General features: G+C 41.3%; 6 protein-coding genes across 11 annotated transcripts; 4 read left to right on the forward strand and 2 right to left on the reverse strand.

The window, feature by feature from the left end:
* Positions 1-2234: 2234 nt before the first annotated feature.
* LOC111223361 (zinc finger protein 385D-like) lies at positions 2235-14413 on the forward strand. 3 transcript variants are annotated; one of them, XM_022747465.1, is made up of 9 exons: positions 2235-2309; positions 4715-4830; positions 6488-6547; positions 9703-9810; positions 10451-10619; positions 11804-12055; positions 12147-12328; positions 13171-13272; positions 13653-14413. In XM_022747465.1, exons 1-9 carry the CDS (start codon positions 2300-2302, stop codon positions 13896-13898), a joined length of 1245 nt encoding a protein of 414 aa, XP_022603186.1. In that variant the 5' UTR covers positions 2235-2299; the 3' UTR covers positions 13899-14413. The 3 variants fall into 3 exon arrangements, with proteins under 3 accessions (XP_022603186.1, XP_022603187.1, XP_022603188.1); XM_022747466.1 differs by lacking the exon at positions 6488-6547; XM_022747467.1 differs by lacking the exon at positions 6488-6547 and having other exon boundaries at positions 2251-2320.
* Positions 14414-21287: 6874 nt separating this feature from the next.
* sgo1 (shugoshin 1) lies at positions 21288-26900 on the forward strand. Of its 2 annotated transcripts, XM_022747277.1 has the most exons (10): positions 21288-21421; positions 21606-21760; positions 21939-22147; positions 22299-22351; positions 22450-22514; positions 23049-23915; positions 24029-24160; positions 25444-25614; positions 25877-26048; positions 26140-26897. In XM_022747277.1, the coding sequence occupies exons 2-10, from the start codon at positions 21616-21618 to the stop codon at positions 26297-26299; spliced, it is 1974 nt and encodes a 657-aa protein (XP_022602998.1). In that variant the 5' UTR covers positions 21288-21421; positions 21606-21615; the 3' UTR covers positions 26300-26897. The 2 variants fall into 2 exon arrangements, with proteins under 2 accessions (XP_022602998.1, XP_022602999.1); XM_022747278.1 differs by lacking the exon at positions 24029-24160 and having other exon boundaries at positions 26140-26900.
* A 242-nt stretch (positions 26901-27142) lies between these two features.
* Positions 27143-35485, reverse strand: LOC111223215 (histone acetyltransferase KAT2B-like). Its single transcript, XM_022747276.1, has 18 exons — positions 35200-35485; positions 34055-34181; positions 33790-33935; positions 33601-33687; positions 33323-33504; positions 33034-33225; positions 32760-32863; positions 32480-32605; positions 31821-31954; positions 31145-31353; positions 30935-31061; positions 30732-30842; positions 30086-30229; positions 29848-29962; positions 29699-29729; positions 29230-29293; positions 29055-29139; positions 27143-28702 (listed from the first exon to the last, which is right to left on the reverse strand). Exons 1-18 carry the CDS (start codon positions 35398-35400, stop codon positions 28509-28511), a joined length of 2379 nt encoding a protein of 792 aa, XP_022602997.1. The 5' UTR covers positions 35401-35485; the 3' UTR covers positions 27143-28508.
* Positions 35486-36965: 1480 nt separating this feature from the next.
* On the reverse strand, positions 36966-43517 carry LOC111223299 (ras-related protein Rab-5A). 2 transcript variants are annotated; one of them, XM_022747395.1, is made up of 6 exons: positions 43359-43517; positions 40058-40276; positions 39573-39724; positions 39250-39372; positions 38933-39026; positions 36966-38702 (listed from the first exon to the last, which is right to left on the reverse strand). In XM_022747395.1, the coding sequence occupies exons 2-6, from the start codon at positions 40221-40223 to the stop codon at positions 38587-38589; spliced, it is 651 nt and encodes a 216-aa protein (XP_022603116.1). In that variant the 5' UTR covers positions 40224-40276; positions 43359-43517; the 3' UTR covers positions 36966-38586. The 2 variants fall into 2 exon arrangements, with proteins under 2 accessions (XP_022603116.1, XP_022603115.1); XM_022747394.1 differs by having other exon boundaries at positions 40058-40279.
* A 2216-nt stretch (positions 43518-45733) lies between these two features.
* Positions 45734-49802, forward strand: otud6b (OTU domain containing 6B). The gene is made up of 8 exons (XM_022747384.1): positions 45734-46000; positions 47007-47155; positions 47380-47478; positions 47932-48132; positions 48274-48394; positions 48492-48553; positions 48648-48754; positions 49230-49802. Exons 1-8 carry the CDS (start codon positions 45925-45927, stop codon positions 49312-49314), a joined length of 900 nt encoding a protein of 299 aa, XP_022603105.1. The 5' UTR covers positions 45734-45924; the 3' UTR covers positions 49315-49802.
* Positions 49803-50258: 456 nt separating this feature from the next.
* Positions 50259-52105, forward strand: lrrc69 (leucine rich repeat containing 69). 2 transcript variants are annotated; one of them, XM_022747614.1, is made up of 8 exons: positions 50259-50432; positions 50524-50650; positions 50727-50799; positions 50913-51108; positions 51254-51325; positions 51427-51543; positions 51655-51806; positions 52019-52105. In XM_022747614.1, the coding sequence occupies exons 1-8, from the start codon at positions 50259-50261 to the stop codon at positions 52023-52025; spliced, it is 918 nt and encodes a 305-aa protein (XP_022603335.1). In that variant the 3' UTR covers positions 52026-52105. The 2 variants fall into 2 exon arrangements, with proteins under 2 accessions (XP_022603335.1, XP_022603334.1); XM_022747613.1 differs by having other exon boundaries at positions 51655-51845; positions 52019-52090.
* Positions 52106-69554: the final 17449 nt, after the last annotated feature.

The following is a 69554-nucleotide window of genomic DNA, read 5'->3' on the forward strand; positions in this document are numbered from 1 at the left end:
GACAAACAGAGCCGAGAGCCTCAGTGTTGGTCCACTTAACATAATATTACATACCTCAGTTGCCATGACAGCCACAGTGTTTGTCTGTGAGTCTGTGATGCTAAACGGCTGCAGGTGTAAAGTGATGCATTGAACTATTATTTGAGTGCTCCTTTGAGCAGAAACCTGAGAGCAGACACTGTGTAAAACAGGACTGACATTAACATATCATCTCCATTGAGACACGTGAGCTTTCTGCTGAGTGTACAGTTGTGCTTAAGCGGTGACATCTGCAGAGTAGGAGGCAGATCATGTTTTAGTCAGTGAATGGTGGCTTTTTCAGTCATATTAGCATAATGAAGCAATGTACCCAAAGCAATAATACTTGACTTTTGCCTGGTTTTTATGTAGCTGCCCTGACCACAAATCCACTGACCTAGAAATATTTAACAGCTGACCCAACATCTTACCAATCAGAACCAAGCTTCACACCACACCACCACTTCAATGGTGATTTCTTACCTTGGCACAGCTCTTACACTTGACGACAGAAGGCATCTGGCTGAAACTAGAATATGAAACCCTGAGCTTCCAAACTGTGTGTGTGTGTGTGACTCTTGCAGAAACTTCTCAGCTGCTCCTTCCAAAGGACGGAGGGGGAAAAAAAAAAATAAGGCAATAATACCACCCAGCCCCTAAAAATGCTCTGCTCTTTCTCAGAGAAACACAAAACGTCTGGCAATACAGTAAGTGACAAAATGGGCGTTAAATTGGGTTTATGAGTAGATATTTCCATGTGTGTATTTTTCTCCTCCTTCTCAGCTTTTGTTCCATGCAGTGTGTGGATGGAGGTACAGTCCAGATAAAATGGCTCAGCCAGGAGATGTGCCTTGAGCATGCCTATGCTCTGGTTATTTACATAGGTGCACTTCACATATGCTGTTTTTACTCCAGTGAGTCATTTCCCTGATTGACCCTGAGCGGAGCCTGTCTGCAAGCCAGGCTTTGTGCTATTTCATTTCACTTTTTGTTATGCAGGTCTTTGTAGTGAGGTCTCTGCTTTCTAATCAGAAATGTTTCAATTTCATGTGCATCACTAATAAAAAGGCTTGTTAGTTCAAGCACAAGAGCACACAGGGGCTGTGTGCGTGCATGCGTGCGTGCGTGCGTGCGTGCGTGCGTGTGTGTGTGCATGCATCTTTTCTTTTTTGTTTTGTTTTTTTTTGAGGATAACAGTTGTTGAATTGACAGCCTTCCTGAGCCAATTCTCTCTGGAGTTTGGTGTTGTGGGAAAACACATGTTGTTGTCCACTTTGCTGACATAGAGTGGGAAAACATGCTTGGGCTTGAGGACAAGAAAGTTGAACCGAGGTCACTCTGCCAACTGAAATGTGTGTGCTAGAATGCAAAGACATGTGTGAACATACCTTTTTAAGTGTGAGTGAGTGGATGCATAAATGCATAAACCTGCATTAAAAAGCCTGTGTAGCCTACATTCACGCCTGATGTTTTTTGGCTGTGTTGTGTTGTAGTTTCCTCTCTACGCAGTGTAAGCTCCGGGATGCATCTAAAAATACCATGGGCCCGAGAGGAAAAGGAGTGAGGATGGAAACCAGTTACAGAAGCGTACGAGGAACACAAGGCTCCCTCCAAAAGACAGCAGCCGAGGAGGGGAAGCCTGCACACGGGAAGTCACACTGTGACCTGGAGGGGAAGGATTTCCCCTCAATCTTTCTCAGGAGCAGTTTTATTTTTCATACACCTGAAGCTGAAAATAAGTTACTCTGATAAAGATGAGACTCCCTTGCTTCTGTTTGGCAGTGTTATATCAAGTTACACTGTGCTGTATGAAACCCAAATGTGCCTCTCCCTGTGTGTGTGTGTGTGTGTGTGTGTGTGTGTGTGTGTGTGTGTGTGTGTGTGTGTGTGTGTGTGTGTGTGTGTGTGTGCTGGTATTGAGGGCTTCACTAATCCAGGGTGGTACTGTACATTCATCAAGTTAATTTCCGTCTATTTAGGCTCCTGAATCAAAAACAGATTCCTGCGAGATGTAGATACACTCAGAGGTGGACTTGTACACGAATCGTGAGGAGATGAGGAAGAAGAGCAGCAGGAGGAGGAGGAGGAGGAGGAGGGGGGCGGGGTGGTGAGGAGGAGGAGGAGGAGGAGGAGGGAATCCAGATGGGAAAGAGCAGCGTCGGCGCCGCAGGAGAGAGGTAGAGAGGAAAGACAGGCTGTGGAGGAGAAGACGCAGAGTCTGCCTGGGGATGAAAGATACTTTGATCAAACACTGAACAATCGGATTTCACTTGGTGCCGCCATGTATTTTGGTATGTAAACGGTGTGTTATGCTTTTTAATCTCAAAGAGTTTTTTTTTTTTTTGGTTGTTGTTGATAACGCAGCGGAGTCACTTGTTGCTATGTTGAAATGGATGTGAGCTTATTGAAGTCAGTCACCTGCACAGCGGAACAGACAGAGCCGGCGAGAGAAAGCAGCTTACTCAGTGCATCTTTTACAATATGAAGCCTGGATCATATTTGTTTTAGTTTGATCCTCGTGAAAAATAACAGACGGGGGAATTATTCAGTAGCAGAGAGTTGATGTAGAAATGTAATATCAGAAAAGATCGCCAACGCTAGAGAAAGAAAATATACTTTACTAAGAATTATTATACATATTTATACTGTTGAATAAAGGGTCATAAACTGTAGGCGAAACACAAATTATTATTTGATAGATAAATGGAAGTTGTGGAAATCACAAGTAATGCTGATAAACGGCTTTTATTTAAAAAAAAAAGTGACTGACCATCTAAGATCGTGTGTGTGTGTGTGTGTGTGTGTGTGTGTGTGTGTGTACTCACCTCTTCCACGTGTCTCTTGAATCTATAATTCTTTCAAGTCATTTCTTGCAAATGCAAATATTCAGGTCACACACACACGCACGCACACGCACGCACACACATGACTTGCTAGTTAAGGGCAATCAGACTAATGGCAGAGCGGATGGGTGTGTTTTGATTTTGATTATGATGATTACGCACGCGGGCTGGTCCTGAATCAAACTGTAATCAGGCTCGGAGAACATGCAAACTATAGAAAACAAGCTTCACAATCAGGACTCAGCAACACAAACAAGACGCTTATCGCACAGCACTTTCAGTAATGGCCACAGAACCATGTGTGTGCATCAGGTTGCAAGTGTGTGAGTGTACATGTTTGTGTGGACGTGTATTAACATGTTTTGCATGTGTGTTTAATTTTGATATAATAATGGGTTTTGTGAAGTGTGTGTGTGTGTGTGTGTGTGTGTGTGTGTGTGTGTGTGTGTGTGTGTGTGTGTGTGTGTATATGTGTGTACATGCACCCTGCCCATACCTGTAGCTCTAATTTGGCACCTGTGCAGATTATTTGATTAACCTTCAGTTTCTCCGTGTGTGTGTGTGTGTGTGTGTGTGTGTGTGTGTGTGTGTGTGTGTGTGTGTGTGTGTGTGTGTGTGTGTGTAAGCACACCCCTGAGTACACCAGAGACTATCTGAAGGTCCTTAACAGGTCATTCTCATTCTGAGTTTGAGAGCTGCAATGATTAATCATTAGAATCAGTGAGTCAATATTTGACTAATGATTGTTAATCAAAAGTTCCAAAAGATTTAATGGTTCAAGTTTATCTAGTGTGAATATTTCCTGGTTCTTTAAATGAACTATGACAATAAACTGCATGTCTGGACTTTGGGCTCTTTGTCAGACAAAATAAGACATTTCTGGGAATTTATAATACACACTTTTGTAGTATTTTGTGTTTGTTCTTATCGACAGAATGATTAATTGATACTGAAAGTAATTATTTGTTGTAGCCCTATTGTGTTATGCTTTTAGAAACATGGTGGATGAATCCATACTTTCCTACCCAGTATATTCTTACACTTGCTGTTGGTGCTATTTGTGCATCAGTGTTGGAAAAAGAAGTCTACAGATTCTTTACATAAGTACATCTACATAAAGGTCTACATGTTAAACTGGTGTGTATATTTTATTATAGGATTATTATTCCCGATGGATTTACGCGTAAACAGGATTTAATTGTTTAATCTATAACAATGAGTTAGAGATAAGACACAAGAGAAACACTCAAGGACAAGTACCTCAGCACTCTACTTTACTGTATGGAGTAAGTGTACATGCTTACCTTCTGTGTCTGCTTGTCATACAGATGTCACATTTTATATTACTGCTTATGTGGAAGGTGGGTGTTTCAGACTAACATTAGATAGTGTTGTTTCCTGTGAGTGAAGCTTTACCTTATTTCCGTCACTGCCAGTATGGATTAGTGAATTTTCTTTGTATTAAATTCATGTAGTTAATTCAAGACACGTAATCTTGTTTATTTATAGGGGACAATGCACTTTAATCTAAAACACTGGCTTTCAACAGCATTAATGTAAATGTGCCTGTTAGTTTGACAGCCTGAGACAATTAAAAGCTGACATATAAATAAAAAACATCATACACACAGCAGTGAAGTTGGAAGGTGACGAAAAGAGAGGAAAGACTGAAGGAAATGTATCAGAACTCTTTGCTCTGACAATTTTAAACAAACAATACAATCAATTTTTGAGTACAAAAACTTTGAGCACAGCATGTCTTCGTCTGGTTCTCCCTGAAAAGAAACACCTCATCTCTATTGGGTCATTATTTATCTGTCTACCTGTCTCCTCCCTGCCATGCTGTCTCCTAGGTAATGTGTGTCACAGCGTTGTGCCGCCACTGGCCCGTCCCACGCTGTGCAGGACCCAGCCCTCCCCCGACCCGAAGCCCCTCCTCCCCTTCCACCTGCTGCCTGGATTCACTGATGTGAGTACTGTCAGTCATTGTAGTTGTCATGGCAACCACAATCTCACCCACTGCCTGTTTAAAAAAAAAAAAAAACCCAAATGTTGGTTTTATAGTGGCATTTTCTGCTGCAAGTGGAGGAGTGGTGGAGGACTCTGCCTGCGTGCAGTTATTTTTCAATACACAGATGTATAAGCGCGCTGCCTACATCTTTCCAAATATATCACCTCTGATGCAGAGAGCTGTGACATTTCCACACAACCTGGGGGGTGGAGCCGGTTCCTTGGTATTCCTCACGCAGAGCTTTTCTCAGAGCTGTCTCTGCCCCAGTGCTTGTGAAGGGTGAAGGTGGAGACAACCAAAGCTGGCCAAGTGCAAACCCTGAGGAGAGTCGATGTGTCAGGCGGAGCTGAGGGCTGACGTCTGGTTTTCAGGGGAATTGTGCTGTATGTCTTCATATGCTCCTGGCTGTATGATGTGTGAAATCATTTTTCTGGCCTGAATCAATGTAGTATATGTGATGTAGCCAGACCACACAGCTGAGATGTACACTCACTGACATCACACAACTGTCTCGTACACGTCTTTTTTTGTGTGTGTGTTTGTGTTGAGCACATAAGGCTGTGACTTTTTTTTTTTTTTTGTCCTCACACTTTTGTTAATACCAAACCCAATATGAAGTGAAGAGGCTGCAAACCACTAATAAGCCCATCACTGAGTCTTGCCAAATAGCCACTCTGAAGCAAAACTGACAATTTTCCTTTTGTTCCTCCCTTTTCTTCACTTTGGTCTCATCTCTAATCTGTGATCTGCTCTTAGACGCCTAGAAGAGATATACAGAGAGACAAATTGAGGGTTTAAAAGGAGAGGGTGGCGTGTATATCTGCTGGACTGTTGGTGTGCAGTGTAGTAAATTTGTGTGTGAGGGCTGTATGTGTGTGTAACCTCATTCTCTTTGCCAAAGTAACCACCTGAGGAGAAGTCAGGCATCGGTCCGGGTCTCGGCCCTCTCTCCTTCCCTTTCACCCCGCTCTCCTCTTCTCTCCAGCCATCCCATCCATTTCTTGCATTGCTCTTGCACCGTCGCCCTCTTCACTTCAGCCCTCTCTTTGTATGTATTTTCCACTTAGTCTCCTGCTGTCAGCTTCCCCATCCCTCATCTTCTCTCATGCTTTTCAGCTCCTCATCTCTCCATCCCTTTTCTCCACTGACCCTTCTCCTCCTGCATCACAAATAGTTGAAATAAAAAAAACAAAACAAATCTTGATCAAATTGTTAGTCTCTTGCGCTTTCTCCCGGTGGATGACCTTCGCTCTAAAGTAGAGTGAGCACAGCTTGTTGTTGTTCCATCACCTTCTCCCTGCTGAGTCACATCCACTCTCACCTATTGAAAACTGCTGTCTCTCTCTTTTGTTTCATTTTATTGCGTCTTTGATTAATTTTATATATATATGTACAAGTATATGAGTATATACTGTAAGTCCCCTCTACCTCTGATGGTTATTGTTATTATCAGTTAATCTGCTCATTATTTTCTTGAATAACCTTTTAATCATTTCATGTATAAAATATCTATATATATAGATATATATATATATATCTATATATATACATATATTTGTAATTTCCCAAAGCACAATGTTACTTATTCAAATGTCTTGTTTTACCTTATCAACAGTCCCAAACCCCAAATTACTCTGCACTGGAAAATGGAGAAACTGGAACCAATATATTTTGGGTACGTTTGCTTTAAAAAAAAATGACTGGATTAAATTATTATCAAAATAGTTTATGATTAATTTTCTGTTTGAGTGACTAATTGGTTAATTGATTAATTGTTGTTGTTGTTGTTACATGAATGACACCTTAGAGGTCAGGATCACATGTTCCTTGGTTTCTTTTGGAGTTTTTAAGTATTGTAAGTATTGTTGACTGGAAACTTGTGGTACCATTGAAAATACAAAAAAAAGAAAAAGCATATTATGTCAGCAAACTGAAAAGGATCCCACGGTGTAAAGGGAATCTTCTCCCTCTAATTTGAACCTGTGGGTAAGTGGCCACACAGCTGAACTCTCGCTGCTGCCTGAGTTTTTTTCTGGTGTGTTTATATGTGTGTGTTTTCAAAGTGTGTGTGTGTGTGTGTGTGTGTGTGTGTGTAACCCTGCATCCTCTTGTGAATGTAGATATAATGTGTGTTGGCCTCTGTAAAGAGTTTGTTTGGTGCCCACTTGTGGGTTGTCATGGTTACAGGGTTGCACGCATGTGTGTGTGTGGATGTTTGTCGTGAGCCAGGGATCTAGTGCTGCAAACTGGGACTTCACTGGCTAGTTTGGCACTTTTTTTTTTTTTCTGAAAATGGAAACAAAAAGTGTGTTTGTTTCCAGGCAAATAATAATTTAAATGACAAAGAACCAAAAGCAGCAGCTCATTCATCATAACCCACCCTGTTTTAGGTGCTTGACGTCACGCATTCACACATAGCTCTCACGCTGGTACAAAATGTAAATCCAGGAAGATTCGTCATTATAAATGTTGAGACTCTTGACTGTGCTCCAGGTAAAAGTCTGCTTTACTTCACTCGACCATATGTTTCAGCCATAACTCACTCCCTGGAGCTGAGTATGTCTGACACATCACCACCGCTTTGTGTGAGGAAGTTTCTAGATGGAATGTGCTGATTACAAGTGATGCTCTGTGGTGGATGTCTTTATTTGCTGTACCATCCACTAAAAACATGCTGCTTTCATTGCTTTTAATGGCACAATAAGCAGGGGTTGTTTCAGCAGGTGATGTAGTATGTGTGCGTACAGAACACAGAGAGAATGGCCAGTGAGTAGGAAGGGCGAAATGACTTTGCCACAGGTGCTAGTCCATCGCAGAGTGTGTAGAGTGGGAGAAAGGGGTAAGAGAGTGAGTCTACGGGGAGGCAGAGAGGTGACTTTGATCAGACGGAGGCGAAGGGAGAGGCAGAGGGTTCAGAGGGGAGCAGATGGAGGGGTGAAGGGAGGAATGTGTGATGGGAGGTCAGATGGTGATACAGGAGCCTTGGGGCTGAGGAGGGAGGAGGAGATGAGACAAGCTTTTACTGATCTTAAACGGCTCAGACTCATTCAGACAAACACGAAGCTACGCTCACCTCCTTAGTCATTAATGTGGCCATGTTGTTATTCATGTGTTACATTATACAATCTATACCATACATGTCACGGTTATTCCAAATATCTTAAGAATTTTTTTTTTTTTTTTTTTTTTTTTTTTTATAATTTCATGATTTGCATTTTACACATGTAACACAAAAGTGCTGCATTTGTTTTTATATTTGTCTGTTTGAGTTTCATATGCACAAACAGCTGCAGGGAAACAGAGGGAGATCAGAGACCAATGAGTGAAGACATGCATTCCAGTGCAGCCGCCTGGAGTGATGATCAAAGAAAATGAGCAAGAACGCATGCACACGCGCGCACACACACGCACACACACACACACACACACACACACACACACACACACACACAAACAGAGAGAAAGAGAGAGCCCCTGTTGCATTTTTTACTTTTGAAAGGCAAAGAATTCATCTTTGGCACTAAAGAAACAGGCACTATCTCCAGTGCAGTGCTACATCTTTCCCAGGGCTTACAGAATGAGCTGGCAGACCCATAACAACACATAAATTCTTACGTCACCTCCAGCCACATTTCCATAAAGCCTCCCTGGTTGTGGCTGCTTATATGACTCCCTACATTTCAACACAGGTAATAGGTTTGCTTTGCTCCGCGCAGGCCAGTTGGGTTTTATTACGCTGTGTATATGTGCTCATTAAAACCTCCAGTAGGTAATGTCCAGAGGTGCACAGCGCTGTGTGGTCAGTATTATGTACACAGACACACACATACACATGCAAAGACGTAGGGAGGTTTATTACCTTTTCTTACACTCATAAAGAGAACTAGTCTGCAGGTGGAGAGGTAATTTCATGATTAGTGTTTTTTTTTTTTTCATTGCTCGCAGTACTGGGCAATCAAACACCACAACACAAACAAATGGTTTTAGAAGTACACAGCTTTGTTTTCTCTGGATGGTAATGGTAACTGATCACACCTTGCAAGGAATGTTTCGAAACCCCACCTTCATTTCACGCTGTTCTAGTGGAAAGAGCGTCTGCAGGGTCAGTCTCAGGGAGTCTTCTTAGTACAGGGCTGGGCTAGGAAACACTCACCCCCTGTAGGTTTTAAAGATGACTGTAAAAGGTTTGTAGTTTGTCTGTTATGGAGAGCAGGGGATGTGGTCAAGTTTGTTTCATGGTGGTCCGAACGGATTCGAATAATGACATGTTTTCACTGCAGAAAGACTTTTTCAACTTACATCTGCTACCTCATCTATTTCCCTGCTGTCCATCTGAACCTGCATCTGCTAGTTAGCTACGTTGCTTTTTGTTTCGGAAATGCAGCATCAACCTAGCCAATGACTGAGCTAGAACTGAGGTTCTAACATGGTGCAGTGTCACTTTAACCATGTTATGGTTTAGTCTGGGTCAGGTCATTTCCACAGTCTGAATATCTTCCTGCTGCCTCTAGTAAATGACTGTAAATGTTGCTGTGTGTCCTTGTGCACATGTGTATGTGTAATGTGTGTTGCACCAGCTGTGTGTTTGCTATTGTGTCCATGCACCTGACTGGGTGCCAGATTGACTACTGCCCCATTCAGCTGCTTCTTACAACACCCCACCTCTAACCTGAGATATTATAAATATTTGCTTTTCTGAAAGGAACACCTTTGCTTGCAGACAGCATATCATTTACAGCTTAGGTGACCGCTTTCACTACCTACGCAGTCTTGTCTTTCGCAATCCTAAAGCAGTCATGACCTTAACGTTACGCTTCTGCTTTGCTGCAGATGGATCACGTCCATAAAGCTGTGATTGGCCCAGGCTTCGGGCTCACCTCGCCGCTGAAGAGGAAGCCCAGTTCCTGCGGAGTCTGCCGACTGAGGTTCAACTCTGAAGTGGGTGGTGTCGTGTGGGAAGCACACTTTGAATTGTTTTTCTGTCAGGGTGTTTTTATTTCTCACACACACCCTTGCATGACAGTTGAACGGCTGAGGAGACCTGCCCTTGTATTTGGCTGTTGTACTGGTTCTGAAGGGTTGGAGCTGGGTGAAATGTGCACACCTCTCTATATTTGACCTGTTTAGAACATTATTTTTCCCGTGGCACTTATTACAGAATGATTCATAAGGACTACTGTATCATGTGCTGCACTGCAATACAATATCACCATTCATATTTCAAACAACAATGAATGTCTGAGAAATTGTAGCACAGAAATCACTGTCAGAAAAAATACAAAGAAAAGCAAGAGGCTGTTTTACTTCAATATTTACAATTGCAACTGATGTAAGCAAGCACTTACATCAGGAACATTACAAACTTTGATTGACTTTTTGCCTGGTGTTTGTCTGTGTATTAAAACACCTGTCAATTAATGTGGGAATGAGAGCAGCCTCTAAAACTGTGCTGGAGCTACATTTTGATCACATTCAAGTCAAGTTTTGTCGCTTAAAGTAAAATCATTGTCAGGTTTACATAACTAAATAATTGTGTGCAAGGTGGTTTATACCTTCTTGTTTGCTGTTGTGCACACAGGTGCAGGCTTCCTCCCATTACAGTGGCACCAAACATGCAAAAAGGCTGAAAGCTCTGGACGCCCCAGATTCAAAGATCAGGACCTCTGAACCAGTCGCCAAGGAAACCACATCGCAAATCCTCTCGTCACCCTGCTCACAGCCCTCCAGCTCTGAAACAACATCAGTAGGTGTGTGTCTCTGCAGGCACGCACACTTCCCCTGTGTGTGTGTGTGTGTGTGTGTGTGTGTGTGTGTGTGTGTGTGTGTGTGTGTGTGTGTGTGTGTATGCAGACATCAAATGTATGACAGCGTTAGATATACGAACGCACAGCTCAAACCTTCTTTTCCCAGTCATGACTTTAACTCTTTGATGTGATAAACCTCCTGCTGCTCTGGGTTTTACAGTGAAGAGATTAAAGGTTGAGCATTATCCTCTACTCCTTCTTCATGTCTACATTTACTGACCTCGTTCAGTGGCCTCCTGAGATCAAAAGCACACCGCAAATACTTTGCATATGATCTGTGGGTCGCTGTACAGTACGTGTGCTTGTGCGGGCACCTACAGGACATGTGTGCCTGGAAATCTGTCAGCTCAAGTGTGGAGGTGTGTCAAAGCGTCGACTGCTTTCCAGCGTATATACATGTGCCAGTGCTGATGTGCTACTTCTGCATATGTGTGGGTGTTGAGAAATGAAAATAATACATCTTGCTGTGAGCTAAAGAGCAAGAAGATTGAAGAATTTTTCTGATATGACAACGCTGATATGAGAATTGTTTGTTTGAGAGGAAGAACGAGTGATCACTTCCAGTTCTGAGTTAGTTTGAGGGAAGTGGATGAGACGGCAGGAGCGCTCTCTGAAGATTACTGCAGCAAACAGCCTCGTTGGCCTCTCAGAGTGGGGAATCAATGGTAACAAACAGACACTTTCTCGGCTAGGCAGAGCTAATCATTATTAGCAAAGAGTGAATCCTTAAATCAGCACACACTCCTCCGGGGAACCTCCACAATTCAGTCTCACAAAAGATAATAGAGCCAAATCATCTCTATACAAAACTGTGCGTCTTAGTGCTGGGAGACAGATCCTAGGGGAAATCATTGATTATTAGTGTGATTACAGAGGTTGATAGAGCTCATAATCACCTGTAGCCTGGTGTGTTTTTATCTCTTTCTTCGAGCAAGTCATAAAATTAGTATTTCTGCAAGCTGAAAGAATTCAGGAATTTCATAGAAGTGGAAAAATGTTTGTCCCCCCCCCAATCATCCAACTTCCTCAGATTCCGTCTCCCTCTCTGTCTGCTCTCTTGCTCTCACACTGCTTTCTGCACTCTGTCTTTTTAATGTCATGTCTGTTTTATTCTGGGTTTATTTCAGAACCCTCAGCCCCAAACTCTACCTCCGAGGCGGCACCACTGAGCAGCGGCCCCACTGAAACTGTGAAAGCGCCCTCGGAAACCTCGCTGTCACCCAGCCCGAGGACAACAGAGAAAGAGACACAAAGAGATGGAGACGTGGGGGTTGCTCCCGAGGAGGAGACGGAAGAAGAGAAAGCTATACGTCTTCTCTACTGCTCCCTCTGCAAGGTGGCTGTCAACTCTGCCTCGCAGCTGCAGGCCCACAACAGTGGTGAGAAACTCTACTGTATTGCAGAAGTCAATCCCTCTCCCATTTGTACAGTGTTCATATACTCTGTTGATGTGGCTTTATATCTGCACAGGCACTAAGCACAAGACAATGCTCGAGGCTAGAAGTGGCGATGGGGCCATCAAGTCGTTCCCGAGGACGGGGGTGAAGGCCAAGTTGGCCGTGCCGTCTGAGTCGTCAACTGGACTCCAGAACAAAACTTTCCACTGTGAGATCTGCGATGTGCACGTGAACTCCGAGACTCAGCTCAAACAGGTTTGTTGCTAAGAATGCCAAATGAAAAACAAAGCTTAGGTAGGTTCGTTGTTGTTCTGATAAACACAGAGACGAATTTCACTCTCTATAGTTGTAACATTGTACATTGCGGAAACATTTGAAAGTCTGTGTTGGCTTGTATGTGCATGACACAAAAAAGAACATGAGTAACTCGCTAACTAACCATAGTTGCATTACGGGTCAAGTAGGGTGAGCACTGGGCAGGTGACAGTTTGTTTTTTTTGGGCCTGTAAAGCTATGAAAAGTCAACTGTCACACAAATTTGCCATTCCCTCAGTAAAGCAGGTGATAGGTGTGAACATCTCACACCTGTCGCTTTAAGTGAGTTAAAAATCACAGATCCTTCAACATAATGAGCACAAAGACACTGAGCATAGTCTGTTTCACTGAACACCTGAATATATGATGTTCGCATCTCTGCTCGTGATATGAATGCATAGTGTTGGTCTCCATATCTGAAAGTTAACTTTGGCCAGGTGCTCATGAATATTTAGCAGTTCACTGCTGATTGTGTGTCGCACTGGCCGAAGCCATCTGTTTGCGTTTGTCAATCAAATCAAAAAGATTTCCAAACCCACCCCTCATGAATATGTTGAATCTCAAAGTCAGAGCCAACACGATATCAACATTCTGCCTGAATCCTCAGCATAGGAACTTTGATTAGGCTTCCTTTAATTTCCTCTTCACTGATTATTCAAATTTCCAAGCAAAGGCGACTGTCAGCTTCTTTCTTTGTCTGCTCCGTCTTTATGCTGCTGCCTGCGTCTGTCAGGGCTTATTTATCTGTGAGTTTCTCTATCTGTCCCTCTCCTCCCCTCCAGCACATCAGCAGCAGGAGACACAAGGACAGAGCAGCAGGTAAACCAGCCAAGCCTAAGTTCAGCCCCTACACTCCTACCCAGCGTCACCAGAGTTTCCAGGCAGTGAGTACTCTGCTGCTGCTTGATTTATTTTCACCCTCATCAGTGTGTTTGTGTACATGAGCTGATTCTCTAGAGCCTTTTCCAGGAAGCTCCACTCCCTACTGCCAATGAGACAAATCGTCAGTGATAGGGGTTGAAGAATCTTAAGTCTGAAATGTTTTACTCCCGTGACGCTGAAAGGAAACAAAAGGCATATTACTTTGGAGAAAAGAGCAGATTCTTGATAAGATTGTTTGGTGATAACTGTGCGGCTTATACATCTATTGGCCATCTCCTTGTCCTCCTCTGGTTTCCTACTTAAACTCTTACTTAAGATCCATTTCCTTTTCAGAGAAAAAAAAATCTTGATTGCAGTTTGTTTGCCTGTGTTTCCTCCTCAGATTCGGCTGGCTCTACGGAAGAACCAAGACCTGACCAAACCTCTGGCCTCGTGTCTCCTACAGCGTCAACTTTCCGTTGCTGCTGCTGCTGCTGCCATGGCAACGCTGCCCCCCTTCCCTCTCCGGCCTGCTTCAAACTCGAGCCCTGCCCTGTTTCAGAGTCAGCCCCTCCCCCAGGCGCTGCTGCATCCAGCCCCTGGACCCATCTGTTCAACACACACACCAGTTCTGTTTTCTCCCTACTGACCCCGCCGACGTCTCAATCAGCTCTGAACTACAGCTGAACGCAGACCTGAGACCTGAACAAGATGTGATATAAGACAGGCTTGCTGTACTCCACATGCCAACAGATACTGTGGGTGTCATGGACCAAGACTGAAGACTGTTTGCTGGGGCCAGAACCATACGACAGGTTGGGATGGAGGAAATACAAAGCAGCAAATGAGCTGTGATATGAGCGTGTGTGTGAATGTGTGAGTGCATGCACAGATGTAGCCATCACAGAAGTACAACTTTTTACAGCGTTTTTGCTCTATTCCATTAACTTTTATAGATTTATAGATAATCTGTATAACATTCAAGAAAGTCCCTCTTAAAATGGACTTTGCAGTTTAACATAGATTTAAGAAAGATGCAGAATGGTGAACTTCCATGATGACTATAACTCTGTGTGTTTGCGTGTACAGATATGCATATATGACCGAAAGTATGAATGCCAATCAGCATGCTTGACTCAAGATGTTTATTATTTTCCAATAAAAAATGGCTGTGGATACTCATATTTGATTCCAAACAATTATTTATTACCCTTTGGAGTGTGAAAACAGCCCCAATGGATCATTGATGAAAATATGTCTAAACACAAATTTAATGCTTCAAAATATGCATTTTATCAAATAAACTAGAAAGCTGAAATAAATTTTCCAAGCAATGCTGGAAATGGCTAAAATGCATTGCCTGAAAAATGAAAAAGCTGAAGATGAAAGATGAAAAAGCCAAAAGCTGAAAATACCAGGAAGCTGAAATCTGAAAGTGATAAATGGTGCCTGTAGCTGAAAGTATGCAGAAGTAGTTGAAAGTGGAGGTGATTGAAAGACATTTGAAGATTCTGTCCATGCACTTCAACTGTAAAAATGTCCTTAAAAAAGCTATATATATATAATAAGAAAAGTTAGAAAAAAAGCTGAATTTAAGCACAAATTCCCTGAATATTAGTGTGTGTGTGTGTGTGTGTGTGTGTGTGTGTGTGTGTGTGTGTGTGTGTGTGTGTGTGTGTGTGTGTATGTATGTATGTATGTGCACACGTGCGTGCATGTGCGTGCATGTGCGTGTATGTACGTACGTGTGCGTGTGTGTGTGTGCTTGTGTCGTGGAGGTAGAAATAGCATAATGTTAGACAGAACTACTGGTAGCACACAGCGAACCCCACTGAGGCCACTTAAGACACCTCACTTCATACTGCTGACATTTCTTCACCATGAGTTCAAGAGACATTGCTGAAGGTGTTGACTTTTCTATGTAGATAATGTCAGAAATAACTGCTATATCACAGTTTAAAAAGTACCTACATTTGTGCTTTTGCTGAAGAGTGGAAAGGTCATTTAACATTGAAGTCTATGGAGCAATTGAAGAGGTATCTTGTTGCTTAGAGGCAGAAAATTCTGTAAGTCCTACTGCTTAAATACCTCCATGTGTGAAAGAAGACAAATTTGCCTCCATTCTGGCAGAATATTATGTGTGACAGTGAAAATTTTGGGATTGAGAACAAGTTAAAGAGAAATTTATAGAAGAGTTGAGCTGCTTAACCACACTCTGTGTGAGAGGTCACATAATCTAGCTGTGAACATTCTGCCACATAGACACTAATGTAAAAATCTGGAGAGGAGTTGCAAAAGCAGGCAAACTTAGACTGTGATAATGCGGAGTAGGTTGAAGAGGATTTGAAGATTCAATCCATTAATTTCAATCGTAAAAAATTCTTGAAAAAAGCTGAATATTTAATCAGTAGAAAGGGTACGAGAAAAATATTCTTAAAGAGCAGAACATTTAAATATTTGAATGGTTTCTGTAGCTAAAAGGATGTAGAAGTAGTTAGTGACTGAAAAAACATACTGAAGAATAATAAAGAGCGACAATGACAATGCTGCATAAATCAGCATTCAAGTGCAATTGTATTGCAGCATAAGATTCATCTGCCTGCAGGATGGATCTTTGTTACAGCAGATTTATTAAATAAGACACAACGCAGGAACAGTTGTCTTGTCCTTTCAGCTCCTTGTGTACGTGTTCACCTAGACGCCGACAGAAATGTAGATGTGCCAAGATGCAGTCAGGCATCACCGCCTCCCAAACCCATAACTCTCTGTATTCAGACTCTGACCTAAGCCCATTTCATCCTCTACTGCTACTTAGCAGCACGCAAAGACACTCTTTCCTTGGTCTGTGTTCAGGTATTTGCCTAAAAACATAATGAAAAGGGCACATCCATCGACTTTATTTAGCTTCGGGAAACTTTGAAGGCTTTTTTCGGACTATTTATTACTTAAGAGTACAGATAAACCTTTGTCCCCCCTGCATCCCCTCCAGCTTCATTCTCTGAGATAAATCAAACCAGGAATGTTCTCTCTGACTTTATTGTCTGTCTTTTTGATGAGGTTTACTACACTGCCGCCTAAAGCAATGTGTAGCTCATTTTGGTAAGCTCATGTTTTAGAGGAAGTTCATTTTAAAAGCCTAGAGGTATAGAGAGAGGGTGTGCTGCTGCTACAGTACAGTCGCTGATCTGAGGAGCTACAGTAGGTTTATGGTGTGGATACACTTCATGCAGGCTTTTAGATTCTGTCTCAGGACTGTTTTTGTGTCTAAATTTGGGTGATTGCTGATGAGATTCCATGCTGACATTATCTAAATGATAGTCATTTTTAATAGTCATTTTCTCATAGACTGAACTCAGTTCATCAGGTCAGAGGCTGCGTTATTGCTGCTTTTTCAACTTTCTATGACTTCTCTTCTTGTTTTGGTCTTTCATCAGACAGCTGACACCAAACTGGATTAATTAGTTAGATATTTTCTGCTTCTGTCTCCCGCAGCCACTCCAAAGTAAATAATTCCACCAGCCAATTCACAGAATTATCATCCAATCAATCACTGCCTCCCGAATCTCCCAGTTGTCACAGCGGTCATTATTATTATTATTAATTGTCTGGGGTAGTGATTGTGAACATCTGTGTGTGGGATGCTCAATTCTCCACAGGCTGTCAGAATCCAGACCTCCTCTGGCCCCTAACTCCCTGGCTCATTCCCTTGCCAGCCTTCACTGCCTTCTCTCCTTCGCCTTTTGTCTTTTTTCTTTCCTTATCTCACAATTACGTTCACTCTCTCCACTGGAATTCTGTCTCTCACTCCTCTATCAAATTTGTTGCATGCATGCGCACATGCACACATAAACATATGTCAGCAACACAAAAGCCTGACTTGGCATCCAGGGAATTTTTTATTCTCTGCTACCTGGAGAGAGTACAAAGGTGCAAAGTAGAACTGTGCATGCCATGTGAGGGCTGTTTTACTTGCTGTTCACGTAGAAAAAAAAGACTATAATAAGCTTTTGGCATGAAGATGCAGCATTTGGACTTCTGCACATTGCATTTTAATTCAAATCATAAAACAAAGGTGGTCATGGGTAATTGCAATGAGACTATGACCAACAAAAATGAGAGATGGAAAAAAAGGATTTTATTAAACTCGACTGGAAAATAAAACATAAAATACTTCTGCAATCTATATTCTCAAGCCAAAACTTTCTTTACAAAATACATTTTAAACATCTGCATACAAATAAGTGCTGTATAAATAAAGTTTAAGTTAAATAAAAATAAATTGAGGTAAACCTTGATGCTATAAGCTGCTGGTTCCAATTACATATTTACCACAAAGATGTGAAATTTGTGTCAGTGTTCTCATCTTAATCTTGGTGAAAAAGCAAATACGTCCAAAAAATGTTGAACCTTTACTTTAAAGCAAAGTCAAAGATTTATTTGTGTCACATAAGTATGATATTTATTTACAGGGATCTGATTGAAAAATAATCATATGATTCAAAAAAATATACTAGGCTATTGTCACTGTTATGACTGACTCATTCAGAGACCTCACGGTCTTTGGCCATTTGATAAACAGCAATCCCTCCATCTTAAACTGCTCTAAGTATTGTACATCTAAAGGTTGGCAGTCCCACACCCCAATAGCTGTACACGCTGCTCTGTGAGAGCTGTGTTTCTCCAGCTCTAGTGGGCAGACAAAAGGTGAGTGGGCAGAGGGGAGCTGTGGCACAAGCACCATCTGTCTCGGCCAGCATGCTTCCACAGCTGTCCAGGGAGCAAAAGTTGAAAGTTCAGACACAGCCATCAATTCAACCAACCAGTTCGCTCCTAAGTAGCTATTGTTGCTCTTGCAGTACCAGACAGAATTTGTTTAGTCCCTGTGAGGCTTTCCGGTCCAGTGGAGGCAGTGCAGCAGTATGGCATGGAGCAACAGATCAGTAAACAGAGGGGATGTTGGCTGTGAAGTAAATGGCTCAGCAGGGTGTTGAAGAGCAGGCTGTAAGGCATAATGACCAAGCGGCAACCCACAGTGAACCGATTGTGTGTCTGTGGCCCAGAGCTGCTGTCATCTGGGTTCAAAGAGATTCGCTGGTAAAGCAGTGCTCTCTCAATTTAGTTTGTTAGCAGTGCAGTCAGACACTTGTCATCCTCACATCTATATATGGAAAACTGTCATGTTTGAATAATTTTGCAATATTAAATGAATACAAAGGATGGTCCAGTTGTAGTAAGCAATGCGCCATTGGACCCATCATCTCCTCTAAATATGGTCATTTTGTTCATTAAATGATAAATTGTGTTCTACTGTAGGCTTGAAGGGGCATTTGAGGCACTTTTTTGGACAAGAGACTCTAAAATCTAACTCTGATTGTCGACCATACCCACCAGACCCAGGCTTGTGTCGCAGACTTGTGCCTTGGTACCTGCTCTTGTGGGGTCTGTTGTGCATGAAAGGTTACCTTTGCACATTAAAATCAGTAACTATTGCAAATTCAAAATGAGGTTTCAATTTAGGCTTATATCTGTTGAAGGAGTAAGCTCACCATGCTGGTTAAAATTGGAGTGAGTTTATTGATGATGATGATATAGGTTTTAATTATGTTAGTATATTGTTGGTATAATGTCACTTAGGCACCTGGCACCAGTGTCTTTGCTATCTTCACATCACTGTGCTATGATGTTCTTCCTCTTGTAATGCCAGATAAACTAAACTAAAAAAAAACATTTTACAGATGTAGGTGGCAAAACTGGTTATCTGTCCTACAGTTTCGCATCAATCTAAGATCTATAAAACAAGCTATAACCTGAGATCCCGAGCTGCCTTTCTCTTAGAGTTCGGTCTTTGCTTTTGGGGTTGATTACACAACCTGTGTTATGATTTCATTACCATAAATTGTGAGTATGGCACCATACGCATATTTTCCATATTAAACAGTAGGGCTGTGTATTTTGGCTGCAGCTGAGGTGAGTGCACAGATTAGAGCTAATACTTTTCATCTGGCAGAAAAGTATATGATCTTTTCATTGGCCAGTCAAAGTATCTGGACAAGGATGGAGGAGCTAGAGATCTGACTGGACAGAGATGAGTTTGTGATCTCTTGATAATGATGCAGTGCATCACAGATGAATACATTTGCACTAGCTACTTTCACACCAAAAAAGGCAATATCTTCATGACATCCAAAGTCATCTGTTCTTTGTATTTTTATTGTGTCTTAATTTATCTGGCTGCCACAACACTCACTCCATTTTATTTTCAGCCCCTCCTTTTCTGTCCCTTTCCTGTACCTGTGATAATAAGTTTCTCTCCAGGCATCTGACACGTGGATAGTCAGGGGTGGTAGGAAATGACTGTGTGATGGATTTGTCCATTAAAGCAAGCTGAGCTGAAACCTGTGGAGTCCCTCTGGCTGTCTTTCTGTCATACGTTCTGTGTTTCTCTCCCTCCCTCTCTGTCTATCTTTTTCTTTTTAATACAGACAGACTCACAAAAACACTCTCGCACACAAAACACACCACTCACTATTTCCCTGCTGTGAGGGAACAGCTGTAACATTTACTTGCTTTTAGCAAGAATAATACACCTTTTATGTAAACAGAAGTGATCTTATTATTAAAACAGTGAGTCATTTCAGGTTTGTATGGTTCACTTAGTAACAGAGCACCCCTACCTACAACACCTCTTTCCCATACTTAAAGGCCATGTCTATTACTAAAAAGAACTTACAATGTTAGCAAGAGTTTATGTGGGATTTTCAACTGTAATACATTTTTTTATTTATTTAGTTTGTAATAAAGCTTAACTGCTACGTCCTTAAATAAGCAATATGGAAATAATCCCATTGAGAACATCTGTGAGAAAAATAAGCCAAATCAAGAACTGTCCGCATGCTTTACTCAAGCGTCTTGCCTGAAAGTACAGGCCTGTTTTACAGCTGAGGCACCCTGCTGAAGTCATTTGTTTTCAGAGAGTGACACTGACAACACCCATGCTTTGCCAAAGCCCTTTTTGCAGCCTTAATATGCCATTCAGTTGGCTGTTATGGACACTTTCTTGGATCCTCACTGACAAAAGGTTCAAATGGATGTTACATTAGCTACAGTGCCATGCAGGAAAGGTGCAAGTTTCTTCCCTGCTTCCTGCCAAGTAAGACACGCGTGTTTGACTTTGACTTGGGAAAGTAAATGAGATCATGATGATATTTATGGAACATTTATTGAGCAAAACCTGAGAAGGGTAGGAATGGGCACTTAAAACATGGAAGCATGGCTTTAAGAAAGAAAGTTGTGTGTATGCATGAAGGCATATGTACATGTGTTTAGGTCCTATATTTAAAAAAAAAAAACAGTAAAACATGAGAGGCTGGACACTGGAGCATAATGTAAGACTTACTAGTTCAAATTAAAATTTTGTTGGCTATTCATCTAATAATGAACTTGCCCTCTGTGCTACTGTGTTATCTAAGTTTGAAAGAGCTATGAGAGTTTAAGAAAAACCTCAAGGAATATAACTCAAACTGCCTGTCTATGGGCTTTTAGATTAACACAATTATCAGCTCCATCCATGCAGCAGAGCACTTTACAGAGCACCGCTCAAGCTCTTATCTCTAGCAGTCAATTATAAATACTCAATTAGTCATTTTGGAGGGGCTGAATGAGCCTGACCCTTGATGAGTATTAATCTTATTTCCATTTTTAAAGAAATGTTCTATACCTCCATTTCCCAGTGGTGCATATTCTCCACTTTGCTTTGTTTGTTAGCTACAAACAAACAGACAGACAGGAAAAAAAAGTGAATAGAGTCTGACTGAAACACCGAGAATTATAATTAGATATTTGGTGTGCAGAGTGGTAGTCTACTGTTTAGTCTCAGAAGAACAGACGAATAACGAATACTAAATCAGGTACACCTCCTCTGCAGGGAACTGTAGTTTAATCTTCTGCTGTACATTAGCGCCATCTAGCTAAAAGGCTTTTTCACTTGGAGGAAGTGACGTCGTCTCACATGCCTACCAATCAGCAGCCGTGGCTCAACATTCGAACATCAACTCGTTTCGAGAGTCGGATAAACTGAGACATAATGGACTATTTTGCTGCCTAAATAAAAAAATTAACGCATTTTGACGCGATAATTTATACACCTACTAGTTTGGCGATATACACATGCTGGTAAGTTGCTTTCATAAATAACATATTACTGAAGCTATTGAATCCTGTCGGACTAACTAACGTTAACGTCAACTAGCGTGCTAACTTAGCTAGCAGGTTAGCTTAGGTCATCATTAAAGTTTATCATCATCATGCTGCGCTGTTGATCAGCTAGACAACATAAAACACTTTGAACTGATCAAAGATCCTGAGCCATGGTGAAAGAACGGGTCCAGAAGAAGTCCTTCCAGCAGAGTCTGGAAGACATCAAGGAGAAGATGAAGGAAAAGAGGAACAAACGGCTGGCCAGTGCCTCTGCTCCCAACAGAGGACGGTCCAGAATGATAAACAAAAGCAGTGGTGAGGAAATGAAAGCATAACTTACACGACAACAGTTTTATTGAAGTTCCGTACTTTTCCACAGTTATCTGCACTTGCATCAAAATATATTCATCGATTGAAGGATGTACTTGCAAGATGTATGAGATGTTGACATGAAGATGGGAATTTATCAAACAAACAAAATGTTTTCTCCCAGGGGCTAACTCCACACACACCATTCTGAAGGGTGTTCAGCAGAACAACAAGTCTCTGGCCGTAGCCCTGCAAGCTGAGAAGGAAAAAGTGAGGCAAGCCAATGCAGTGATCCTGCAGCTGAAAAGAGAGCAACAGGCTCTGTTCCTTCACCTCCTTCTGCTCAAGAGGAAGCTCAAGGAGCAGGAAGCTCTGGCAGCAAGTGTTTCAGAGGTACAGTTTGGAGACCTGTCATCTGCTTTTGTTCATATCCAGTCCATGTTTCACATTTGAGGGGCTTCTGGATTTTACTTTAAAAAAAATATAAGTAATGTATGTTATTGTGAAAAAGGAAAATATTTTATTTCTTTGTGTGCTGATTTAGACTAAGCCTACAAACATCCCGGTAGAACCTCAGCACCATGTGAATTCAGCAAGGTAACTTTTTTTAATCAACAATTTATCACATAAAATTTGATCACATCCTTTATCCTGAGGTTTATGACTTTGAGTATTTGTTTCCTTTCGATTTCCAGGAGAAAGCAGATCATCCAGAATGTTGAGGAGCCCATTGTGAGCAAAGCCTCACCAATTTCTGCAGGTACACACACACACACACACACACACACACACACACACATTATATAGTAATAATACAAGTCAATGTTAAGGATAAGTCATAGTAACTATTAGCTCACAACTGAGTATTTTTATATCACTGACTTGAAGCTATGAATTTTGAATGGTAAAGTTTGGCAAAGTTTTTAGATTTCAGAATGTGACTATAATCTGTTCATACTTCATAATCAGCTAGAAATGGAAACATAAAAGTAAGCAAGAAAAGAGTAGAAATACACATTTTGTTTGTTAATTTCAGAAGAAATTGATTAGCATTCTTTCCAGGCTATAAGTTTTTACTAAATAGATAATGAAAATAATTATAATAATTATAATAATAATCATAATAAGTTATTCTCAGACTGATCCACAACCAAATTTAAATTTAATTTTCAGATTCTAACATAACCACTGTTGTGTACAGTTTACAGTATTTCAATAAACTATTGCATTTATCGTAATCCCAAAATTGACTTGGTGTAATTTATAAGGTAGATTTTTGTCTCTTTTTTCACAGAGCCTGAGCCCTCAGAAGACAATGGACAACATGGATGTGACAAGCATGTTACCTTGCCACCTACAGTGGGTGTACGCCGTCGGCACGCAGATACAAGAAGCAGGAGGAGATCTGAGCGTGTGCAGGAACAGAGTTTATTCAGTGAGGGGGACCCCATCGCAGGCCTGGGGGCTTTAGTAGCAAGTCCTGTTTGCAGTGACGATAGAAATCCAAATCCACAGCAAGGAACAGAACCAGAAATGGCAGATCCCATTGACACTGAGGAATTTCAGCACTCTACTCCTGAACCTGTCCCACCTAAAAAGAACAACCAACGGCAGCCAAATAGGAAACAAGTCCAGCAGCAGCCCCGCACCAAACCAGAACCGGCTGCACGGAAACCTGAGAGAGGCCGCAGACCGGAGCGTGCCCAATTAAAGAAACCATGGGAGAATCCCAAACCCAGAGCCCGCTCCAAGAGTCGGGACCGTTCAGCCACACGTTCCAAAACAGCACCTCCTCCACAGAGCAATAAGCTCAACACCTCACTGGGATTTAATGACACATTTGACTTTGACTGTGAAGAGAAGGTTCACATCACACCCTTCAAGGCAAAGGCAGAGGACAATCAGTCGTCCACACCCGCCAGCGGTGAGGCTCCTGAAGTAGGACAGGCCCAAACTGAAGTGTCATCTGTTGCTTCCAAACAGGATGAGTCCAGCTCATCATCACCATCTTCTGAGTCAGAGGACAGCCTGTATGTCCCTCAAAAAACCAAGAGGAGGCAGACTTTGTCTGACAAGACCAAGGTGATCGCCACTCGTAGAGGTCGGCCCTCTGAAGTTGTCAGACAGAGAGAAAACATCCCCTCAAAACAGGAGATCTCAGGTGAGACTTTAAGCTTGTCATTTAAACTCCTCCAACTTCATACTTCATTTTATAGCTTTGTAAGCGAAGTTGGTTATGATTAAACCATTTATTTCCTTGTTTTGTGTTTATAGTCTTTAGAGATAAGGAGTCAAGTCCTAAGGCTTTAGACACTAAAAAGGAAGAAGCTCATCACCATCACTCCCCTGACTCTAGCTTTTCTAACAGCCCTAACCCTGCAGGGATGGGACAGGAAAATCACCAAGGTGAGAAAATGTTCTGAAACACAGTGACTTTATGTCTGTCATAATAGTGTAACTGTTCAGGTTCTCATACCACAGGGAACCTGAAAAAATACAGTGCTTCATTCTTGAGTATTTAGGCAGTAGTAATAAGCAGCTTCATAACAGGCATAGGAGTTGGGAATTTAAGATTTTACTGATACCAATGCTATTATTGATTCTGTTTGTCAGTCCAATCTTTTATCGATTCTTTTAACGATTTGTGATCAATTTTCTGTGTAGGGGGAAAAAAACTGGCCTATGCAGGTTTTTAGCATTAATGCAACTGTTTTATTACTCTGAACACAGTGTAGGAAAAAGACATGCATGTGACTCAGATGTGCAAAAGCTCCACTGTTTAACTGTTGTCATTTAGGTTTTCTTTGTCAAAGAAAAAATCTGTTAATCCTGCCTGTGTGGAGCTAATGTTATAACATAGGAAATTTACCCTCAGGAACGGACATGTTGCTCGGTTGGGAAGCAAATGGCAAATTTACCATTTTACAGACACTACAATTAGCACTGTTGTTTATGGACCGTTTTGTTCGCTGTTACCAACAGAGTAGATGCACGAGTTTGACGTCATTGTTTTGCAACATACAACTGTCAGGAAAACGTGCCGGCATCGATGAAGGGCAATTATAAACTCAGAGGCATACGGTTCTGATGGTTTGGACAATTTGGAACCAGTTCTCAACTGGTACTGGTTCTCTGTTCCCTTCTGTAAAAAGGCAACACATTTCCTTTTATTTCCCATGTAATGCTTCTTGGAGGCTGATTGAATGCACTTTGATAGCTTGTTAATTTCAAGCAAATTGGGCATTTTCTAGATTTCTCAAAGCTATATCATGAAAATATTAATTACTAACTGCTTTTCCAAACATGATATAACATAAAGGAGGTGATAGAATGAAGTGCTTGTCTTCAGGCCTTTGCAGTGTGATGTCAATAGATAGACATCCATCTGTTAGCCAGACACATAAGACAAGGGGGTTTTAGTCTGTCTGTCATATTCCTGTTGAATGACAAAATGAATTGTGGTTTGCATCAACTAATTGCATCTAATGAAATTATCAGTATGGCCTGGTGTTATCATCTTGTCTCATGGTGAGGTTACTGTGTGATGTTTTATGTGACCTAATAACAAAGGTGTCAGGGTTAAGGAAATTGTTGAATGGTTGCTTTTGGGGCTTTTGTGTCTGTTTTTGCAAGTGGTAATTTGTGAATTAAAGATGGTTAATGTGTGTTTGTTTGTCTTGGTTTGTCAGAGCCTCACAATGAGGTTATGGAGGAGGATTGTTTGCTCCCCGTCAGCCCTCTGGTTGAAGCTGAGATGATGAGAATAGACAATGTCCTATCCAATTTTGGGGATTCCTCCTGCGACGTTCCACCACTTTTACCTCACCAAACGCCTCAGAGGATCAAGACACGCAAGAAACGTAAGTCTATTTGTCACTTTCCAAACCTGCTTGTCTAAATGAAATCTCACTGTATGACTGCTACAAGACAAGAGCTTTGTTACAACATAGGCAGGCACTCAGGAGGTTTGGCAAGATGATATTATCATTATATTATCACTTCTCCGTGCACTCATTGCACTCTGTGTTTTTAGTTGTTCACTGGTGTTTGCACATGTATACACACAACTCCTGCTCCCTTTCTCTTTCTCTCTGGATCACATCTTCCGTCACGTTTCTACAGGTGGGCTTGGTGTAAGGACAGCAGGGCGGGGCTTGAGTCTGTGTGATGTGACCAATCTGTCCCCTGCAGCCTATCGTAAGTTTTCCTCTGATGCCCGATGCTCCACCCCTGTTCCTGCTCGCAAGCGGCGCTGCACAATGACGGTGGACTACAAGGAGCCCTCTCTAAACGCGTAAGTTCACATGGTAATGCTGCTCTTACTGTAAATTGCTCACTGTTTTTTACACTATGAATGCACAACAATAATACTCTCACCTTGACAGGAAACTTCGGCGTGGAGACAAGTTCACGGACTTGCAGTTCCTCCGTTCTCCTATTTTCAAGCAGAAGTCTGACAGGAGGTCTGTGCAGAAATCAAGGAGTTCAGTGAGTGGCCAGCAGCCATTAGAGAAATACAATGAGTCGTTTGTTGGATGTCGCTGAGAGCAGCTACTTTGTTTTGACTGTTTTATACAGTTTTGAGAAGTGATCATTTGTTTTTTTTGTTTTCACTCACAAGGTTGTTTCTTTACGTGATGTGATATGTAATGAGACTGTGATCAGTTTGAGATTTTTTTGTGAATGTTTTATGCTTATTCTGCATATGTCTATAGTCTTTCTTCCCTCCTCCATTTTTCTAAGTAAATGTAGTAATGGCTATTTTCTGAAAATCAGATTTTACAGTTTTATGTCATCATCTTACTTACACTTGTTTTTATTATGAGATCCTGAATATGAGAACATATTATTGTCATATAATAAATTCCTTCTTAGATTTAATCTTCTGCTGTATGATATGACAATAAACTTAATTTGCTCTATTGCGTCGTATAAGTTAACATTAATGATTATGCTGTTGCCATTTATGTGTGGCTGTGGTTCAGGAGAGTGGGTTGTCCACTAATCAGAAAGTTGGTGGTTTGATTCTCAGCGCATCCAGCCTGAATGTGTGTGTCCTTGTCCTTGGACAAGACACTGAACCCGAAATTGCCCCTGATTGCTGTTCCATCAGTGTATGGGTGTGATGTATGAAGGTGTGTGTGAATGTAGCATGTATTGTAAAGCCCTTTGACAGTCTCTTAGACTAGAAGAGTGCTATATAAGTGCCTCTTGAATTGTTAATTAAAAATCTTTTGCCAATGTGAATAAGAAATTACAATAATATACCTTGATTATAATTATTGGACCTGAACAGCTCAGAACACTGTCTCCTGTCATCTTGCAAATGGAAACTATCAGGTGAAGGCTGGGAAAATTGTTGATGTCCTTGAGTTAAATCACTGCAGACACTAAATTAGCCTCACTTCTGTTTTATTCAGTCTATAAAATAGGCTAATACTATGTCATTAAAACCAGTTGTACAAAGAGCATGAAATTATTTTTCCAGACATATTACAAAATGTATTTTTTCCTAAAGTTTGAAAAGTACAAACACCTTTTTACAAAACAGCAAAACTACATAGTATTGCACAATCTTCATTTATCTCCAAAGTATAAAGTTATCAATCTCCATCTGCAGGACACAAATAAGAAAGAATAAATTAACCTTGTCTTAAGCATAATTCTTTTAAATTACAGCACATAAATAAGAATAAACTCTAGATAATTAAATTAGTCCTTAGTCAACAGCGGTAATTTATATGTCAAACAAATTCTGAAGAAAAGAAGATGCTCTCATTTGTTTACTAATACTTGAAAAAATAAAAGTGCATTTTGATAGTCAAACAGCCCTAGGTGGCTTATACAAAAAAAAAGAAAAGATTTTTTTAGTTCTGAAACAGAAAATATATGTTATATACACATTTAAAATATACAATGGGTATAAGTGCTTTAAAATAATTAAAATCTGTACAAATTTAAAGTACGTATTCCTCTTTTGGCAGGATGAACTCATCACAGACAAACTTTGACCTCATTAATGGCGCGCACGCTCACAGGAACAAGATTATGTTAGACAGGAAAATCTGAACTCTCAGTCACGGTCCTCAAAGGTAACACTTGTGTAATGACTTCACACACAGTAGATGTCATTGCTGCTCACAACATCTCTACCTGAGTCAACTGAGAGGAGGAGGAGGCAGGCATTCAACAAGGCAGGGGATGAAAGTATGAAAGGAAAGGAGAGAGGAGATGGGAGAGAGACAAAGTAAGGTATGTGGTGAATCTCCGATCAGCTGTCATCCCGTGTTGCCTTTCGACGTCTAACACCAACAAGAACAGAAGCTTTCTGCTCTGCTTAATACGTGTTACTTTTACACCTTCCGCTGTCCTTTCTTTCCATGGGACCCTGGGATATGTGATGAAATATGAAGACACAACGCTTCTTTTGTTTCACATCAGCAACAGTCTCACAGGTTGTCAATGAGGCCTTCCCTTGTGGCCTATCTTTCAGTGTAAATATCAGTCTATGCTACTGATTCAGGATCTGGGCCTGCATACATCCAACTTTAAAAGTGCTGATCTGAGACCACTGTGCACCTTTTACATTAAGATATGTTTCTGAAACCTAACCGCTCCAGAATCAGTAGTCCCACTCTTGGCTTGTCCATACACACAGCTCTCACTTGCAATTCGTACAACCCAGCCTTCACCACTTATAGTCCAAGGGCCATCTCAACCTTCGTTACGGTAAGGAGAAACTTCTTCCTCTCATCTACTTCTCGATGAGGCCGGCTTCTTTGATCTTGGTGTAGAAGAATTTCTCCAGTAAGTTGGCACACTTGTAGTACTCACTCTCCGGAGGGTTGTATTCACGGCAGTTGGTGAAGATGCGCTGCATGTCGGCCATGAACAGCTTGCGTGTCGTGTAGTACCTGCTCTTCAGACGCTCACTCATTGTCTTGAGGTCTGTTTGGAGAAGAAAGAAATTTTTTAAAATTATGATACACTCTCACTGGTTCAATAAGCAGCTCTTCTCTTTATCCACAAGAGACACTTCAGTCTTGTTTCGATACCATTCGATCAGCATTTAACAGTGAAAAACCACCAACACAAGTGCAAGTATCTTTTGACTGAACTGGGCTCAATGCAGAGCATGGATCACATGGACTGCTTCATCTGCAATGTCTCACTCCTTGCGTCCCTTCTTCTCAGTCTGTCTCTCTTTTATCAGTCATTATTAAGCCTGATCTTTGGCAAGTGTGTCCCACTTTACCTTGTCTGCCCCCTGTTGTACAACTGTAGTCTTGTGAATACATACCCATGGGGAAGCGAATCACTTGGTAGTACCCAGGTGCTTCTGTTTTCTTCACAGGCTCCATGAAAGGCCAGGCGTTCTGGTGACTCTACGACATGAAGACCAGTCTTGTTAGAAAAAGGTGTGTATATGTGGTAAAGGCGCTCTGCATGTGTATGTGTGTGTGTCTGTCCCTCACCTTCACATGTTGGAGGATGGTCTTCAGAGTGCCGTACAGTTGATCGGGGTCTTTCAGTTCTTTCCTGAAGTAGAATAAAAACAGAATACAAAAACATATAATCACAATTGTAATAATGACAAACTACGGTTCTATAGTAAATATTTGTTGACTTGTCCATATGTAAGATGTGTTATATCCAGGACATTAATATGAGCTGTTTTCCCAACCTTTACTTAATGAAAAAGTGCAGACAGTTTAAGAGTCTCCTCTTCCTATCATCCTCCTACCCTCCTCCTATTCATATCATGCTGCTTGTATCATTGCTGACCTTAGATATCTAATTATGTTTCTGCCAACTGGTCTTCAGTCCTCAATTTAGAAACCCTGCTTCTTGCCAACACGGGGAAAACATTAGCCAAGTCATTTGGCAAAGCAACGCAAAGACACTCCACTAAGTTCAAATCTTTTACAGTAGGGTCACACTTACCCTTTGCCTACAGGTTTCCAGCCAGTTTCACCTGTTAATATAACAAAACCAAGATTAGTCTCTAAAACTGTGGGAAAATGCTAAATGTAGATGTACTGTAGGATAGAGACATGCTGTTTACTGTAAAGTCCATAGTATAAGTAACTTACGTATGCCAGGAATGCTTTCTATGGGAATCTGCCGAACTCCTTCCTTAAAACAGGAAAGTCCTGGATAGACTTTTCTGATCTGAGCCTGCTTCCTCTCTATCAGCTTCTTAATGATCTGACAGAGACAGACGAGAATCGATTAAGAAAAATGCAGAGTCTGTGCAGAGAGAGAGAGAGAGAGAGAGAGAGAGAGAGAGAAAGAAGGAAGTTTTAATTTAAAATTCTGACACCCACACACCTCCTTCTGCTTCTTGATGATAACAGAGAACTCTGTGTAAGGGATGCTGGGGTTGAGTTCACAGCCCATGAGTGTGGCTCCCTCGTAGTCCTTGATGTAGCCCACATACTTGGCCTTGGGAACTTTGATGTCCTTTGAGAAACCCTGAGAGGAAGGAAGAGATATCTGTTTTCCGGCAGCAATATATAAAAGGGCCATGCAACCACTGCAAAAATTAGCCCACTTAAAAAACACACCCATCTTATTTAAAAAAAAAAATCTGTTTTATTGTGAAATGTTCAAGACCATGTAAAAATGAAAAGTAAAAGTCAATAGACCCGTGTAATGCTGCCATGTGGTGGTAATTCAACATGTTCTGAAGAATTTGAGTGTGAGTATTTTAAAGCACAGCAGACTGCAGCAGTATCAAAGAAAGTTCAATTGTTCAAACAAGCTGATTTACATCAGAAGCAAGTAAAATCATCACTAGGTAATTTTTTTCTTTCACTTGTTTTGTTTTAGCAGGTCATGTATAAGATTTTATGTTTACAGAGGGAAAAGGCTCAGGTGTGTGTGTGTGTGTGTGGGGGGGGGGGGCATCTTGTGACCAAAGCAACTATAATGTAATGAGCATGTGTCATTCACATTAATGGACATAACGTGTTACCTGTTTCTTGAAATAGCCGATGGCATACTCATCAGCATACGTGAGGAAGTTGAGGATTTCATGCTTAATGTGATATTCCTTCAGGTGGTTCATCAAATGGGTCCCATAGCCCTGCAGCCACACAGCCAAACAAGGCAAAGGTCAAAACAGGTCAACTCGACAGAGGGAGCTACACCGAGCTGAGGAGCAGGGGGCGCTCTCACCTTGACCTGTTCGTTAGAGGTGACAGCGCAGAAGACGATTTCTGTAAATCCCTGCGACGGAAACATCCGGAAGCAGATCCCTCCGATCACACGGCCGTCCTTGATTAATGACAGCGTCTTGTGCTTCCTGTCAATGAGAAAGGTGGATTTTAGTCGCCTCCACTACATCTCTGAATGTGATAAGTGACGATGAAGTGTGGTTGCACCCACGGGTCAAAGACCAGCCGTGTGATGTACTCCTTGGGCATACGGGGAAGCTGGTGGGAGAACACATTCTGGAGGCCGACGAGCCACATCAAGATCCGCTTATTGGGCTTCTGATTTAGGGAGTTACCGATGACGTGGAATTCAATCACCCCCCTGCGCTCCTCGAGACGGGCAGCCTCGTCACGAGCCGAGTGGGCTGACAACAAACTGGTCTGCGCAGGAAGGAAGGTATGGAATCATGGTTATCGCCTTTACACCGTCAGCATCCTTATAAAAAGCAGCGTTACAATGTTAATCTACATTATTTTCATGGTCTGTGTGAACATATGGCTAATTTTCATGAAGTCACATATCAACAGATCAGATGGTCAAATTAAGTATACTCGTTAGCTAGCAGACGGTGAGCGTAGATTTCAATTGTTACTCAAAGATGACTTTCTTTATTCCATCCTTTAATAAATTTCATTTTTTTTGCCAGATGAAAAACAATATTTTCTGTGTAAGCTCAGTTGGGGGGGGGGGGGCAAATATAATACAGGCATACTAATTCAATTTTTAAAAGAAGCACAAAGTCAGACAATTTATAAACTAAATATCAGCGTGATGTTTATCACCAAACTCTACCTGTAAGTCAGAGGGACACAGTTTACATTACTTCTTTCATGTTTTCTGCATTTACCTCAGGGATGGCGGCAGGGTCGGTGATGGTTGCCATGACTTCGTTGATGAGGTCCATGGGGATGTCACCCACCACCCTGGGTCTCTTGTTCTCCTCATGGGGAAGGGGCTCTGAGGGTTTACGCTTCTCTCCAGCTATGACAGTGTATGGACAGAGAGGAAGGTACTCATCACCATGTCATGTCTACTCACCAGCGGAGGAGTGAAGTGTAACCAAATGCAAACAGGAAGTTAACCAGCATTTAAGATCTGCTTACTATTGATTCGTCTCCGCTTGTTGCCTATGCATGATGACTTACTTTCATTATGTTAGGAGCAGTTCTGGGCTGTATTTCACTTTCATGCTACAGCTTTAGGGCCAACATTCAGCTAAGGTTTTGGAGAAATGTGGTAGTTGCACTTTTTGGAGATTCTATGTCAAACAAGATTTCTTTGAGGCATTTTTGTGACATTTTATTTGTTTGCTAGTGAGAGCCATGTGCCAGTCCCAAAAAACACATAAACATGGTTTAAAAGTGTGTGTGACACAAGGCTAACTTTACTCTGGTGCTCACTGTTTCCTGTCACATGTGAGTCAGATGTTAAACAATAACGTGGCATCATTATAACTTTATGAGTTACAATTTAGTAATTTAGTAATTTCAGGTTTGACTGTAACACCTGGGTTTGGCTCCAACACAGACGCTGTTTTCCTGGCTGGACTGACACTGCCGCAGGTGGATGGGTCCACTGACACGGGGCTGGTGCTGTAGTACAATGGCCTGGCCACAGGGGGCGCACTGATAACTGTAGAGCAACAGGGAGGACAAGAACAGTATGAGAACATGTTGTTATTCCATTTCTCACATTGTCCAAAAAGGATTCAAAAATCAGGGCTGTGCTTCAGTGGTGCGTCTGTTTGGGTGTGTGTTTCTGTTAAGCCTGTGAGGGTGTGTGTTACCTGTGTGAATAGGAATCTGCCCTCCCGACGCTCCTGCCAAGAAGTCTTGGCTCCAGATTGGAGAGCTGTGGCTGTACACCTCCTCCTCTAGCATAGACAAGAACCTGAGCCAAAGAAAACACAACAGGCACAACTTTACTATGAATATTACTAAGAATGCGCGTGCAGTGTATGAGTGAGTGATTGTGGTTAATTATGCGTCAGTGTATATTCTATATATAAATATATATATCTGTGCACAATCCCAGAGTTTCGTTATGTTTGTTTTTCTTACTTGGGAAAGTGTGTGAGAATCAGTGTGCGTTTCTCAGGTGGCAGCTTATCCTTCTCCTGTCTGGCCTGCTCCAGCAGTTGTTTCCTCATCACAGTGAAAACCGAACGCAACAGAGTCCGGCCGAAGATCTGAGTGGTCTCGTACCGGGGTAGACTGTCGCAGAACTGAGGCACATTGCAGTAGCAGAGCCATCTGTAGTGGGTACACAACAGCATGACTATATGACTATATGACTGTGACTGTAAACAGGTGTAATGCGTGTTGACAGGATATGTGCTCGTGCTGCTACCTGGTGTAGTTGGCTTTGTATCCAGCTGCGTCATCGGTGGGCACCCTCTGGCGCCTCTGGGAGGGCGTCTCCAGCTGCCAGTAGTTGATCTGGTTGAGGAACATCTTAGCGAGTTCCATGATTGTTTGACGTTCTTTAGATGGAAGGTGGCTGAATTTGTACTGGACAAAATTGTTCACCCCCTATTTGGGAAACATAGGGAAAGAAAGAATAAAATTGAAACACTGTTTTTTTGTGATTAATTGTTGGTTTTAATACACATGTAGACATGTAATCACCTGCTCAATGCTGGGTTTTTCAAATGGAGGACTCTCCTGTGCTTCTAACATTGGCTTACCCATCTGTAGAATAGATTTCCTCAGCAGCTGAAAGAGAAACAGGAGAGGAGTATGTATGTTTACTTGTACACAATGCAGGTTAGAAAATCCAGTGTTGGTATATTTTGATTGTAAAAGCAAGTGGCTTACTTTGAAAAGGGAAAAGTAGACCTGCTTAGTGTCAGCATCCTCCTCTTTGTGAACACACGTGTAGAGATACTCTACATCCAAGACAATACCTAGAAGTCTGTTCATTTCCTCCTCCGAAACATTTTCTAGATGGGTCACATGATCACCTGGGAGATATGCAACACAAGAGTTTATTCATTCATCGGGAGCACTTCAAAAACCTCAAACTCTCAACACGCTGCTATTATTTTCTTCTGTGGCTTCTTTCCAAGACATGCTGACATACCCAAAGTGTGGGAGCAGCTCCGACAGGGCTCCTGCAAGTTGACTGTGCTGGACTGCTGGTCGGTTCGTGGTGGTGTAGGAGGGGGGTTCTGACTTTTCCAGCCATTACACTTACAAGCTCCCTCAGCCTAGCAAAAGCACAGTTTAAATTAGTACAAGCAGGAACAAACGCAAGTATAGATCAACCTTAGGTTAAATGAAAATAGATTCATACTAAACTGTTATAGTGAGTAGCAATAAACTGATACGGGTTATACTGATCTTTAAAGTAAAACAATGTTTTCTGAAAGTGAAATGTTTGCTCTTTTAAGTTAAATGGTCACTTTCGTGGTTTATCTGCTTTTTAATTTATCACACTAGGGCCTAAAAGGTAAACAGTGCCCAGCTGGTATTTAATATTTTTATAGTAAGTATTACTAGGTAGTATTTTATTGTAAGCGGGCCACAGCAGTGTACAAACATAGTAAAATCTCTCATGTCAATGGAGATCTGTTATGACTGACTTTGTTCAGTATCAGGAGGCGGGGCGAGGAGGCCTGTCACCATCAGCTGGAGGTGCTGCACTGAGCATGCGCTGTGAAACAACAACAAACTCCGCCCCCCCTCCCAGCAGCTGTCACCCTGTCAAAACAAAGACCCCGTCTCTTTCTGCGGATCATACGCTGCATAAACCCAATAAAATGCTATCCGTTCACCACCATGCGTTGACACACGGCACGGGAACACTGTGAAATTTCCTGCGGAGAGCATGAGACCGCGCTCGCACACACACTCTGGGATGCAGCCCTTGTGCTCACAACACAGCTACTCCCAAGCTCCAGCGCCAAGCCAATGTTTACGTTCACCAACCCCCCACCTTGACAGAAACATAGTAACATTGTAAAAACAGCGGACAGTATGCAGCTGCAAGCCCCCTGCTTAAAAGTCCTCTAGTAAAAATAACGCTTTGACCGACTCGATTTTTAATATCGCTTTTTCAATAATTGGTTCGTGCATGCAAAATGAAAAAAAAAAACCGAAGTGCGGCAATGGCTTCCTTTGCTGCGCTTGCATTTTGTAAACTCTTGCAACCGCGCACAGGCTTCATTAAAATAAGCCCTCAACCCGCAGTATTTAAAAAATCGGCTATTTGCAAATATAGCATACTTTGCAGGATGAATACACTCCGAGTTTTTCCAGTTTCTTCGGCCGAGGTGAGGAGCGGAGTTGCGCCTTCTTCACGGCGATACGTGCGGATCCTCCAGCGGCGCCAGAGCCCTCCGTCCCTCCGGCTCCAGGAGCGGCCGGAACCAAGCCCGCAGCTCCAATGGCCGGCGAACCTTGCTGAATCCCAGCGCTGTCGGCCATAATTCGCACCGAACCCCGACGGGACCCCCGGCCCGGCAAATATTCGCTCTGCCGTCCGCTCTATTCCACAAGCGGAGGATCAGACATGGCGCTCATCCTTATTTTCAATTTCTTACTGTAGGCCCATTTTCCTCCGCTAGGGGACTCAGATGGGATAGGCCAATTCCACTACAATTCAGAGAGGAGAGGTCACAAAATGCAACCATTTATAGCAAAATTTCAAGGTCAAATGTAATGGAAAATGTGGCTTGCGGAGCCGTATCTGAGCAAATAGTGACTGGTGGATCGTGGTCATTTCATGCAACACGGGGGAATTACTGGAAATAATAACAATAACCACATACAATAACAATACTTTATAGACTATATTCATATTAACGTGACAAAGGAAAGCACACATGGCATCTCATCAAATTTAGACAAATATTACCACCAGGATTTTTGGATTTTTTCTTTTTTTTCATAACTGTAGGAGACGAAACATGACAATAAGACAGTTTAAAGATTTTTTTTTTTAAATTACTGTCTGTGAAAAGCCCTTAAGAAAATGTCACCAAGTCCATGCACACACACACATACACACAGCCTGATTACAATAATAAATGATCAAATTTATTTCAGTATTTATTTGGTCATTACATAACAGTACTGTAAAATGCTTGCATCTTTTAAATGTTTTCGGCTGCAATTAAGTGTTCATGGCAAAAAACATACAATTTACATCCCTATTATGTGTTAATTCATTTATTCATGAATCACCATCGTGCCAGCTGATAGTTGTTACACTGTTGCTACAATATTGTCACAATGTTACTGAGATGTTATGGAGGGGCAGACAGTTGGTTAATCAAACTATTTTGTATTGTGTCTGACTCCTCTGGAGCTTTTACAACCAGTGCCTCTGGAGGTTCAGGTCTACTTACAGGGAAGAGAACTGGACAAGGCATATCGTAGCCTGATACCACTAAAAAAGAATTAGTGAACTCCAATAAAGAGATAATGTTAAAAAATAGAAACCAAAATATTTGGATATTACGTTTTTCTTCTGAGAAAAAGGTACAAGACAGACGACTAAATAAATGCAATTTCTTATTTTTTGTTAATAACACTACATACATTTATAAAGACCACCACTGATTATAATTTAACCATTTGTGTGAAAAAAGGAACAGCAACAAAACTCCAAACCCAGATTGTAGCTGTTTTTTCTGCTAACTGTACAGTTTTTTTTTATGATTATCTAGACAGCTCCCTAGCAAGCATTAGTCCTGTCACTGGTAAATCGAAAAAAAGTAGACTACACTGCAACACCCTATTTACAGTATATTATTTATATATTTATATTTTTATATATATATTTATATATATTTATATCACACTGGCTGTAATTATGACAAGATATATTCATGAGCATCATTAGTGCAAGGCATGAGTAAGACAGACCTGTAAAAAAAAGTTATTAACCACATGTACTGTATGAATGTGTATGAATGTGTGTGTGTGTGTGTGTGTGTGTGTGTGTGTGTGTGTGTGTGTGTGTGTGTGTGTGCGTGCGCTTGCATGTGTCTGTATATAAAAATGTATTGGGGAGGGGGGGATGGGGGGGGACATATGTGGCCAACATAGGTGACGGAGTGGTGTAACAGACTATGTGTGTGTGCTTATGTACAATGCTGTTTAGGTCTGAGTGGGTTCAGAGGAAAGAAGTCAATATAATGTGTGTGTTTATGTGCAAATGTGTGTTCAAACATACACACACATTAACGGGCACGTGTGAGTGAGTCTATGGATGAAATTTGTCACCAGCCAGAACAGCCCAGGCCCAGTTTGTACACACTGACACATGACTGTGTCTAAAGCACTTCCTAATCAAGAGAAGATGGCAAATAATTATGATTCAAAGGTGATCATGAAGCAACCTTACATATTGCAACTCCCCACTTACTAACATCACCTTTGCTTTTTACCATGTGCAAACCCAGCAGCGGTCCAGCGTCATTAGCACAATGGAAAATCTGCATTAACTAAATCATCCAAAGGCAGAAACCCAATAGACCCTAATATAACCACCAAAGGGTGGTCTACACAAGATTATGAAAGGACACTGTATCAGAAGGTGGGGAGGTGGTGACACTGATGTGTACCTCAGAGGCCCCTGCACTTTGTTGTGGAGAAAGCTGGGTAGAGCAGGGGGTATCACTGTGCTGCAATGGTCCTTGCAGATGCTCAAAATCACAGAGTAAATACTGTGAAACATTGCACAATGCCACTAGGGACAGCTAGAAGCAGGCATGGCCCCAGAATGGAGCCTTAGGGTGGTAGAAGAAAATGTACACTAGTGCTACTTAAGGTTTTGAGGGGAAAGGACGTGGATAGCAGTGGACAGGCAGAAGGAATCAGAGAAAGTAAATCTAAAAGGACTACAGTCCACAAATGTTTTTAACCTTTCAGATAAAAGGGTCCCAGTTACAAAAGAGAGGCATGAAGCTTTGAGTTCCTCTCTGTCTGCCACCACCCTCTGCCTTTCCTCTTTCTCAGATTCATAAGAAAACACTCCTCTTCTCTAATACACATTTTCTTCTGTGCTACTGCAGACAAAAGGTAAAACACAGTTTTTTGTTTTTCTATTTTAGGCCATACATGTATACAGGTATGTGCATCCATGATTTTGACAAAATTATAGCAAAAAATAATTAACAAAATAATCAAAAAAATGAACAAAAACAAAAGACTGGTTTTAGAATTGCTGTAGTTAAGTCTTAAGCTATCCCAGAAAGGGGAAGTGACCACTTCCTATAAATGAAACTCATATCTACACATTGGAAGGAAGATGATGGAAGGCGGGGTGCACTAATATTCTCTAATATCTGCTGTCATTAATCTATCAGCAATAACTAATAGATTTTGATGGCAGAGTAAGAAAGAATGGTTAGGAGGCTTCACCAGGCAGCAGCAGAACCATGATGTAGGAAAAGAAGCAGAGCCACGTTGAGGGATCAGTGTAATGGCATTGACTTCGCTACTGCTAAATAAAAGGTGGGCACGGGGTATCTTTTCTTGTTTTGCCGATCAGAGAATTGGAGATAAGAGTACAACACATTGCATTAGTAACTGCAGTGGCATTCAGGGCATCAGCCGCATTAGTTACTGCTATACAGGTTGGTTGGAGGGAGGGCGTTCATCACTTTAGTTACTGCAGCATGGAGCCTTGGCTGGCTGGGCAGCTTCTGTCAGGTCCACTCCCCGGTTCCGCCCACTGTTGGCTCCTGCAGCCTGAGGCTCACTCTTCGGCAATCTCTTTGCTGAAACGCAAAAACACACCAAACTAAACAAAAAAGAAAGAAACTGCAACTTTTCATTTGTACGGAACAGAAGTAACAAATGAAAAAAAAAAACTTTCATTATCGACGCCAGATCACAACCATCCAGTTAATCAGAATATATACTTTGTAGAAATAATCAATATGGTTCCAATTACTACTCTACAAATACACTGGCAAAACCTGTGAATAAAGTATCAAGAGTTACCCACCAATAGCCATAAATATCTCATTCACATTCATAGATGTCTTAGCCGACGTCTCCATGAAAAGTAAGCTGTTGTCATCTGCGTAGGACTGGGCATCCTGTTAACACAATGTAAACACCATGAATCTTTAGGCACAGGAGAAAGACAATTAGAGGTGATGTTAAGAATGAAAGTCTTGGCAATGAATCTAATAACTTGTATGTTCCGGATGTTTTTACATTTAACAAACCCAGAGGTATCCATTAGAAATAACAGATGAATGTTCCCGAGAAATGCACAAAATAAGACAGATTGTCGAGGAACTGTTCGTTTGGTCTGACCTGGAAGTCAACAGCTCTCTTGTTGGCTAGGTCAGCTTTGTTGCCTGACAGAGCGATGACTATATTAGGGCTAGCTTGTCTCTGCAGCTCCTTCACCCAGTTCTTTGCCCGAGCAAAGGACTCCTGCAAATAGAAGAAATTGGGCCATTTGTCAATACCTTCATGCTATCAGTAACTGTGACAGTAACTGTACTTTAACGTGTTGTACAAGTACTCTGGCTGCATCTTGCAGGCTGAATACATGGCAAGTATCATCAGTACAACTTTAAGTGACAACAATGTTAGGAAAATTGCGTAAAGAACTGGGAGGTGGATGAACGTGCCTCGTTTGTGATGTCGTAGACCACAATGGCAGCCTGTGCTCCTCTGTAGTACATAGGTGCCAAACTGTGGTAACGCTCCTGACCTGCAGTGTCCCAGATTTCAAACTTCACTGTTGTGTCATCTAGACACACTGTCTGGGTGAGAAAGGCCGCTGAAAAGATAGGATAAGGTGAGGGGTGAGTCAGCATTAGATAATCATTACCTACATCAAAACAATACTCTTCACAACAGCATGTAAATAGAAAATAGTCATAAAAATATCAACACAGAGCATTATCAATTCCCATTAAGTGAGACAAACTGTAGCTCACATTGTAGGATTGAATTTTACTTGAATTGGAAAACTGAGTTACAGTTCACGACTGTAGTAATGATTCTGACAACAAAAATAAAAATGGCTAATTTCTCCCAATACTTCTTATTTTGAATTTAATTTTATTTAATTGATAACTGAAATGGCCTGGCCTCTTGACATAAAGCTCACCTCCAATTGTGCTCTCCTGGAATTCATGGAACTGGCCCTTGACGAAGCGAAGCACTAAGCTGGACTTTCCAACAGCTGACTCCCCCAACAGCACCAGCTTAAACTGACAGATCTTGTTCCCTGCATTGGGTCCATTGGGTCTCGTAGCTCCTCCCCGATTGGCCATGACCTAGTCAGATCCCCCGGTGTCCTGTGTGCTCAACCTCACTATCAGGACTTCTGCTGCAAGAACCAAAAGAAGAAATAGGTTTACTGACAGTCACAAAGTAATAAGCATGTAGTTAACACTGAGGAGCATCACAGCGCAGAATAAATATAACAAAACATATCCACTTAAGATTAGTTAAATAAGCCCCAGCATTTCATGTTACAATAAAATTTTCCAAAAACACTGACAAAAGTGTTGGGCAAATGTCTACATTTTGTTTTAGAGCTATCAACAGTTACTGAAATAAACTGATTTTTTTCTTTGTTTTGATATGAGGGACTCTACAGGGCTCAAAATAGAAGAAAATATTCGGTTTCCAATGACACACTTGTGTCAGACAACTTGGTGCAAAAAGTGGAAAAAATAAAACCTACTGACAGTAATTATTTTGTGTGAGCAACGAATGGTGGTTTTAAGTTACAGATAATATTTAAAGAGAATTAGAGATTTGGGAACTGATTTGCCTAAAGGTCAGGGATATAAGATGCATAAAAAGCAACTTTTAACACTGGAAAAAAAGTAGCAAGACTGAAATTCTTTGGTGTAAACAAACTGACTTCATTACCCTTATTGTACAAAGAACAGAACTGGGCTGTGACCTTTTTTAACGGGCCGATCTTAATGCACATGTAATATGGGGCATTCCTAGAATTCGGAAGAATATTGGGAGGAGTGGACGCAAACATTAGCCAGAAGGGCTAATTGATGCAGTTTAAACAAGATTAAACAAGAGGAGAATAGTTAAATCATATACACATGTAATTTGACATGTAAGAAGGGCAAGTATTCATCACTTATTTAGAATAAAATTGTGTAACAAAATCAGAACTCTTGATCACCAAGAACAAATGACTGAAGAATCATTTAAAATAAGATATACAATTCATACAAACTGGAGCTAGATGGCTAAACGGGCTGATATATTAAAGTAATAAAATATGGAGGCTCTATGCACCTTCTTATTTTTGACATTGTCATAAGACAGCACCTTCACTATAGTTAGATATGCTCTCCATTCTGTTACTAATAAATTTTAATTGTCTTGTTAGACTGACAGTGACTGACAGAGCCAATGACATCCATTCAAAACAGAGCAAGCAGTCTGAAAGTAATGCATTTCTCATCTGCACGTGTTTTGCAGAGGCCACACTTCCACACTCACTAATTAAAAGTAGGCATGTCTTGCTAACAATGCCTTTATAAATTACATTATCAAAGAGACATAGAAAGCCCACCACAACCACATACAGTACCAGTTGTCAAGAACCACAACAGTTTCAGGAGTTTTCACAAGGGTTTCACTCGCCCACATTACTCAAGCAATACTTAAAGCTGCGAGAACCTCTTTATGGATACATACCATGCATTGCTTACTAACTTATTTAGGAATGAACTGCTGACTAATTTGTATACAACAGATGGCTGTTGTCAGGAGATAATCACAGCCTGTGTCTGATTTTTCAGGAAGACTTTGTCCTAATTGCATGTTTTGTGAAATCTTATTCCGGACCACTAACATGACAATGCCTTTCAATGTGCACCCCACACTCCCGTATCCAGAAGATATCTCACATCTATTGACAGAAATACAGATAACTTGTCACACTCATATCTGCTCTCTAATGCAATTGTATACAATGGCTCTGCAAAAAAAGCTACCTTTGTGTAGCATATTAGTCACACTTTTCTGATATTGTTATATGAGAGGAGTTGATGACTCTTGTGAGGTGTACATAAGGCCATCCACTACTGACACATTTTAAAGCTTTTGCATGAAAATGTATCAAAATGTTGGGGTACCTATTTTGTTATATTTAACTGTTATAATATTGAGTGGACAAAAGTAATTTATGTTCAGAATAAGACTGCAAAGACAAGTCTAATCACCTGTGATGCTGTGTCAGTCTGTCAAATGCTGGCTTTAGTCATCAACACATCACATCATCATATCAACTAAGCAAATTTCTTTAATATAACAACAACCTCAGTTCATGTTTAGATAATTCACATCTGCGTAAACCATTAACCTTTGTAACGATGGCAAGACTGCTGAATGAATAACAAAACAAGGAGGGATCCATCTTACAAAAGAACCCATGCACTTATCAAATCCGGGGACGGAAAATAACAGTCCTTTTAAATACAGTGCTTTGGGACGCAAAGCCCATGAAAGGGATTGGTGAGGTCGTTACCAAGGTGTTTAGGGCAAACATTTATCCTTTATATTAACCAAGAAATTTTGGCAAGAAATCTTTCAAACGTGAGCGAGCAAGAAGAAAACAAATGCACATGAGAAATTGTAGCGACAAAACAGTAACTGCGTTGAAGACTCATGACAGGGACTGTCAACAAACACTACGCAGTGCATGTCTGCAATGCTCGCACAGTGTTTGGGTTTATCTGTCGTTCGTTGACTGTAAACACACTTGCTCATGTCAGCTGTAGCTTTGTATCTCTTTTGATTTAAGAGGGGGACGCCATTTTCCAAACTGTATTTGTTGTCTAGCTAGTTAGCTAACATGCAGTTAGCCAACCTTAGCTTTCCAAGCAGCCTCCTAACCACTTTATGGACAGCACCTAAAACGACAGGCTCAGCCAAATAAAACTAAAGGGAATGCGATGGGTCAATAAGCTAGTCGTTATACTGTCGTAGACAGCTTTATCAAACTGAAATGTTGTGCTGGCTGTTTAACGTTATTTAATGGGGAGTACCCAACCCTCAATTAACAAACACTAACGTTAGCATCGTAGCACTGTTAGCATTCCACCCACTGACCTGAGTCCACCCATCTAGCTGTTAGCTATCACAAAGTCAACTATGAGCCAGGCATACTATTTGCTATACCAGACATTGCTTGCCACTTGCTAATGGCAACGCTTCGAGACAGACGAGGAAGAGTTGTACTCGTTAAGACGTGACAAAGGCCTGTATTTCTGTATTCTCTTGGCTATGAAACATCACCGACATTAGCCAGAGACCGCTAGCGACAGCGCTAGCTAACGTTAGTCCCCGATGACAACTGAGCAAACGTTAGCGTTAGCCAGTCCACCAGCTGGAAACCACAACTTGTCGATTCATGCCAAGTACGCTACCTGAGAGCCAGACGATGTTTTGAACTTTAAATACCGCCGCCGTAGTATTTACAGAAGGTACCCGGGACACTGTGCTGAGGTGGTGCTGGGGAAACCAAGAAAATTTCAACAATCCCGTCACGTCTCCTCCTTTCTTTCTTCTCGCAACTTCCCCTTAGAACCAAAACACAAACAAGCTCTTCCGCCTCCCGTGCCACGTCACACAGCACGTCTGCGCTCCAGAAACGGGTTTACAGCCGCAGCACCTCTAATACATGTATTTAATCAGGTACCTACAAAACTAGACATTTTAATGGTAACAGTTTGTGTAATACTGTTCCATTACACATTTTGTTTTTACACAGATTATGGACCTGCTTTATGTATACAGTTTATATTTTGATAATATTGCATTAATACAGTGTAACTTTAACAAATGAATCACTATCTGCTACAGTTCACTTTGCATGCTGTATGGCATGTAAGAACAGACGATTTTATAAACGTATGATTGTTCGTCATAACTTATTAATACCACGCAATAAATCATATAATACACACGATGTAATATTGAGGATGTTATGTTATGACATACAGTGTGTTACAAATTGACTCGGACTGCGGATTGGAGGGAGTCCATGCAAGAGATGCCCTTAAATGCAATTTATTAACACTGACAGCAACACAAATGAACAATGGGGTATGAAAATCAGCATGGATGAGTTGCATGAGCGGTGGAGGCGTTGAATTTGCAAACCAAGAGGAAATGATGCAGAGAGGATGTCAGCTGTTGGAAGGGAAACAGAGTGAGTACATGGGCCATAATATTTTTTGTGAGGGGTCGTCGTGAACTACATCAGCTGCGTTCACGAACAAGACCTGCGGGGACGCACTGGGGATCTGCACCATTGACTGGCCTAATGAGTGGAGGAGAACTGGTGTTGGTATTGATGCTGGCAGTGGTAGTTCGTGGCGTTCATCTGGGTCATTCAGTCATCCAGGTGACCGAGCAGCCGCTTACAGTTTCCCAGCCAGGACAACCTCCAAGACAGGGAGAAGTGTGTCACAAGTGAAAATGATGTAGCGTAGTGCAACATAATTATTTGTGTTTGTCAATCAAGGAATTCTATCGTAGAATTTAAGCTTTGTAAAATGAAACCCTCTGTAGGTTAAGTTTTTGCAACCTTAAGGGGACGTTCAGAGAACTTAGAGTTCCTTAAGGTTCTCTGAAGGTTCCTCAAAACCTCTGGAGAACTTTTATGGAACGTTTCCCGAGGGTTACCTGTTTGCTGGGTTGTTTAAAATAAAAACAAACAAACAAACAAACATATCAGCCACATTTAATATTTATAAGCATATCCTGGGAACAACATAGGCTACTTGCCTTATGTTGTTTGTAGGCTAGGTAAAGGAACCAAGTGGATTGATTGATGCGTCCATATGCAGATCAATATTAATATTTAGATATGATATATTTTGCTCCTGTTTAAAGCATTAAAATGAAGTGTATCTAATGCCCTTCACACATTCACACTAAGACTGTAGCTTTAGTGTGGACATAGTTTGTAGTTGTTTGTAATTTGTGAGCATTTCAATCAAAGCTTGATATTTCCTTTTCAGACTATTTTGTTTTTTGTTCAGTTTTTAGAGGTTTGAAGAGGTCAAGGAATCCAGTATTTCACAAGAAAAAAATCAAAAACTATTTAAGTCAGAAAATAGAAATAGATTTGTCTAACAAAAAATATATTTGTTTTCTCTCTCATACCTGTTATCATCTTGGATCCGCTTGGGGTGTTCATAACCCAGGTTGGGAACCACTTATTAAAAGAAGAAAGAAGGGTGATGTGATGTTCATCTTAATGTATAGAGCGGCAGTGAAACAAGCATTTTGCAACAGCTGTTCACATCATCTCAGATAAACTATTAAGAATGCTTGGTCAAATTCAGATTCACTGTATCTGGAACCACTGTGGTTCCCTCACCATAAGACCCTACTTGAAATTTATCTCATTGGTTTATCATCTGGGTAAAGGAGGCAACTGCCCCAGACCAAAGACCCAATATTTACTCCATATGATTTTGGTTTATAAAATTTTATTAAGTACAGGTCTGTTTGCACCACTGATGTAGAATATCAGCTATGTATAGATCTTGTAACCCCTGTTTTGTCACAATGGTCACTTTTGAGAAGCTGGAAAACGTGAATTTTTGCTAAAAATGATTTAAACTGTAACTATGCAAATGGTAATGATGACTAGACTGTATGTTTACAGTAGGCCTATATCACAGCCGGCTGCGTTGAAAGGATAGAGCTGTAGCACAATAACAAGCCAAGAGGCGGCGGAATTGCAACATCAGTGTCGGGGGTGAAGAAGAAGAAGTAAGCTCCACCCTCTCCCCTCGTCTCTTCCGGATAAGGCCATATCAGCACGCTTTATTTATTGCAGAGTATATATTTTTATCTCGTGTCAGTGATGTGCCATTTTTTATACCTGGGACATCATAACGTTTTGTTTGTCTAACTGTCGTCGGTTTCATGTCGCTCGCAAAGACTCTTACTGAACAAAGTGAGCAGTAGCATCCAGTCATGGAGGAGGGGTTAGTGGAGACGCCAGAGGAGCTGCTGGCAAAGCAGCACCGCAAGGAAAAGAAAGATCTACAAGGTAGCTAACCTCAGCTGTTTACATTCTTTTTAACTGTCTAAGTAAAACTTGGCCTTTGGTGTTAGTTTGTCTTCATCTAATGTGTTGTTTTAGATTTGAATTGAATTCAGGCCATTTTAGCCACTAGCTGCAGTAGTAGAACCTGTGATGTAATAAGAGACAGTTGTGGGCAACATGAAGGATCCACAGCTAGAATAATATTCAAGTCATTCTGAGGTATTTACTAGCCCATCGCTAGTGGCTCACAAGGAGTTTAGTTTGAGGATAAAACCCAGAGAGAGAGTCACATAGGGTAGAAAACTGCTGCATCACAGCACAGGTCTCTATGGATTACAACTGTAGCCATACCTCAAGACCTAAGTGGAGTTAATATATGTTTCCTGAACCAGCTGTTAAAGGCAAAATACCACTTGTGACACACATCACAGACAGTGGTGTAGCCAGATGAGAAATAATATTGAAAGTTATATTCATGCCCTGTTTTTACACTCAATTCTACTCCCACTTCCTAGAAGCTTTTTACTTATTCCAGCACTCTTGCACCGTTGCACTATTGTACTGTTGTTTGCAATTTACAATGTTTGACTTGTCTCTAGAAATTGTTTGCTGTTGTTCATTGTAGCTTTTTGTATATATTTATATCTGCATCTATTTTTCATCTACTGGTATCTACATTGTGGCTATATATTAATGAGTACCTGTCTCTGATCAGCTTTGTATTATTTGTCTCTTTATGCCATGTTACATAGGCTATATTACTTTAATTCATGGTTTAAAGAAGGATGTTTACTTTTATCTCTTCTAACCAATAAATGAACATTAAGGAGCATCAGTATCACCTCTGACTGTATCCCTCTTCATTCAGGTTATTTTGGCCATCTAATTTTAAACCACATGCCAGTATCATCTGAGAACTGTATTCTGTATTTAGTGTGTGTGTCAGCTTTATCAAAATATTGTTTTGTCAGACAATCTATGCTTGTGCTTATTTTGTGCTAATTTTCAGCTAAAATCCAGAGCATGAAAAATGCAGTTCCCAAAAATGACAAGAAAAGGAGGAAACAGATGACAGAGGAGATTGCCAAGCTGGAAGCTGACCTCAGTCAAAAACACGAGGAGGAATTCGGGCAACTTAAATCTACAAATGACACAAAGGTAAAAACCTGCATCCAAATGATTGCCAAATATCATGGCTATGTATTAGAGTTACACTGTAAAAGAAGCAAATGTGTTTAGGCACTGAGCAAAGTATGCACAGAATTTAATTTTTCACATTTGTATCATTATCATCATCATTATTCATGTTTATATCACGTCTGTTTATTACATTAATGTCAATTTGCGACATAACCGAAGCTCTGCTCACTTAATTTTTCAAGGTGGAACAGGTGATAAATGGAGTTGAGACCATGAAGATGGAGGATGGAGAACAAGAAGAGCTCAAACAGCCACGAGTAACAAAGGCCCAGAAGAGAAGGGTGAGTTACAGGTTTCTCCTCAAACAAGACAGTTTTAACTGCCGTCTGTTTTTGCCAACAGCATTTGACAGTCAGTGTGCAAAGGATGGTAACTCTCTTCCCACAATTCCCATGCCCAAAACACCACATTCTTAATAATATAATGCCAGTACCTTAGACAGCAGTATGGTTACTAATTATGCCTTAATATTTCATCTATGATTTGCAATTAAACAACAATCTTATCAGTTAACCCAGAGTAATGTCCATAATCAGAAACCAGTCCATCCTCCGTCTCAATATTAAGAAAAGGACATATGATTTTGTGGTTGGATATTAACGCACACTGAAAAGATGAAGAAACATCCCACATAACCAAATGGAAATCCGTTCTGAATTGTAGGGTTTTGTAACGGTGACTCTGCCTAACCCATCTTCAACTTCATTACATACATTTTAAATGATCCTCTCCAGGACAAGAAGGCTGCCCAGGAGAAGGAGAGGGAGAGCAGGATAGCCGAGGCCGAGGTGCAGAACCTGCAGGGTGTGAGGCACCAGGAGGGTTTGAAGCTGGCTCAGAAACTCGCCCAGCAACAACTTCAGATCAAGGAGATCTCCTCTGACGGCCACTGCATGTACCGTGCCATTGAAGATCAGCTGGCGCAGCGATCAAAGGTACATTTTGTTATAGATGTATTATAGCTGTAGCTTTGGTTTGAATGCCTAATCCGAAATGTGATAAGCATGCAAAAAAAATGGCAACTTTCAACTGGGTTTGTACACAAAGGGTACATGTTGCGTTGTGCTTTATTTCAGCCTGAGTTGACCATGAGTGTGAAAGAACTGCGGTCCCGTACTGCTGATCACATGAGAAGCCATGCTGATGACTTCCTGCCTTTCCTCACCAACCCCAACACTGGTGACATGTACACAACAGGTAACAATGTTTGCTTTGATTAAACAGCCATAAGTATTCTATTTAGAAAGTAATTATGTGCAGTACTACAAGTGTTTGTGGGTGTATTGGTTTCCAGAGGAGTTTGAGAAATACTGCAGTGAAGTGGAGCACACAGCAGCCTGGGGTGGACAGCTGGAAGTGAGTTGTTTAAGTTGTGTCACAGATACACTGTGCTGTTGCTCCTTGTTCTTTTTAATAATTTGTTTCTTTTTCTTTTTTTTGTACTCAACAGCTGCGAGCCTTGACCCAAGTTCTCCACTTGCCAATAGAAGTCATCCAGGCTGATTCTCTGGCTGTAAAAATTGGGGAGGAATATAAAAGTGAACCTATCACCCTTGTGTATGTTGTTAATATGTTTTTATTTGTCTGGGGTTCAAGCTGTAGACGCTGAACTAAAAAAATATTTACACAGCAAAAATTGGTAGAGACATATATAATAGTATATAAAGCTAAAATTATTACATTTAAATTAGACACTTCAGACATACTGTGGCAAACCAGACGAGGCAGTTATTGCAATTTTTGCCTAATGCAAATATAATATGTAATTATGTAAACTACTGCTATCTTGAGTAATTGATATCTCAACCATGTACTGTAGTTGTTCATGAAGGACATGACATGACAGTTTTGGATCCTCATGTAACTGCATTTGAATGTGTGACATCATTGCTCTCACACAGCACACTAAAGCAGCTGTAGACAGACAAACTTGTATAATATGCTTAAACCGTATTACATACTCTGATATAGCTTTTTACAATTTGGTGAGCTTTACCTAAGAGATTTTGACTAATTTTCTTATTGTTTGCAGGTACATGCGACATGCCTATGGACTGGGAGAGCACTACAATTCTGTGGAACGGCTAAAGGATCAAGCTAATGCAGAGGACAGCTGAGTGACAACTTAGTCTTGGTGTGACATAAACCAGTTTGTATAGTGCAGAGTGTTAAAACCACTCACACCAAGGGCCCCTAAATACAAACGTATTTGAAAGGGTGGATTGTGCTAATGAAAAAAATAACATAGAAAGGAAATGAATGTGTTAATGATTTTACATTGGACACCCTTGGTCTATCCTAATGACCCCCAGGGGGCCCCTGTGTCTCCTTTGGAATGAAGTGGTGTAAACACATACTTATTAAGCAAATCCACTTGGGCGGGAGAACATGGAAGAGCTGTTGATCTCGCATGTCACTCAACAAAATGTCAACAGAGTCCTGAGAGGTTATTGAACTTTTGCAGCGTTCTTGGAAGGAACTGAGTTGTTGAAGCTGTAAATCATATCGATGTAACATAAACAAATACAATACAAATGAGAATGAGTTGTGTTACTGATTGTTTAGTGGCATTTCTGATTAACAAATATAGCAAAATAAATGATAAAACAAACACAAATCGTCATCTGTTGTTGCTTATTTAACTAATATGGCGATGTAGAGCTGTTGTATAAAAGCAATATCACACTGGAGGCCGTGACGTTCTGAATATCAGCATGGCTGTGATTCGGTCATAGGTACTCCCCTGCAGCCTCTACTGATATTCAGTACAACACCACTGCCTCTCATGTAATATTGCTCAATTACCATGTCACATTGCTGTACTGTTAAAACCTATAAAAAAATCTGTACACCCATTCTGGAGGACTACATCTATCATGCCAATCTATAAGCAAACACTCATTGCCTTGCATTTTCCATGATTTGATAAATGCTGGTTAAATGTTTGCTATACTCTGCTGTCACCACTAGAGGTCCCCACTGCCCAACAGTAAATCCTTGATTTGTCAGAAAGCGTCTTGTCTCCATGGAAACTTGAAAGTTACTTAGAGTGGTTTAGCAAATGGCTGAGTCAGTGGTTAGAGCTTTATATGGTAAAGCAACGTCTTTAAATTTGAGTTCAAAGAAAATGAAAGACGTCCCAACGTGTATTTCCACAATAACAAACCTGTCAGTTCTCCTGCTGAAAAACAACGCCATCACCACTCTGCCCGCCGAGCTTCTCTCTCTACGACACGTGAGTTCGCCAAGATACTGTAACACTTTGAATGTTTCACACACCACGCAGGTTTGTGATTAAATACTTTTCCTTTTACAATGGCTGCAAGCTGGCGGAGCTGAATTTGGGAAATAATAGCTTGAAGGAGGTTCCCGCTGTTTTGGGCCATCTGGAGTCCTTGAAGAAACTGTACCTGTTCAGAAACCAAATTACAGTGGTGCCACCTGAGGTGATAGGTAGGTTCTCACTATCGTGCATCATTAACACCTCGGAAGATTTGTACAATAGCTTAAATTGTCATGTGTTTTACAGGTGCCTTACAAAACCTTATTGTGCTCAACCTGAACCACAACCAGATTCGTAGACTTCCACCAGAGATTAAAAGGTACATTTTTGGCATCATCAACGTTTTCATCTCTATCATTATCTTTGAATAATTGGTCATTTGAAGGGCACAAAGGGGATATGGTGGATTTTCTATGTTTTAAACCCCTTCAGGTTGAGTAATCTTCAACATCTCAGTGTGCTGGATAATAAGCTGGAGGAGGTCCCTGCAGAGCTTGGTCATCTCACTAAGTTGTCTGAGATAAACCTGACATCCAACAAGCTGTCTTGGCTACCTCAGCAGCTGTGCCAGTGTAAAGACCTAACCAGGCTCCATGTAGCCAGAAACCAGCTGACCAGCCTACCAGAGGTAGGTCACTTCTCAGGAAATATGTTTGGCCTCAGCTCACACCTAAAAACAATGAAAGAGTTATTTTTTAGTCTTTTGTGTTTTTGTGATTTTTCTTTATTTGTACTCACCAACGTAGAATTTGACTACTTTTCATGTCCTCCAGGGAATTAAGGCACTGGTGAAACTCCAGGTCATGGATGTGGCAGGGAACAAGTTGACCATATTCCCTATTGAGGTACAAGACACAGCATTGTCTAATTTAGACCACCATGTTGTAGAAACATCTAACAAATCTAGAAGTAAACTTCACTATCTGCCATGGTGGACCCTGTCTAGTTTCACCTGCTGCCCTTGAAGGAGCTCCATTGTGAAGGCAACAGGTTTTTGCATTGTGAGCCACTGCCATCAGTACAGGATGTGGAGGTGCTTACATTGAAGGTAACTGTCATGGAGGTACAGCAGAAACACCAAGACTTATTGTACTTATCATCCACTATCTCACAATATGTCTTTGTGTTTATTCAGTAAATGCCTCTTTATTCTTGTTTAATCTTTGTTTCGCAGGAACTGGTTGCAAGATTTGCCTTGTTGGAGGACCGGAACAGATCCTCTCTGGTCCACAGGAATCTTCCCCACTACCCATGTCTGACTGCCCTGTTGGCCAATAGCAGCTGTTGTGCGCTCTGTTTAGGCCCTTTCCTCACCACCTGGCTGGAGTGTGTGCATTTTATCAGTCTGAAGAAGGTTCGGTGAATGTGTGTGCTTACAATCATTAAGTTATGGCATTGAGGGAAAAGATTTTCTTAATGATTGTGATCATTCACTGTCACACCTAGAAAAGTATATGACAGTTTCATTGTGCTAAAATAAGTTGAATATGTCACAGCTCATATAATTAAATGTGCTTTGTCATTCATGTGTGTTGCAGGACATGAAAATGAGAAGTTCACTGACTATTCCAGTGCGCGCCCTTCTTTGTTCATACAAGTGCTTTAATACAGATGGACACTCCTACTATGGTGTTGCTACAAGATAAATACACATCCATTAAAAAAAGGTACTATCCATAATCTCAATCACTTGCTCATCTCATTTTTTAAAAGTAGAACTACAGACACAGATCTGTTAATATTCATATTTTAGACCTCACCAAGACAATGCCTTTCTGGCAGTAATTAAGTGTATTCAGCAACATTTTGAGCTTTTGTCCTTAGAACATTTCATAGATGATATTTTACTCTGTGGTCATTAGGTGGCAGCAAATGAACATTGTTATTTGTACATTTAGTTGGACCCTGTCTCAGTGCTTAACACAGTCTACTAAATTTAGAGTATATTTATGATGTATGCTAATTACAGCTTTCATACACTTACAGAACAAACATTGAAACATACCATGACTACCTAAAATACACTGTTTACCCAAACATGATTTACAGAAAACCTGACACGCATAAATCCTTCTACACCTGTTCTTTTTCACACTGGTTGGTTAGTGCAGGTATGTAATATATAACTGAGAATTTCACCAGGTCTGTACAACACAAAGGTCATATGAAGATGCAACCAATAATGCTAATAATATATGAACAAACAATGTGGTTAAGTGCATCTCCTACATATTTTTACTGTTTAAATCTAGTGGGATCCTTTTCCCGTGTTAGTGCTGATCAAACTGCACAAAGACTCCATAGCTGCCCCATCTCTACCTCCATCTCCAGCCAGTGGCATCTGTTCCAACCTGCCAGACAAGAGGAAAGATAGAGAGAGGGAGAGACAGAGAGAGAGGGAGAGGCAGAGAGAACTTCATTTCTAGCAAATTAATTTCCCATCCACGCCTCCAGAGCTTGCTAGCTCGTTCGCTAGCTGCTGCGGCCGCTGCTGCGTGTGTCTACTGAGTCGGAGCCTCATGCATAATGCATCAGGTTTAATTGCAAACCCAGAAACTAATGACTTTGGACTGGTTAACAGCAGGGGAGCCATACATCTCGAGCAAACTGAATGAAAAATCAGCTCAGAGGAGAGAAAAAAAGGAGCCTAGCCCCTAATTGATGAATAATTGAAGCGGCGAGCTACAGGGCATAATTGTGACATTTTGTTTCAATCAATTTCCAAGTGGTGTGGGCGAAAGTGCACTTAAAGGGAAAAGGCAATGACAATGAATGAGAAAGAAAGAGAGAGATAGAGAGAGCGGTTGGTGATGGAAATGGACATTGGGTCTTCAGTCATTACACTGACATTTGCTGGGGCAAAAGACCGCACTTATTCAAAGACAAAATGACTTTTCTCTCTATCTCCATCTCACTTTGTAGGTTTTCTGTCAAACTCCTGTTATGCCACTGTTAGGTCACTTTTTCATTCCCAGCAAATGGATCCATATCGTATTGATCCATATTATTTCTTTTGTTCATTTTCACTCACCCTACTCATTCTAAAAAAGTAATTTTCAAGGCTCCGCTTCTGTGCATGTGCAGTGTTTGTATTTTCAACAAAACCTAAATTACTTTTGCCGTCAGGTTACGTAGTTTACTCCCAGTTATAGTATGAGGTCAGTGGCCCAGTCAGCCAGTGTGGCGGAACTAAGCCCCACACCAGTCTGTCTTGACCTTAATGCTGTTGACTGGATGATGTGTTGGGGGTCAGGCAAACAAAGGAAAGCAGGCAGAGCCACTGGGTCACATTGCCATTTGAGCTTATGCATTTGCACCACATCTGAACAGATATCATGTAATGCCCAGAGCGTTGTCTGTAACACATTTTAACATTCAGTATTCATCAGTAGGACCAGGCTTCAGTTGATTAAATAGACGTATAATGCAACTTGCATTCAACAGTGTTTTTTCACACCTATAAGCTTACAAAGTTGTTTCTTCAACCTAAAAATTTCATATTGCCCATTTAGTGCAGCTCTGGTGTATTATAAACACACAGTGCTTCAGAAGAAAATTTTGCGTGGTTACATCACTGCAGATTTTGCTTTCCTGCCTCTGGCACTGGAATAGAGCTGTATGTTCACAAATCTACGTTCAAACTTTTTAAAGACTTAATTACCATTACTCAGATTAAACAGATACTATTTTGTTCTGGGGTAAATTTTAACATAAATGATACATAACTTCACTAAATATTCACAAGATTTACATAATGACCTCACAATGGAAATTCAAAACTGTTTAAGGGGTGTGCATGAGCATGGCTGATAAATAGGTCATTTCAATCTGCTGGCACCATACTAATGGGTGAAAGGCCAACAGTACGTGCCTTCTTGCAGGCAGCAGATGTTGGGTCCTGAAGCAGTGGAGCAGCAGCAGCAGCAGCACCACTAGCTCAGTGGCCTCAGGACCTGTCTGTGAGTCGGTCTGGTGTCTGGTGTCTGGTGTCAAGCTTTCTGCATGTATTCACACATACACACATGGCTCTTTAATACACTGCAGAAAAGCAAACACAGTCACTCCACCCACTCGGCACTGATGGCACATCATCAAGATAATTTTGCCCCCATCGCTTTGTTTTCATCACAGAACACATAGGCGCACCCCCACATGTGTGCAGATACACTTTTTCCATATCACTGGGCTGTCCCTTATGATTGCCATATTCAGAGAGCCCTGTGTTTTTGTACAGAACGTTTCTAAAAACCACGCACAGCTTGATTGACATCTATGGAAATGAGGAGGTTGCATCCTCAAAGGAGACACCATACGGATGGGAGCAGCACACTGACGAGAGGCATCTACAAAAGGCGCTTGTAAATTCCTGACATGCCTAGCATATGTTAATGAGCCATTCTCTTGCTCTGATATAATTACTGTGAGGGGATATTGCCTTTGGTGGAAATATCTGTCTCGCATGGCATGGCTACCTCATGGGGGTGAAAAAAGTAAAGAATGATAAAGTAGCGGGTGCATAAATTCTCATTTACCATGCTTGGAGGTAAAGAGAGTGATGTTGGCAAATTCACTCAGGATGATATATTGGGTAGAAGGCACCTTGGGTTCATTACATACCTCCTTTGTTAAAGTGCTTTCTGCAGTCTTGTATCGTTTGTTAGGGGGTATTTAGTCTGTCTTGTCATTTGGAGCACTTACTTAGGATGTCTTTAGAGGAGCCTATGGCTGCTTGAGCTCACATTGCATCTTGGGGCTAGAAAAGTCCAGTGATACATTGACTAAAAACAGAATATAGGATGCTGGTTACAAGCTTTTATTGTTATGGATATGGTGAAGATGTTTCTGTTTGCTGCTGAAGGTCATATGCAGCCTTGTCTCCATACTTTTGACTGTGGCTTCCTCGATTTCATGTACTCCTCTCTGTATTATCAAGTCTGTGTGCTCTCTGTTGATGCTTGTATATGAATCCACACTTTTAAGTTCTATAGTACTGTGCTCAAACAAGTATTCGTAGCTGGTTTCAGGATCAAACACTGTGCAGCATGATATCTCTACTGCAACACTGTATATTTAATCATTTTCAGAGATCCATCAAAGCCATGATTGCGGTCTTCACCTCAGAAGAATGATTTGACACTGGCTCACCCTGATTTCTCCTCTTCTTTCCTCCAGGCAACAGCAGAGGTGCTATTAAAAGGAGTGGCATTGATTGCTGAATTAGAGGCCTTGTAACAGGAGAGAGAGAAAAACAGCCATTCAGTAGCGAGTGGTAGCCTAGTGTCATAGCCAGGAGTGTGCACCACTCCAATCAGTAGAATCTATTGTTGTGCATCGCTGCCCATGACAGAACTTGGTATCGAGCCACTGGCAGAGTACCAGGGTGTTGTCTGGTTGACGGCTGCACAATCAATTCTGTTGTGATACTAATGACTGTGGGCACTAGGGGGCAGTATGATTCTCTGCTGGCCCTCGAGCAGATGGGGAGAGAGATGCACTGATGCACAGCACAGTGAGATATGCCTGATGAATCTAAGAGATAGAGCAGCTAATAAAAGCATGAACAATGAGCCGTTATTGGAATTCAAAGCTTAATTGAAATCTAAGCATCAGATCAGAGCATCGTAACACACGTGTGACTATAAAATCTAATAAGTGCAACCGAATATGAGAAAAGGTGAACGTTTTCTTGCACTCAGTGATGCATATCAATAGAAAAAGAACTGGCAAAGACGCCAGATGTACAGGACAATAACTATACTATCTCTTCATCAAAATCAATTTACATATTTCACAAAAGAGCTTCCTTGATATAGATTAGAAGGTGAGAGGAAATATTCTAGACATATAGTCCACCAGACTATAAAAAGATACTACAAAACAGAGCCACCCACATGTGCCAATCTAATAACCCAGCTTACACCTAATCTTTTCTATTTTTTCACATCACATCACAAGATAATATATATACCACCCTGAATGCAAGCGAGTACACTGTCCGTCCTTTGAGGTTACAAGGAGGCAATGCCATTACTGAGCCATTCCTCATTAGGGGAGCTGAGATGAGAGCGTGGCCGTCAGGCCAGCAACCTCTCTCTGGCAGTTCTGGGTCAGCACCAACCACACTGCGAAAACACCATTACCAAGCTACATTTGTCGAAGAAATGAGACAAAAACACTGCTGGAACTTCAAAAGAACAAGTAAATCTTTAATCTTGAGTATCTTTGAATCTCTTCGAAAGTTTCCTCGGGTTTGGTAATAACTGGGACTGTGGAGAGGGACGCAGAATCTGTGTTTCTGTTTGTTCGGAAGACAGTGACTGTTTATTTATATGGGGAACAAAACTGGAGGGAAAACGAGCTGAAAGAGATGGAGATGCTGCATTACATCTTTTGATGTTACTTCAGATAGTTCACTCAGTAGAACACCATGTGGTATTTTACGTGTGTTCTGATGCTGGCATTTGCCAAAAGTCGTTTTTTTATTGTGTGATATTCATTTCGATTTTGCTATGGTTTTGATATTACTCCTTATAGTTGAACTTAATTAGAAAATGCCCATCCTCTGAATCACATGTATGTGAGTATTTCACACTTTCTTATAGATACCTTATTTGATTCATTATTCAAAAACAATCTGGCATATGAATTCAGCCTGTCAGACACACAGTGGTGAACCTGCTGAGTCGACCCTGCGAAGTCTTTCAGTTCCAGCTCCGCTCTACTCTATCATCAAATATGATTGACGGCACATTATCTCAAAATCTAATCTGAGGTCATGTGATGGCCACTGGAGCATGCCCAGTATAGCAGAGCGGCAGGCGGGTGGAACACCAGGTAGCAGCATCTGGTCTCCGGGTTTTTCTAGAACACACAGTGCCTGTGGCGTTGCAGGCTTGGCTGGCCAAACATCTGTCTGCGATGTGCGGGCCGGCTGGATGAGCAGACCCACAACCCGACCAACCAGCCAAATGAACGTCCTACACACATGAGTGTCCTTCAGGAATATGTGGGTTAATGTCTCTGTTATCTCAATCTGACTCCCCTCATTCCTGTCTGTAATTTTTCCAAAGCTCTTGTAGTTATTTGCTCTTTGTTCTCTCTAAATAAAGACCATATTTCTCTACAGCTCCATGTTTATTAATGCTTCATTTCTTGTGGAGCAAACATTTTCTTTCAGCATCACACAATTCGCAAAGTAGCTGTTGCCTGCAGTGACAAAACAGAAACTAGAATGTTATTTCTTTGCAATTTCAATTTCAAATTTGGCTTTGTTGTTACAGTAAGAGTCCATGCATATTCTGTTAAGTTATGCTGAAACTAAAGAGGGTACTTTTGTTGCTCAGCTTTATTTTCCAATCCTCTAGCCAATATATTTGCCATTTCTAAGCATACCTGGTTTTGTAAACACACGACAACAATAACTTTTATGACAAATTTACATTCTGACCTGATGATGGCGCTAGATGAAGAGTTAAGGGGACAACCAACCAGTCTGTAGGATTCATACTCTGGGGACCATGAATCGACGTTTTAAATACCACAATGATTTAATTTTATTTTTTTAAATTTAATGGCTCTAACTCATCTTTTAAATATACAGCAGATTTAAAATTCATCGGTTACTGCAGGATAGATAGAGAAAAGAGTTTTGTGTTTCTGTGTTCAGAATGACAAGGACCTGCTGTGAATCAAGAGGCAGGAATGGTAACCTTGCCAGGATAATTGAAGAAACTTTGCAGCCACTGTCATGTCAATCAAGCATTCGTGTGCTGTCTCCCTGTGAAGAGGGGGTAAACATTTCCAAGATAATTAGGAGAGAGTTCAATTTGAGAAAAGGCAACCGTTTGCATGTGGTTTTAATGAATCCAAAACATTCTGTATGGGACATTGCTTTTGTGTAATTAGCATATGTTGAATTTCCTGAAAAAAGGTGTTAATGCCCTCAAGAGAAGCTGCAATTACTTTTAACATTGTGACAACCACACAGTTGCATTTGTAACTTATTCAATGCAAAATTTAGCTTACCTTTTTATTGTTGTTATATTATTGTAGCTAAGTAACACCAGTAGGAGTGAAAACAACACAAGCATGATAACAACTCAACACTTCACACAGCTCAGACCAACAGAAAAGAGCAGCATGATGCATCGTGCCCGCTTGCCCCCTTCCAAAACAGCCTTGCCGACAACAGATGGCCATCTCTCCCACAATGCCGAGCGGTCGCAGATGCCAACAGAAGAGGTGACAAACACTCTGCAGGTGTCTGTCCCTCTGCGTCTGTGGCATGTGCACACATTTGTGTGTGTGTGTGTGTGCGACAGGGGACAAAGAGCATCTTTCTTGCAGGGAGAGGAGAGTGTAATTGATAGCAGAGGACAACCTGCAGGAAGGAAGTGCCATCATATGCTAAATGGATGGGTTGGCACAGACTGGCACAAACTGTTGGCACAGATGCAGTAGAACTCAACATTACTCATTATGGAAACTTATATGAGTATGTTGAGAATCTCTTTTCCTAACAAATGGTTTGTGAAGTGCTGTTTCCAGAAGCACTGAAATCGGTGACTAATATTTGAATATTAACACTTGGTGTAGTAAATCCATCTCTGGTATAGTACCTAAAAATATTACAGGTTCACACTTTGCATATCATATACTTGCAACTTCTGTAACACTAAACTGAATAGCACATACTGTATATCCTGTATCACTGCTTTATTTCATGCTGAAATGTAGGACTGCTTTTGACTGTGCTGTGCAATCTGTTCCCTTTCCCTGTGTGCTGGCCAGGCCAGGTGTGGTGGTTGGCAGGGGCTAGCAGAGCCAGGTGAGCAAGCTGCTGGCCAGGTGCCCTCCAGAGGCTCGCTAGACTGACCAGATACCAGATGGCTGTGGAGCACCAGCAGGCAGGCTAGTGCACTAACACTCACATACACGCACGCACACATGAGAACACACAGTTACATGCATAGTTATATACACATGCACACACACAGAGACACTCTTGTGTGCAGTAAAAAGGAGAGCATTAGGAAACATTGCAGCCCTCCAGTGAGTTTCAAAGTGAAATGCTTAATGTGTTTTTACTGTATTTCTCTCCCAGCAGCTAAGGTAGAAATCATGCACAACACAGCCAGTACAACTCACTGCACCTCAGAGCTCACATAAATGTCACTCATAAAATCTAAAGCTGGACTAGATCAGGATGCAATTTTTAGAGTATTTGGGACACCAGTTTTGGTGCTTGAAAAAATTCTTTGGCATGTGAATTAAGCTACTAATGGAAATGTTTGCCTATAGTTTGAAGAGATACTACAAGGAAAAACTATGCATTTCTTAAAATATGGATGGTAACAGTTGAGGTGTTAATGTATAACCATGCTATTGAGGTTTCCTTCACGTTTGATTTCCTGTCCCTAATGATTTCTATGCAAAATTACATTGTACATTCACTTATCTGCTTCTAAAAAGTCACTGAGTAAAAGTGGCATAAGAGCAACCATGGGTTTAACTACCCACTGGCCACAAGTCATGTTACATACCATAAGAAAGTTCTTTAAGCATATTACATGTAAAGGCACAGTATTTGTGTGCCAGTAGTTCATCATAACTAGCCTTGCAGCTCCTCTGTTTCCACACAGCCGCCCACGCCAGTAATAGGCTGCTTTGGATCCAGGGGTTGCTAATCTAGAGCTTTGAATCTCAGCCCAAACCCGATTAGCCTGACTCCTTGGGTTTGGCTTGATTCAGGATCTAATTCCCTCCGGCTCGAATTAGGTCAGGTTTAATTTTATTCATCATTTCCCCCTCTAAATTGGAGCACTATTTATTTGTTTGTGTGAATATTGCATTAATTGAAGTATATTTTGAATGTAACATCTGATGTTGTAATGTTTGATGTTAAAGTTGGTTGTTAATGCCCAGCTCTTGCCTGTAATCAGCTTTTTGGGAGCCAGCCTAGAATCTACAAATGGCTCTTACTTCACTAATAAGGCCTGGCCATTTTAAAATAACAGGGTTAAAATGACTCTTTGGATATTATAGTTGTAGAGGTCAGTTCAGGTGAAAGCAGAATCCATACCAGGTCTAGTCGAGTTATTTCAGGCCAGAGTTTTAAAACATTAATATATTCCATTTACTCTTCTGCCATTGCTGGAATCCACCACATCTGACAAGACCTGACAGCTATTGAAGCATACCTTTATGGGTTAATACAGTCTCAAGAACCTGTTTAAAGTCTGTACAAATTCCATCTAGACCCGTGGTAGCAGCTACTTGTATATTAACACAACAGTGTCTAAGACATGAAATACCATGGAGCTGGTTATAATACATGTAGTGCATAATATCCAGCCTCCATACAGAAACAATGACAGTCGTTTTTTCCGCATTAACTGACGGTTCATAAATCACACTCTTGGGCCTGGTCGGGAGAAGACAGATCGACCATCTGTAAATATTTATTCAGCATCTCTATAATTAAACAGAGCCAATGCATCATGTCAGGCATACATGTCTGATGACGCCGGCTCACACACAGCGCTGAATAATACAGTGTGGAACAACTCGGTCAAACATTTGTTGTAGATCTGAGAGAGAGGGAGACAGAGCAATGAAGCGATGGAGGATAGATGAGCCCAACATGTTAGAAGAGTAAGGGATAGATTGATAAATGCAAGATGCCATTGGACAAAGAGTGATAGCAGAAGAGAAAGCAACAGATGAAATGATGAATACAAGATGTTGCAGCAGAAAGAGAACGGGTGAGAAAGATGAGCAGCAAAGACAGATGAATTCAAGATGTCAGAGGAAAGAAAGAGACAGAGGGGAAGGTCTGATGATGGTCTGTCAGTTGCTGTTTGACCTAATGCAGCCCACAACAGATGGAGTCCCACCTCTCTATGAAGGAGATGAGTTGGGATCATGATTCACTGGGATCTAATCCACCTAATTCTCTGGATATTACCTTTGGAGGAAAGTTCTCTCGTGTGTGTGTGGGAGACAGAAGAGGGAAAGTTCTTTGAATTGGCAGGGGTATTGTGTAAGTCTCATTAGAAGGAACTTGAAGCACAGGCTAACAAAGTTTAGTAATTTATAGCTGGACAAATGGTGCAGACAGTAACCGAGCGACTGGAGACACTGTGGAGTTCTGAGTAGCAGTAGACAGACAAATTAGGCTCGTATTAACCTCTTTTTTTTGAGAATATTAGATATCACATGTCTGTGCCTTTAGTTGCTAATAAGATAGAAGCTCTGTAGCTCCTTTGCAAAATAAAAACTAACTCTAATTTAGACCCTTGGCCCCATTGCTACTCAGAAAAGTAGCTACACTAGCTACACTGCCTCTGTCAGCTTTAGCCTTTGTGTCAGGAATTTCCTCCACTGAAGCGGCCATGTTTTCGAGTAAAAGGGACTGCAACAAAGAAAGAGATAAGACCAGGTGGACTGGCCATGGGGACTACCAGTTAAAATCCTGGTCAGCTGGTGGCCTGTCAAAACATCCATAAAGTTTTTAAAGTTTTTACCAGCTCCATCAGTGTCATTCGTGCAGTCAATCCCAGCAGATAAGTATGAGGCCGAATTTCTTTCCCAGACTGATTGTGGAGCCAATACTGGTCTGGCTTTACCGAGATGTAGAGACTTAGGAGCTGTTAAAGAGCTCCAGTTTAACTCCTGGCCTTCTTCTCCTCCATGTGTAAGTAACTTGATGGCTATATAATGTTACATGTCTATTTTCATTAGTGACCAGCTACAGAAGACATAATAACGTTAGCTAACTTGCTGTAACACAAATTCTGAAAATGTTCGGCAAATGTTGCTACTGCTAGCTTGCTTACTGCCAGCTTTGCTGTAGCGCATATCACAGCAATGCTAGCATGGGCTAATGGTTGTGGCTGGATTGCGTTTGTTTGCTTTTTGTTCAGTTATGCTTCTTGTTGTGTGTTTAGTGTCCGTTTTCACTGGGCTTTGTAACACCTTGCTGACTGAGAGTGTGAAGGGAGCGAAGGGTTAGTTGTGGTCAAACAGAGGCCAGAGGTGTGGCCAACAAAGTATTTGTTTTGCTCTGCTGGTGGTTTAGTGGGATATCTAGTGGCAGCGACGATCTTTTAATCTTTGAGCAACCTTTTGGCACCACGGAGCAAAAAGTAGTCTCCAAAACAAACTCTGACAAATCCTAATGTATTAGTTAGACAAAGACATTAAGTGATCAATGAATTTATTCGTCTTCTCATAGAAAATTTTCTTAGACCTTCAAGCGAGCTGCCATTGTATTGCATACCACAAAAAACAGCACATAGCCCATACAGAACACATGCAGCCCACATAAATTAACAGTTACTCACTTTGACTTGATTTCCCACTGAGCCAAACTGTATAAAAACACTTAAGCACCTTCTACATGGCCCTATTAAGTTGCAAACAGCTAACACTGCTCACCCATTCAGTCACAGGAGTCCCTTTTCTTGCTTTCCTCTATCAAATGCAAGTCCAGCATTCACTTATCCTTGGTTTGGTTTTACATCTCCAGAGAAAAATATCCAAGTCTCTTTGGCCCACTAGATGTTTGACTTTCACCACCACAGCGGATGTTTTTTTAATCAGCAACTCAACTGTACAGACCGGCAAATCAAAACAATGTGGAAAATTGCTTGCTGACTCTCAGTGGAATTGGCAGTCATTTGATTCAATACGTATACCTGAAATATTGCTTCATATTGCTTAAACATTAGTCGTAGGAAGTAGTAGGAGTGATTTATAGTGTAATATGTTCTCTCATATTGTTTGTTCAAACTGTATTTAATTAAAATTTATATAGTTACTTCATGGTAACTATGGTCTGTTGTATGTGTACGTGTGTGTCTCCGTTTGTGTGCAGTTTGTTTATTAGAAGAGGATTGTGTCTAGATTTGAATCCATATGGGAGCTGCCATTTCCAATCTGAGATATTTCACACAGATATAGAACAATGTTGCAACGTCCCTCGGTCCCTTGACAACCGACCCTGGATAATCTTCATCAATCTTCCCACCCTATCACACCAATCAAATTTGTGTGCCATGGGAGAGCAAAGAAGTCCCATGTATATTTCAACAAAATATCTCAAGCCAATCTGCATTGCAAAACTCAGAGAAATGTGACATTTAGAATGAAAAATTGATTTCACTTACAAACGGTTCTCCAATAAATAGCTTTTAATCAAGATGATGGTTTGACGTGCCTGTGGTGTTTCTACCACACTTTAACGTTTTTATTAATACATAACATCGGAATAAATTCATTTTATATCGTCCACAGGGAGAAGCTCATGAAGTGCTCCACTATAAATATTCCATTGGTCCTGTCATGCTTTCCTCAACTTTTGTCAACTCATTAATATGCTAACTTTTTTTTCTGACAATCAGGACAAACACAGCAAGTAAAATAGCACTCTGGAGCAAAATTTAGAGTCAGTCATGTAGGTATCGTTAATGCATTTCTCATCAGGACATCAGGAGACTAATAAGACAAACTTGGAAAAAAATACAGTTAGGCCTACTTACCTACCTTTTTACTGAATTTGTTTCAATTAGACTGCAATGTATTTTTGCGTGGAATACAGCAAATAATTTATTGTCAAGAAAAATTGTACCTCCACATTATCATCCTTTTGATGCTACATGAAAACTACTTGTCACCAGTGTAAACAAATCTACCCCTGAAAGGTGAGAACATGTCCCACCAATTACAAACTACATAGATGGGCCCATTGCGTTATGTATTGAGATGACTCATGTTCACTAAGTTTTGGATGTGTGCTGGTCAAGCCATGCAGATTATTTATGATACTAAATCACACCTCATTCAGTCATCGATCCCACACTCAGACCCAAAGGGAAGAACTTCTTTGCACGCATTAGCAAATTTTATCCTAGCTTACCCTTGATGGTCATGATGTCCCCAAGTCATGACATATATTTAGGACTAAAATCAACCATTAAATTTCTAATGCAGCAGCACCAACCCAAAGCTATGTCATGTAGTTTTATCCACAACACACCCCCCTTTGCTTCCTGGAAGCTCCAGCAACCCCCAACTGCACACACACAGACATACACATACCTCACATGCCCCCTCAGAGAGATGGATGGCGTGCATTCCCATCCTTCTCCCAGGCCAACATCCAGGTGCACAACAGCTGGGGAAGCCAAGGGGGTGGGGGGGGGGGTGCTGGATAAGGAAGGATGGGGGAGACAGAGGACCAGGGATGGACGGATGAAGTAAAGGAAGTGGGGCCAGGGGGTGTAAAGGATGCTCAGGGATGAGCCATAAATTTCATCAGGAGCTTATGGTGTCTCCTTGTCTGTCTGTACAGCAGTACTAATGAGTGGTGTTGCGCTGGTTCAGTTTCAGGAGGCACATGCTCTACTGTCCCTCTTGATAGACAGGAATGGACCTATGTCAGTGTGAAAGAAGACAGTTCTAAACAGGAGAAATAAAACATAAAAAAGAGGAGGTAGAGATTGATAGAAGTTGTGTGCAAAAAATAGTTCCTGCTGATTTATGACCCTCCTTTGGAGCTTCATTTAAGATTGGAAACGATACATTATAAACATTTGCTAGTCACATACTTTTCAATGTGGCAATCAGTGAGTAACTTTCACTTTTTGATATATGGCTCAAGTGTATGATTTAGCCTGAAGTATTCAACTTTAATAATAGGGCAGAAAGGCTAATAGGCTCAATTCACCAATTTGTAGCAGCAGGCACTTTTCAGTGAAACACACTACCATTCTTTGTATATCATACTAATGAACGGGTTTATTTATTTCTGTTCAGAAGGCAGGCAGAAAGATTAAATATGCGGAAGAATTTCAGGAGTTAAAATGAAATACTGCTTGTGGTCACAGAAAGAGAAAACAAACCATGACAAAACTTTCTTTAGGGTATCACTTGTCCAGCTGAAACAATTAGTCAAATAACTGAAAATTAACCAGCAACTATGTAAATGACTAATCAATTAAAAAGCTTGCTCCTTTCTCACTAAAACCTGATGTTTTATATTATTGTAAACTGAATGTCTTTGGATTTTAAACTGTTGATCACACAAAAAGACATTAGAAGACATCACCTTAAACTATTAATCAATAATGATAAAAAAACAATGTAAACAATCATGTTAATAATCGTTAGTTGCTGCCCTAATCGATTGTATGTTTACTTACACGCACAAACATCTTAGTCAAGGTCACACTCCTTCTACAGACCGATTCATCACTGATCAAACAAACCTGGATGATAAAAAAGGATTTCCCAACTATCCATATGTTGCAGGGTTTATACGAGGCTTCATGCGGTGTCTATAGTAGAAGCCTGCGTGGTAGTAGAATGGTATGGGATGGGATCCACTGAGCAGGAAACAGTGGGGTTCGAGATGACGGATGGAGTGCGATGTCCCACTGTGTGTCATGGTAAACTGTTTTTGGATGTGATTTGGCTCGTGGGTTTAGAGTGAAACAGAATCGTCTGAGAGAGAAAATAAAACACGAGAGAGAAGTGCTCTAAAGTTACCTCAAAGATAAATGGGAAACAACTGATGCCAGAGCTTTTCATAGTATTACCTGGTAAATGAGGGGCACACATTGAGGCACATTTAGAGCAATCACAGAAATACCAAAACTGTAAATACACCTTTCCACGTTTATATGCATCCTTCATCAACACTGTCATAAAGACCACACACAGAAGCACATCCACATAAACGTCAAACAGTATCATGTGTATGTGTGGGTACTATAACTCAGTGTGTCATCCATCATTTGCTAAAGCCACAGTAGGCAGTATACAGTGTGTTTGGCCTCAGCTCCTCATTCAGCTCTCATTAGCCATCAATCACCTCCTCTCTACTGGCTGCCTGCATGGGAGACCTCCTGACTTCACGTCCTAGCAAGATGTTCACTTTGGCACTTAAACACCCACCCCCACACACAAGCGCACATACACACACACACACACACACACACACACACACACACACACACACACACACACACACACACACACACATGCACAGGAGCGAAAACATATCCTTGCTCACCCCGTGCAGTCAATGTCAAATATGGAGGTTCAGAGAAATGTTTACTTACTGAGAGGTTAGTCACTGTGAGAAATTATTTGTGTGCTAGTTATTTGTGATTTGATGGTCTGCCAGTTCTTGAAGTTAAATAGCTTGTTTATCCCGTAGCCTACAGTTCGATGAGAATCTGAAAATGTCAAGGAGAGTCCTTAATCACCACAATAAGCACCGTGAAAGGGCAGCATTTTCCATGATTTTGGAGCTATTTTTAATAATGAAGCGTATGGATTGTCATCTGATATTGTGAAAGAATACAACTGCAAGATTTATTTTTAGCAGTACATGGGACATTCTCTAGGATATTTTCCATTGACAATATGTACTGTTATGTGAAAATAAAAGCAGGGAAGAAGCAGTAGTATGTAACAGTGTTTTTAACAGCCAAAAGTGATCTGAATTCACCACCCTTTACTTCTCCACATTGAACAAGCATGTGTGTCTGTGTCTGTTTCAACTAGAACAAATGCATGGTGCATTACAGGAGGCTGCCATGGCTAAGGGTGAGACGGGAGGAGGTGGTATGGAAGGGGGGAGGGAGTGGAGAGTAAAGAAAAGGAAAAAGATTACTTTTTTTTATTCTTTTTTTTATTGAATCTTCCCGGTGAGTTTTCACTTTCCCCCAGGGACGTATGGAAGCCTTGTGTATTTTTCTCTCCACTCACCTGCTGGGCAGTGTATGGAGGCCATTATTTGACATTGATAGCTGCATGGGCTTTTGTCCTTGGCCTGTATATGCCACAGCTGAATACACTCTACCGCACTGCTGAGGAGACATAAGGTTAGGGCGTTCCCTCACTCAGCAAGCTACAGTGTTTGTGGTGTAATTGCAAGCTTGTGTCTGATGCATGGTATCTCTCCTTCCTCATGTGTTGGACTAACTAACTAACAAACTACTCCTAATGCAACTCTGATGCATGACCCGCCTCTGATCAAGATGGATTCAAAGTGGTTTGGTGGGTCATGAGCCCCTATATACAAGTGTTTTGTCATTTGCTTTCACCGGGTCATAATTCATAAGGAACTTTGATATTTGCAGGCCATTTTTAATGCTACTGATGAAAAGAAAGCAGTTCAACTTCATCTCCTTTACCCCTGACTTCCTCGCTCTTCCTCTCTTTCTCTCAATCCCCCTCTCAGTCTGGTTCCTCGACTTCCTCTATCTATTCCTCAGCTCTCCTCATCCATCTCTGCCCCCCTCTATCTCTTGCTATTTTTCTTTTCCTCACTACTGTTTCCTGTGTGTGTCTGCCTGTGTGAGAAAGTGAGAGACGGATAGAGAGAGAGGCAGAGAGAGATCTGACACATGGGCCCAGTTCCTTAATAATGTCATTCGGTGTGAACGCTATTAGCAGATTACCCTTGGCCCAGGGCAGCCTAGCCATGTGCAGGAACTAGATAACCTTGTGTTCGGTAATTTAATATCAACACTTCCCCTCTTTTCTTACCACGCTTTACAACACACAAATACCCTGCTTGTCCCCTCCGGTCTTATTTCTTGAAGAGAGGGAGGGGGAAAGAGAGCGAGAAGAGAGAGAGAGAGAGAGAGAGAGAGAGAGAGAGAGAGAGAGAGAGAGAGAGAGAGAGAGGATTACAAGATAGTGACTTCTTGAAGATTCCTTTCCTCTGCTGAGAAGTGTGGCAAATTGTCCCTTGTCCATGGATGTGAAAAAATACATAAACAGGCTTATAGTGAAAATTCCATCAGATTTAATGCAGTGAATTTAACTCAGCGCAACATCAAAGGAGCCGCCCATCTTTTAAAAAGCCCTAGATGGGGTAATGTCATTTTCTCCCTCCTTCTAGTTTTTCTCCTGGCGGGCTATCATAGGCCCAACATTTACCACATATCAGGCCTATATGAAAAGCGCAGAGGAAATTTCCTGTCACACAGTTTGATACTGTAAGAGTGGGTGAGGGAGGCAGGGGCAGACTGAAAGGGAGAGAGAGAGACAGATCTACCACTTAAAGGAGCAAGCCGTTATGGAATCAAATCCCACGCTCTATCCCCCACAAGCTGAATCACAATCCTGCATTAGCTGCGATATCACACCTCGTCCTGCTGCTGCTCTTTTTCCCACCGCCCGTGAGCCAAGCAGGAGCAAGAGGCCAGACGGCCCGGCCCTATCACTCACCGGCACTCTCTCACACCGGCATTACCACGCCTTTATCTCATCTCCTGCAGCCCCGCACGGCCGGCCGCCTCTCGGTCCTCCAGGCTACTTTACTAATAACCTATTTCTTATCAGTCACTGTGCACCTCTGCCTGTGATCAAAGAGCCAATTAATGGAGCGGGGAAAGGTGAAGCATTCAAATAATGGAGACAGCTGTTTTTCTCTGTTTGAGAAAATCCATTTTGTATTGTTATCGGCTCCAAGCAGCTCCCCCCCGACCAGCGCTTAATTCAAGTCGCTGTCTGCTTCTGCCTGGCTTGATAAGAGAGAGTGAGAAAAGACAAGGGAAGAGAGAGAGAGAGAGAGAGAGAGGGGGAGAAGAAAAGAGCCCTGGTCACAATGAACTTTATGTAGAAGAATGTGGCAGGAATATCACAGCAGTCCAACTCATCCCTGAGCTTTATCAACTCCAAAGTGGTCCAACGCAGAGATAAAGATGGGGGGTGGAGGGTCATGAAAAGGCAGAGCTTCTAGAGCTGACAAGCTGCTTTATGACTTCACTGTCATTCTGTTTGAAAGGGAGCAGCTGATCCCAGGGCTTTCAGGTCCAACACAATCTTGTCAGGGAAAAACTTGAGTTTAGTTAAGAGGTTAATTGTACTGGTGTCAGAGCGGCATATAAATAGCGCCATCAAAGACTCATATCTTCACTCCTTTATTTCAACAGTTCATTTAGCCTTGTCAGCTATGCTTGGTGACATTTTAAGGCACAGGGTAAGTTTGTTTTACTGGGTGTCTAATCAGCCTTCGGGTGTCTAAGATGCGACTTGATATAGTCCATCTCACAC

Source organism: Seriola dumerili, unplaced genomic scaffold (assembly GCF_002260705.1).
Source record: "Seriola dumerili isolate Sdu_G_001 unplaced genomic scaffold, Sdu_1.0 BDQW01000110.1, whole genome shotgun sequence".
NCBI lineage: Eukaryota > Metazoa > Chordata > Actinopteri > Carangiformes > Carangidae > Seriola > Seriola dumerili.

Excerpts from the sequence above, each read along its gene's own strand:
- LOC111223361 (XM_022747465.1), top strand. Across the intron at positions 9,811-10,450 it reads GACTGAGGTTCAACTCTGAA|GTGCAGGCTTCCTCCCATTA; the intron begins GTGGGTGGTGTC and ends TTGTGCACACAG. Across the intron at positions 13,273-13,652 it reads GTCACCAGAGTTTCCAGGCA|ATTCGGCTGGCTCTACGGAA; the intron begins GTGAGTACTCTG and ends TTTCCTCCTCAG.
- sgo1 (XM_022747277.1), top strand. The coding sequence starts at position 21,616 with ATGGTGAAAGAACGGGTCCAGAAGAAGTCCTTCCAGCAGAGTCTGGAA. Across the intron at positions 21,761-21,938 it reads AATGATAAACAAAAGCAGTG|GGGCTAACTCCACACACACC; the intron begins GTGAGGAAATGA and ends GTTTTCTCCCAG. Across the intron at positions 26,049-26,139 it reads AAGGAGCCCTCTCTAAACGC|GAAACTTCGGCGTGGAGACA; the intron begins GTAAGTTCACAT and ends TCACCTTGACAG.
- LOC111223215 (XM_022747276.1), bottom strand. The coding sequence starts at position 35,400 with ATGGCCGACAGCGCTGGGATTCAGCAAGGTTCGCCGGCCATTGGAGCT. Across the intron at positions 34,182-35,199 it reads GAGTGTATTCATCCTGCAAA|GCTGAGGGAGCTTGTAAGTG; the intron begins GTATGCTATATT and ends TGCTTTTGCTAG. Across the intron at positions 33,688-33,789 it reads TCTACTTTTCCCTTTTCAAA|CTGCTGAGGAAATCTATTCT; the intron begins GTAAGCCACTTG and ends TTTCTCTTTCAG.
- LOC111223299 (XM_022747395.1), bottom strand. The coding sequence starts at position 40,223 with ATGGCCAATCGGGGAGGAGCTACGAGACCCAATGGACCCAATGCAGGG. Across the intron at positions 39,373-39,572 it reads TCTACGACATCACAAACGAG|GAGTCCTTTGCTCGGGCAAA; the intron begins GCACGTTCATCC and ends TTCTATTTGCAG. Across the intron at positions 38,703-38,932 it reads TGAGATATTTATGGCTATTG|CAAAGAGATTGCCGAAGAGT; the intron begins GTGGGTAACTCT and ends TTTGCGTTTCAG.
- otud6b (XM_022747384.1), top strand. The coding sequence starts at position 45,925 with ATGGAGGAGGGGTTAGTGGAGACGCCAGAGGAGCTGCTGGCAAAGCAG. Across the intron at positions 47,479-47,931 it reads CAAAGGCCCAGAAGAGAAGG|GACAAGAAGGCTGCCCAGGA; the intron begins GTGAGTTACAGG and ends GATCCTCTCCAG. Across the intron at positions 48,755-49,229 it reads AGTGAACCTATCACCCTTGT|GTACATGCGACATGCCTATG; the intron begins GTATGTTGTTAA and ends TATTGTTTGCAG.
- lrrc69 (XM_022747613.1), top strand. The coding sequence starts at position 50,259 with ATGGCTGAGTCAGTGGTTAGAGCTTTATATGGTAAAGCAACGTCTTTA. Across the intron at positions 50,433-50,523 it reads AGCTTCTCTCTCTACGACAC|CTGGCGGAGCTGAATTTGGG; the intron begins GTGAGTTCGCCA and ends AATGGCTGCAAG. Across the intron at positions 51,544-51,654 it reads TGAAGGTAACTGTCATGGAG|GAACTGGTTGCAAGATTTGC; the intron begins GTACAGCAGAAA and ends TTTGTTTCGCAG.